We start from the raw sequence: 60,671 nt of genomic DNA, 5'->3' as shown, positions 1-60,671 counted from the left end.
GGTGGGGGGGAGCAACATTGGCTGGGGGTGGGGGGAAGCAACATTGGCTGGGGGTGGGGGGGAGCAACATTGGCTGGGGGTGGGGGGGAGCAACATTGGCTGGGGGTGGGGGGGAGCAACATTGGCTGGGGGTGGGGGGGAGCAACATTGGCTGGGGGTGGGGGGGAGCAACATTGGCTGGGGGTGGGGGGGAGCAACATTGGCTGGGGGTGGGGGGGAGCAACATTGGCTGGGGGTGGGGTGGAGCAACATTGGCTGGGGGTGGGGGGGAGAAACATTGGCTGGGGGTGGGGTGGAGCAACATTGGCTGGGGGAGGGGCAGCAACATTGGCTGGGGGTGGGGGGGAGCAACATTGGCTGGGGGTGGGGAGGAGCAACATTGGCTGGGGGTGGGGGGGAGCAACATTGACTGGGGATGGCGGGGAGCAACATTGGCTGGGGGTGAGGGGGAGCAACATTGACTGGGGATGGGGTGGAGCAACATTGGCTGGGGGTGGGGTGGAGCAACATTGGCTGGGGGGGGGGGGGCAGCAACATTGGCTGGGGGTGGGGGGAGCAACATTGGCTGGGGGTGGGGAGGAGCAACATTGGCTGGGGAAGGGGCAGCAACATTGGCTGGGGGTGGGGTGGAGCAACATTGGCTGGGGGAGGGGCAGCAACATTGGCTGGGGGTGGGGGGGAGCAACATTGGCTGGGGGTGGGGAGGAGCAACATTGGCTGGGGGAGGGGCAGCAACATTGGCTGGGGGTGGGGGGGAGCAACATTGGCTGGGGGTGGGGAGGAGCAACATTGGCTGGGGGTGGGGGGGGAGCCACATTGGCTGGAGGTGGGGGGGAGCAACATTGGCTGGGGGTGGGGGGGATCAACATTGGCTGGGGGTGGGGGGGATCAACATTGGCTGGGGGTGGGGGGGAGCAACATTGGCTGGGGGTGGGGTGGAGCAACATTGGCTGGGGTGGGGGGGGAGCAACATTGGCTGGGGGTGGGGTGGAGCAACATTGGCTGGGGGGGGGGGCAACATTGGCTGGGTGGGTGGGGGCAACATTGGCTGGGTGGGTGGGGGCAACATTGGCTGGGTGGGGGGGAGCAACATTGGCTGGGGGTGGGGGGGAGCAACATTGGCTGGGGGTTGGGGGGAGCAACATTGGCTGTGGGTGGGGGGGAGCAACATTGGCTGGGGGTTGGGGGGAGCAACATTGGCTGTGGGTGGGGGGAGCAACATTGGCTGGGGGTTGGGGGGAGCAACATTGGCTGTGGGTGGGGGGAGCAACATTGGCTGTGGGTGGGGGGGAGCAACATTGGCTGGGGGTGGGGGGGAGCAACATTGGCTGGGGTGGGGGGGCAGCATTGGCTGGGGGTGGGGGGGCAACATTGGCTGGGGGTGGGCGGGAGCAACATTGGCTGTGGGTGGGGGGAGCAACATTGGCTGTGGGTGGGGGGAGCAACATTGGCTTTGGGTGGGGGGGAGCAACATTGGCTATGGGTGTGGGGGAGCAACATTGGCTGGGGGTGGGGGGGGAGCAACATTGGCTGGGGGTGGGGGGGGAGCAACATTGGCTGGGGGAGGGGCAGTAACATTGGCTGGCGGTGGGGGGGAGCAACATTGGCTGGGTATGGGGTGGGGAGCAACATTGGCTGGGGGTGGGGGGGAGCAACATTGGCTGGGGTGGGGGGAGCAACATTGGCTCTGGGTGGGGGGAGCAACATTGGCTTTGGGTGTGGGGGAGCAACATTGGCTGTGGGTGGGGGGGAGCAACATTGGCTGGGGGTGGGGGGGGGAGCAACATTGGCTGGGGGAGGGGCAGTAACATTGGCTGGCGGTGGGGGGGAGCAACATTGGCTGGGTATGGGGTGGGGAGCAACATTGGCTGGGGTGGGGGGCAACATTGGCTGGGGGTGGGGGGGCAACATGGGGTGGGGGGCAACATTGGCTGGGGGTGGGGGGGACATTGGCTGGGGGTGGGGGGCAACATTGGCTGGGGGTGGGGGGGCAACATTGGCTGGGGGTGGGGGGGGGGGCAACATTGGCTGGGGGTGGGGGGCAACATTGGCTGGGGGCGGGGGCGAACATTGGCTGGGGGCGGGGGGCAACATTGGCTGGGGGTGGGGGGTAGCAACATTGGCTGGGGGCGGGGGGGCAACATTGGCTGGGGGTGGGGGGTAGCAACATTGGCTGGGGGTGGGGGGGAGCAACATTGGCTGGGTATGGGGTGGGGAGCAACATTGGCTGGGGGTGGGGGGGAGCAACATTGGCTGGGGGTGGGGGGGAGCAACATTGGCTGGGGTGGGGGGCAACATTGGCTGGGGGTGGGGGGCAACATTGGCTGGAGGCGGGGGGGAGCAACATTGGCTGGGGGTGGGGGGGAGCAACATTGGCTGTGGGTGGGGGGACAACATTGGCTGTGGGTGGGGGGGAGCAACATTGGCTGGCGGTGGGGTGGCAACATTGGCTGGGGGTGGGGTGGCAACATTGGCTGGGGGTGGGGGGGGGAGCAACATTGGATGGGGGTGGGGGGGAGCAACATTGGATGTGGATGGGGGGAGCAACATTGGCTGTGGATGGGGGGAGCAACATTGGCTGGGGGTCGGGGCGAGCAACATTGGCTGTGGGTGGGGGAAGCAACATTGGCTGGGGGTGGGGGGGAGCAACATTGGCTGGGGGTTTGGGGGAGCAACATTGGCTGGGGGTGGGGGTGAGCAACATTGGCTGGGGGTAGGGGTGAGCAACATTGGCTGGGGGTGGGGGGGGGAGCAACATTGGCTGGGGGTGGGGGGGGGAGCAACATTGGCTGGGGGTGGGGGGGGAGCAACATTGGCTGTGGATAGGGGGAGCAACGTTGGCTGTGGAAAAGGGGAGCAACATTGGCTGTGGATAGGGGGAGCAACATTCGCTGTGGATGGGGGGATCAACATTGTCTGTGGATGGGGGGAGAAACATTGTCTGTGGATGGGGGGGAGCAACATTGTCTGTGGATGGGGGGGAGCAACATTGTCTGTGGATGGGGGGGAGCAACATTGTCTGTGGATGGGGGGGAGCAACATTGTCTGTGGATGGGGGGAAGCAACATTGGCTGTGGATGGGGGGAGCAACATTGGCTGGGGGTGGGGGGAGGGAGCAACATTGGTTGTGGATGGGGGGAGCAACATTGGCTGTGGATAGGGGGAGCAACATTGGCTGTGGATGGGGGGAGCAACATTGGCTGAGGGTGGGGGGGAGCAACATTGGCTGGGGGTGAGGGGAGCAACATTGGCTGGGGGTGAGGGGAGCAACATTGGCTGGGGGTGAGGGGGAGCAACATTGGCTGGTGGTGGGGGAGCAACATTAGCTGGGGGTGGGGAGGGTGGAGCGACCGTGGTTGCGGGTGGGGAGGGGGGAGCAACCTTGCCTGGAGGTGGGGAGGGTGGAGCGACCCTGGTTGGGAGTGGGGAGCAACATTGCCTGGAGGTGGGGAGGGTGGAGCGACCCTAGTTGGGAGTGGGGAGCAACATTGCCTGGAGGTGGGGAGGGTGGTGCGACCCTTGTTGGGGGTGGGGAGGGGGGAGAAACATTGTCTGGGGGTGGGGGAGCAACATTAGCTGGGGGTGGGGAGGGTGGAGCGACCCTGGTTGGGGGTGGGGACGGGGGAGCAACATTGCCTGGGGGTGGGGAGGGTGGAGCGACCCTGGTTGGGGGGTGGGGAGGGGGGAGCAACATTCGTTGGGGGTGGGGGCAGTCACCGATGCAGTGCCCCCTCTACGTTGGAGCAGGAATTTGTTGAAGATGCCGGCGATAGCTCACCTACTCTTGGTGAAGGACACCGCGAGAGCTTTAACGTCCACCAACTATAAATATGGCGACAGACGGGACGACCGGCTTTTCATCCATCAGGGGAACGGTGTACGTACGCTCATACTTATGATTCGTCCTACCTGCGAAACACCAGGGTGGCAGTTTATAGCATGGTCGACATTTCAATCGTGGAAGACAGCCCAGAGGAGAGTATGCATACCTGTCGGTCTAGCCGTCTCAGGTATGCTGCCATTGTGTCGTTTTGACGAGACAAGTACCATTGTTAGGCCCAGACGTGTTGATATTCGTGTGCGAGTGTGAGACTGTGAATGAATATTTGTTTATGTTCACGTTTACGTTTACTCGTTTACATTTACTCGTTTACATTTGCTCGTTTACATTTGCTCGTTTACATTTACTCGTTTACATTTGCTCGCTTACATTTACTCGTTTACATTTACTCGTTTACATTTACTCGCTTACATTTACTCGTTTACATTTACTTGCACAAGCGAAGCGCAAAGGGCGGAGACGCGTTTTCCGTGAAACGATTGTTCAGTGAAACCATGAATTAGTAACAGAGCTGGAGCACGTTGACCTGGACCATCAATATGCGGAGGCACAGCCCGAGTTAGGAGGACCCGATGCGCACTGGAGCGGCCGAGTGAGGAGTGAGGGGAGACCGCGGAGACCGAGTGAGGGGAGACCGCGGAGAGCACCATCAGAGATTAAGGTGAACGATTGAACAGAGAGAGAGGTGGGTGAGGAGATGCGCCAAGATGTTTCGGGTCTCCGCATGATGGGACAGACATTCACCTGCTTTCAGGGTGAGTTTGCTAATTGCATTATATTAATGTGCGCGTCTTCCCTCCGGGTCTTAACGGTCCCTTGTCTAACCTCGGGGTCTCAACGGTCCCTTGTCTTCCCTCCGGGTCTTAACGGTCCCTTGTCTTCCCTCCGGGTCTTAACGGTCCCTCGTTTATCCTCGCGGTCTTAACGGTCCCTCGTTTATCCTCCGGGTCTTAACGGTCCCTCGTCTACCCGTGGGGTCTCAATGGTCCCCCGCATTCCGAGGTCTTCACTTTATACAACACTGATGTGCGTCGTACATGTCAGACAAGTTGTGAAAGACAAAACAAAGTGATGAAAGACTCAAGAGGGCAGACGTTTTGTTATACTTCTGTCATAGTTCTTTATGGCAAAACCAATTCCTTTTACAATATCTCTTTTGATGTCGATGTTGTGTTTGCCCAACACTACCCACCATCAACCTGTTCCACGCCCCCTTCCCTTTAATCCCACAGCACACCTATCCAATCATTCCCACTGGCTCACCATACGACTACTCTCCACTGGCACATATTGGTAGTTGTGGTATTTTTGCAACTCCCCTTACGTAGGATACGCCCCAATCCACGGACACGCCCCAATCCACGGACACGCCCCCAATCCACGGGCGCGCCCCAATCCACGGAAACGCCCAATCCACAGACGTGCCGAGCCCGTCCTTTTCTCTCCATCTTTTACCTTCCACCCTCACCCTCCTTCCATCTATATTCCCATTTCCCAAATATATCCATCCCCGTTTTCCATCCCCTGCATTCTGTGTGTTTGCTCATCTTTTTCCCCCTTCCCACTGCATCCTCCCATTGCCCCTTACCTCCATGTAGCCTTTCCCCAGCTGCACAACTCCGTCACCCATTCATTCTCACCCCGTGGACCCCCACCCGGTCCGGTCAGATGGGTGCTTTGTCTCCGGGCGGCCTGCTGCGTGCGCCGGGTCAGTCCGCTCGAACCGCGCCGTGATGACGTCATTGCAGCAGTGATATTCCAGCCTCGGGTTCTGGCTCGTGCTGGCGGATTCCAGGGGGAGAGGGAAGGTGAAAGAGGAGATTAGGGAGAAAGAGGAATGCTTCGGTAGAAACGTATTGGGACGATGGAAATGAGGACGTAAAAAAAAAAAAAAAAGGAGATCGGGCGAACATTCGGACAATGCAATGATTAGTTAGGAGCGATTGTTCAGGTGGAATTGGTGGGAGAGCCGGGATTGTTCGGCTGGATTTAATATAAGGATAAAGATGTGTGTTTAGTGTTTGTGTGTATATGTATATATACACAGTCGTGGCAAAAAAATATTGGCACCCTTGCACTTTTTTCAAATAATGCACCATTTTTCCCAGAAAATTGTTTAAATTTTAAATCTCTTGGTGTCCACATTTGTATTTCTTTGGTTTGCAGTGGAAAAAAACAAAAAGCTGAAAAAAATACTAAATCTTAGCTTATTCCACACAGAAATCCTAAAATGGCCCGGACAATATTATTGGCACATTTTAGAAGTTGTTAGAAATAATTAGATTTCAAGCAGGTGATTCTCCTTTACTTTGGAATTGAACTCACCTGTGGTGAGTTACAGGTGCCTGCAATATAAAAATCACTCATTCAACCAGTTTGAATATAGAAAAGGAATCATTCTGCTGTTTTGTGTCACTGTGTGTACCGCAATGAGCATGGAGAAAAGAAGAAAACCAGAGAATTGTGAGGAGGTCAGACACAAGATTGTAGCCAAGCATGGAAAATCTCAATGCTACAAGTCCATCTCCAGAGACCTTGATGTTCCTGTGTCCACCGTACGCAATGTTATCAGGACGTTTAAGGCCCATAGCACTGTAGCCAACCTCCCTGGACTTGGCCGCAAGAGAAAACTATATCGAAGATTGCAGCGAAGGATTGTTTGAATGGTGGAGAAAGCACCTCGATCAACTGCTAAACAGATTCAATCTGAACTTCAGACACAAGGTACGACAGTTTCAACTCGCACCATCCGTCGCCAACTCCATGAAAGGGGGTTCTATGGTAGAAGACCCAGGACTGAGAGAAAGACATAAGAAAGTCCGACTGGAGTTCTCCAAAACACACATGAACAAGCGAAAATCCTTCTGGGAGAATGTCCTGTGGACAGATGAGAACAAATTAGAGCTTTTTGGTAAAGCACATCATCTCTATGTTTACAGAAAACAAAATGAAGCCTTCAAAGAAAAGAACACCGTCCCTACAGTCAAACATGAAGGAGGTTCAGTGATGTTTTTGGGTTGCTGTGCTGCCTCCGGCACTGGTTGCCTTGATTGTGTGGATGGCATCATGAAATCAGGAGATTACCAATGCATTTTGGAGCGCAATGTTCAACCTATTGTCAGAAAGCTGGGTCTCCATCGAAGGTCAAAGATCTTGCAGCAGGATAATGACCCCAAACACACTTCAAAAAGCACCCAGGAATGGTTCAAGACAAAACACTGGACTGTTCTGAAGTGGTCAGCAATGAGTCCATATCTAAATCCCATTGAACACCTGTGGGGAGATCTGAAAACAGCAATTGGGAGAAGGTACCCTTCAAATCTGGGAGAACTGGAGCAGTTTGCACAAGAAGAGTGGGACAAACTACCAGTAGAAAGGTGTATTTGCCTCAGGAAGCTCATTCATGGCTACAGGAAGCGCTTGACTGCAGTTATTTTGTCCAAAGGTTGTGCTACCAAATATTAAATCTGGGGTGTCAATAATTTTGTCAATGCCATTTCTGTTGTTTTCTGATTTTAAATGATATTTTAAGTTCTGAATCAAAAACAAAGGTTCTGTAATATTAACAGTTAAATAAAGAATTGTGGAAACCAAATACTTTTGACAACTTCAACTTATTTCTCGAGAAAATTGTGAATTATATGAAAAAGGTGCAAGGCTGCCAATATTTTTGGCCATGACTGTGTGTGTATATATACATATATGTGTGTGACATAAAATATATCGATTTGCCAATTAAAGGCTTCCAAAGCCACGATAGGCTGATTGATGCTGCGAGTTGATGTCCACGAACAAGTTAATGTTCTTGTAGTGATCCGTGATTGTGCTTCTGTTTCACAAACTTCAACTGAGCCGGAATACATATTAAATAGTGATTGATATCTTTTTTCCTGGCCTCAGTTAGGTATCTTATTTACTGTGATTTGCAAACCTGAACATGGTGAACCTGAACAAGGTGAACCTGAACAGGGTGAACCTGAACAGGGTGAACCTGAACAAGGTGAACCTGAACAGGGTGAACCTGAACAGGGTGAACCTGAACATGGTGAACCGAAACAGAGTGAACCTGAACATGGTTAACCGAAACAGGGTGAACCTGAACAAGGTGAACCTGAACATGGTGAACCGCAACAGGGTGAACCTGAACATGGTGAACCTGAACATGGTGAACCTGAACAGGGTGAACCTGAACAGGGTGAACCTGAACATGGTGAACCTGAACAGGGTGAACCTGAACATGGTGAAATGCAACAGGGTGAACATGAACATGGTGAAACGCAACAGGGTGAATCTGAACAGGGTGAACCTGAACATGATGAACCTGAACATGGTGAACCTGAACAGAGTGAACCTAAACAGGGTGAACCGAAACAGGGTGAACCTGAACATGGTGAACCTGCACAGGGTGAACCTGAACATGGTGAACCTGCACAGGGTGAACCTGAACATGGTGAACCTGCACAGGGTGAACCTGAACAGGCTGAACCTGAACAGGGTGAACCTGAACAGGCTGAACCTGAACAGGGTGAACCTGAACATGGTGAACCTGAACAGGGTGAACTGAAACAGGGTGAACCTGAACATGGTGAACCGAAACAGGGTGAACCTAAACATGGTGAACCTAAACAGGGTGCACCTAAACAGGGTGAACCTGAACATGGTGAACCTGAACATGGTGAACCGAAACAGGGTGAACCGAAACAGGGTGAACCTGAACATGGTGAACCTGCACAGGGTGAACCTGAACAGGCTGAACCTGAACAGGGTGAACCTGAACAGGCTGAACCTGAACATGGTGAACCTAAACAGGGTGAACCTGAACAGGGAGAATCTAAACATGGTGAACCGAAACAGGGTGAACCGAAACAGGGTGAACCGCAACAGGGTGAACCTGAACATGGTGAATCTGAACAGGGTGAACCTGAACATGGTGAACCTGAACAGGGTGAACTGAAACAGGGTGAACCTGAACATGGTGAACTGAAACAGGGTGAACCTAAACATGGTGAACCTAAACAGGGTGCACCTAAACAGGGTGAACCTGAACATGGTGAACCTGAACATGGTGAACCTAAACAGGGTGAACCTGAACATGGTGAACCTGAACATGGTGAACCGAAACAGGGTGAACCTAAACATGGTGAACCTAAACAGGGTGGACCTGAACATGGGGAACCTAAACAGGGTGCACCTAAACAGGGTGAACCTGAACACGATGAACCTAAACAGGGTGAACCGAAACAGGGTGAACCTGAACATGATGAACCTAAACAGGGTGCACCTAAACAGGGTGAACCTGAACATGATGAACCTAAACAGGGTGAACCGAAACAGGGTGAACCTAAACAGGGTGCACCTAAACAGAGTGAACCTGAACATGGTGAACCTAAACAGGGTGCACCGAAACAGGGTGTACCTAAACATGATGAACCTAAACATGGTGAACCTAAACAGGGTGAACCGAAACAGGGTATACCTAAACATGATGAACCTGAACAGGGTGAACGTAAACAGGGTGAACCTAAACAGGGTGAACCGAAACAGGGTGTACCTAAACATGATGAACCGAAACATGGTGAACCTAAAGAGGGTGAACCGAAACTGTGAACCTGAACATGATGAATCTAAACAGGGTGCACCTAAACAGGGTGAACCTGAACATGGTGAACCGAAACAGGGTGAACCTGAACATGGTGAACCTAAACAGGGTGTACCTAAACATGATGAACCTGAACATGGTGAACCGAAACATGGTGAACCTGAACATGGTGAACCGAAACAGGGTGAACCGAAACATGGTGAACCTGAACATGGTGAACCTGAACATGGTGAACCGAAACAGGGTGAACCTGAACATGGTGAACCTGAACATGGTGAACCGAAACAGGGTGAACCTGAACATGGTGAACCGAAACAGGGTGAACCTGAACATGATGAACCTAAACAAGGTGAACCTAAACAGGGTGAACCTGAACAGGGTGTCCCTGAACAGGGTGCACCTAAACAGGGTGAACCTAAACATGGTGAACCTAAACGGTGAACCGAAACATGATGATTTATGGCTTTGATTTTGTTTCTTGGGGTGAGATATGTTTTCAGGATCAGCCTCGTTCTACGCAGGTATTCTTTGGTAATTATTTTGTGCATTTTTCATGACTAACTTGGTGGCCCTCTTCTACCCCCAAGGTATTTGTAAGATATTTTATTATTACCTCCGCCACCGAAGGTGGATGGAGGATATGTTTTCACCCCTGTCTGTTTGTTACTTGCAAAATCGAAGATTTTTCAAGCATATTGGTCGGTTGCGTTTGTTATTCTGTCTGTCTGTTTGTTATTCTGTCTGTTTGTTACTTGCAAAATCGAAGATTTTTCAAGTATACACAAAGAATTAAGTTAAGCACCCCCCCCCGTTTTTTTACAACCTCGCACATTACAAGTTTGTTGTCGTCAAAACAGTGTAATATACCCATGTTATTGCTATATTTTCTGGAGAAGTGATATTATGGTCACATAAAAACATAACAATCATGCCGTTTTCAATATTGTATTCTGAATAATTTAAGGTGAAATTTTTTGGGAATTTTAGGCATATTTTCACCTCAATTTAAGTATGGAGCTATAGGTCCATCACGGACAGTGTGGATGACGTTTATGTTTTCTAACGTACAGTCATTGTTCTGAGAAGACCTCTAGCGATCTTTGCGTCAATCCCATCTTCATGGATGACAACGCCAGGCCTCACCGTGCGAGACGCGTCCGAGCCTTGCTGGAGCAAGGTGCTGTGACAACCATCCCCTGGCCTGCGTACAGTCCTGACCTGAACCCCCTCGAGCACGTTTGGGACATGTTGGGACGACAAATTGCGAAGATGGTCCCTCCAATAGCCAATCTGGATGAATTGGAACGTGCATTACATCGGGAATGGAACAACCTGCCACAGCAACGCATACGACGGCTTACAGGGTCTATGAGACGTAGGGTTGAGTCAGTGATCCGATCACGTGGGTCCTACACACGTTATTGACGCAAAGATCGCTAGAGGTCTTCTCAGAACAATGACTGTACGTTAGAAAACATAAACGTCATCCACACTGTCTGTGATGGACCTATAGCTCCATACTTAAATTGAGGTGAAAATATGCCTAAAATTCCCAAAAAATTTCACCTTAAATTATTCAGAATACAATATTGAAAACGGCATGATTGTTATGTTTTTATGTGACCATAATATCACTTCTCCAGAAAATATAGCAATATCATGGGTATATTACACTGTTTTGACGACAACAAACTTGTAATGTGCGAGGTTGTACAAAAACGGGGGGGGTGCTTAACTTAATTCTTTGTGTATATATTGGTCGGTTGTGTTTGTGACTCTGTTAGTTTGTCACCGGCCTACAGGTCACAATTTTCAACCGATCTTCACCAAACTTCACCAAGTGGTAGAGTTGGTCAAATTCCAGAAGCCTATTGTTTTTGGGGTCAATAGGTCAAAAGGTCAACATAGGCCAAAGGTCACCAACTTTGCTAAATTTCTAAAATCCTCAATTTTCATCCGATTGACTTGAAATTTGAAGACCACTTGCATATCTGGTCATTGAATTCAACCACCAAGAATTTTTGAAGTCAACATTGGCCAAATGGTCAACATAGGCCAAATTTCTAAAATCATCAATTTTCATCCAACTGACTTGAAATTTGGAGAGGACTTGCACATCTGGTCACTGAATTCAACCACCAACTATTCTTGAGGTCAACATAGGCCAAATGGTCAACATAGGCCAAATTTCTAAAATCCTCAAATTTCATCCAATTGACTTGAAATTTGAAAAGGACGTGCATATCTCGTCACTGAATTCAGCCACAAATTATATTTTAGGTGAACATAGGCCAAAAGGTCAACATAGGCCAAATTTCTAAAATCCTCAATTTTCATCCAATTGACTTGAAATTTGAAGACGACTTGCATATCTGGTCACTGAATTCAACCACCAAGTACCTTTGAGGTCAACATAGGCCAAAAGGTCAACATAGGCCAAATTTCTAAAATCCTCAATTTTCATCCAATTGACTTGAAATTTGAAGAGGACTTGCATATCTGGTCACTGAATTCAACCACAAACTATATTTGATGTCAACATAGGCCAAAAGGTCAACATAGGCCAAATGGTCAACATAGGCCAAATTTCTAAAATCCTCAATTTTCATCCGATTGACTTGAAATTTGAAGAGGACTTGCATATCTCGTCACTGAATTCAACCACCTAGTATATTTGAGGTCAACATCGGAAGGTCAACATAGGCCACATTTCTAAAATCCTAAATTTTCATCTAATTGATGTGAAATTTGAAGAGGACTTGCATATCTGGTTACTGAATTCAACCACCAAGTATTTTTGAGGTCACCATAGGCCAAAAGGTCAACATAGGCCATCATGTATCATTGGAAAACTTTTGGGGGAGGGTGGATTTTGCAAGTATCGTGCTACGCATGACGTCTTCTTGTTTGTCTGTTTGTCACTCGCCTACAGGTCACAATTCTAAACTGGTCGTCATGAAACTTCACCAAGTTGTAGAGGTCGTCACAATTGAGAAGCCTATCGATTTTGAGGTCAAAGGTCGAATTTCTAAAATCGCCATTTTTCATCCGATTGACTTGAAAATTGAACAGCATTTGTATATCGTCAATAAATTGGGAGACCAACCATTTTTGAGATCAAAAGGTCAAAGGTCAACCAACCCAAGGTCAAACTTCCAAAATCATCAATTTTCATCTGGAAAACCATCAATTTTCATCCAACTGACTTGAAAATTTAACAGCATTTGCATAGTGCCTCACTGAATTGGGAAACCATCTATTTTTGAGGTAAAAAGGTGAAAGGTCAACTCAAGGTCACACTTCTAAAATCATCAATTTTCATCTAAAATCATCACTTTTCATTCTATTGACCCGAGCTTTGATCAATATCGTCAATTTTGATCTTAATGAAATGAAATGGACAATTTGCTGGATCGATTGCAATCTTTTTTTCGGGATGGGGGGTGGGGGAGGGGTATTTTGCAAGTATTATGTTAAAAGTTAAAAGTTTGTACGTTGTTGGTAGGTTATTGGCCGGTATTTGTGGGACATTTGTGTCTCTCCAGATTTTGGGTGTGTGTGTGTGTGTGTGTGTGTGTGTGTGTGTGTGTGTGTGTGTGTGTGTGTGTGTGTGTGTGTGTGTGTGTGTGTGTGTGTGTGTGTGTGTGTGTGTGTGTGTGTGTGTGTGTGTGTGTGTGTGTGTGTGTGTGTGTGTGTGTGTGTGTGTGTGTGTGTGTGTGTGTGTGTGCTGTTTAATCTGTTTAATATATCATTGGTTAAATTTGTACATGGAAACAATCTACATGTACTGGCATTGCAAATGGACAAAGGGATGGACAGGCAGCAACCATTATTCAAAGAAACATGAAGGGATGGTTTCACATGATAATCTCTTGTGACAAGCCCTACCTTGTTTACATACTTTTTGGCACATCATCCCTACATCCTTTTAAATTTTGAAAACAACGTGTTTTGTTACTTGTATAACATTGTAACGGTAGACCGTGGGGCGGACACATGGTCAGATGTTCCACCTGGACGATAACCAATTTAGCGACGGATTGCCCTTGGAGATCGTACACCCTCCACCAGGAAAGCTGAACAGATCTTTGCTTTAGTTTCCGATTTACAGAACCCCCAACAAGGTCTGCCACTTATGGTAATTTTCCCCTTTAATTAGAACTAGTGAGGTACCCATGCTACGCATAGGTGGGAAGCCCAAAACAAACAATGCGGAAATGGCTAATGCTAAACTATGAACCAAAAAATTCCACATTCTTGTGCCACCTTCAGTCGAACGTCAGGCGTTCACAGCAGATTCGTGAATGACTTCACAAAAAAGTACCCAGTCTGAATGTTGCTATATCCAGTCAATGGCGAAACTGCAAATGGGGAATCCGCGAATGTCACGGATGGAAACCCTTACATAATTTCCTCATTCTGCTTTAAGCTCAATATATTGTCGTGTCGACCCTGTAGTGAAGACCTCAGGGTGACGGATGACCAAAACGAGCTTTAACTCCAAGGTGTATGAGCCGAATCGATGGTGATTCCTTTGTATGGCGCACGTGGGAAACGGAGGTCCCGTGGCCTTACCTGAATGGACGGACGCAATGGGGGTTTATCCGAACCCACGAATACAGAAACGAACAAGACAGGCACAACAACGGAATGCAATAAATACGGGGTTTATTAAAATAATGCAAAGTAACAGGGAAGGTGAGGTAAACTAAATTCCTAAATGAGGGACCCTCCACATGGACACAGAGACACGACAATGGAAGACAAATAAAATAAAATGTGTTTGTGTGGTGCATTGGAGGGTACTCCGCCTGGCGTTCCCAAATGGCCCGTGAAAGCCTGGTGGTCGTCGAATGGGAGTCACCGCGCGGGAAGCGCACAAGATGGCAGTCACACCCGTAGCAGCCACCGACCCACGGAGCGGCGGCCAAAATACCTCATCCTCCGATCATCACGATCCACCGGGCTCCTACCACTCGCCTCGTTAGCGCGTACCGCCCAAAGCACAGCCGCCTCCGCCGAAGGCACAGGGAGAGCGATATAAAATATGACCGTCCACCAACAATGCCAGGACCAAGAGAGGAGAGGAAGAGTGAGACAGAATGGGACTGTTCGCTAACGCAACCAGGGCCAAGAGAGAAAGACAATGGCGGTCCCTTTTCTTTTCCTCTCTGGCGTCTCAATGACGTCATCCTTTTTACCAATTGCCCAGCGCCGTCGAATCGTCCCAACCAATCGGGCGTGGCCTCTCGGCCATTCTTGATGCCCAATGACAAAGCTCGAGGCGTGGCCTGTCAATTCCGGTCCTCCGAGGCGGAGCCTAGCCGTCCTTCGGGAATGTTCGGCTGGGCGCAGTTCCTTTGCCGATAGGCAAATGTTCAGGCTTTGCGAGCCCTGCCAGTGTTGTGGGTGAATGGAGCGTTCGTGGCATGGCTTTTACTTTGTAGTAAAGATGGAGGGCAAGCACACAGTGGGGAAGTTATCCTTGTGGACCCTATCTAAATAACAATACTTCGCCCCTCGTACGAAGACGCATGAATGCTCTTACCCGGACAGTCGGCCAAACTTAATTTACATCGGGGTGGGTTCTTCGTCTTCGCAACGCTCGGAGAATTCTAAACCTACACGATTCTATCTCGACTAAGGTATTTCCTCCCTACCTCAAAAACGTAACAATGTATTTTTTTTTATTCCAAACAGCATCATTCGTCATTCCAATCACAAATGAATACGATTGTGTTAATATATCAAAATATAATGTAAAATCACGACTGTGTTGAGATATTATCAAATCAGCTTCCGCCATTGAGGGGATGGCGGAAGGGACCGCCATTGTCTCATCATCTTGTTCACTTCCGGATCGGCAACAGCTCCATAACGATGGTATTTTACAATTGAAATTTTATTGAGGAATTTATGAAACCTCCTACCTACCTTACGACACCCACTGTGACCCCAAAACGTTCCATAGAAGGTTTGGCTGGGCTAGCCCAAAAACTAAGGAAGTAGTTTCGGGACGGATGGACAGACACTCGTGTTTTATAATACATAGATTTGGCGCCAGGTGAGCGAATACCGGGAAATTGCACTGCAATTTTACCACCTCTTGAGGGTTTTGCATCCTCGCAAAATATAATTACCCCACTCCTGTTCTTCAGCGGCCCCGGCCGTAGACATCAAAATGGTGCGAAGGGGAAGCATCTCAACCCTATCTGAACACTTTCAAAAACACATTTTCTCTTTTTATCTTTAACCATCCTCTATTGTGGTTGTACATAACTAATTTATCCACCGCACCGTGTGCTGGTGCTCTACTCAATTCGGGCCTAGCCCTCACATTTTCACTCTGTCACCATACAATCTCATGGCTAGGCAGTGTGGCTCTTTCCTCAGGATCTCTGCCTGTTCTCTGGTGCCACCTTATAAGCTGCCTTATTCAGACCGAATTCTGGCACATAGAACCTCGGGTCCTCTCCCGGTTACCTGGGCCGACCTCAACAATAAACTTAGTCTGCCCCACTTGGCATCCATGGCTTGCACCTGAGCCAGTGTGCTCCTCGAGCCCCAGGGTGCCCTTTCTCTTTGAGCTCCAGCTCACATCTGGACTACAGCCCCAGCCCTTTAATTACACTTTTTCACTCATAACTTCCACATTTTCTCAGCACTAACACCAGAACGGCATCCATATTTCAAAGCACCTGAATCCCCTTTAACGTCTTCTTCAACAAATACACACCCACATTGCACCATGTCATTCAATCATACATTCATCGCCATCAATTTCGTGCCACTTTACAATTTAAAATGTCCTATAAACTCTTCTACCCGGTGTGTACCCCGGTTTAAAATAGGTACACAGTATCCCTGTGTCGTAAGAGGCGACTAAAAGGGTTGGCGTCAGGAAGTGCATCCGGCCATAAAAACATTGCCTCAAAAAGAGAACCATGACAATTACAACTACATATGGGCAGGGTACAGCCCGAAGTACCCAGTGGGGGACCCCACTCCCTCTCCTCAAAACTCAAGGTGGGGAACCCGACTGAAGCAAGGGTGGAAATCACTCCATTTATGACGACGAAACGTCTGATGCCCGACGTGGAGATCGGTTTCTGAGGTTTGGGACATGGAATGTAGGGACAATGACAGGGAGATCAGGAGAAGTGGTGGAAGTATTGGTCAGAAGAAGAGTGGACATATCTTGTGTGCAGGAGACGAGATGGAAGGGAAGTGGTGTGAGAATGGTGAAGGGTAGGCAGGGACAGAAATACAAGTTTGTGTGGCAAGGGTGCCCGGAAGGCATGCATGGTGTTGGTGTCCTGTTTTCTGAGGAGTTTGTAGACAGTGTGGTGAGTGTGACTAGAGTGAGTGAAAGGTTGATGATGGTGAAAATCATGATTGGAAAGCTCTTGGTGAACGTCATCTCGGGATATGCTCTGCAGGTTGGTCGGAGCGATGAAGAGAAGGAGAAGTTCTGGTGTGCAATAGAGAAGCTGATGGAAAACGTGAAAGATGAGGAAATTGTTGTGATAAGAGGAGACCTAAATGGACATGTGGGAAGGAGTATGGGTGGTTTTGAGGGAGTTCATGGGGGTTACGGATATGGTGTGAGAAATGGAGAAGGTGAAAGGATTTTGGAGTTTGCTGATGGAGTTGATTTGTAATACTCAGTTCCAGAAAGAGGATAATAAGCTTGTTACATACACGTCAGGTGGGTCGACGACAACCGTTGACTACCTGCTGGTGCGTAGGCGAGATAGGGGGCACCTCCAGGACACAAAGGTGATCCCGTGGGAGGAGGCTGTTTCACCGCACCACTTGGTTGTCTGCGACATAAGGGTGAAAGGTGCGAGGAGAGCTCGGCGGGTGAAGTACCAACTGAGAATGAAGGTGTGGAGGTTGAAAGAGGTGACAGTGAGGGAGGCATTAAAAGAGAGGCTGAGTATGGTAGAGGATGATGTGGTTGAGCTTGAAAGTGGTTGGAAGTCAATGAAAGATAGTCTGTTGGGAGCCGTTGGTGAGGTATGTGGATGGACAAAAGGACCACCGAGGCACTCGGAAACATGGTGGTGGGATGATGAAATTGGAAAGAAGATTGACGAGAAGAGGAAGAAGTTCAAGGAGTGGCAGAAGACGAAGGGTATGTGGGCAGAAAAGGCAGAGCATGAAAGTTATAAGGCTGCAAAGAAAGAGGCAGCAAAGGCGCAGGAGGCATGGAGGAAAATGTTTGGAAAACGCTTGGATTTGGAAGAGGGTCAGAGAGTGGTATTCAGAATTGCAAAGCAGATAGCGAAAGAGAGGTGTGATGTGATGGGGGTGAGTGGCTTGAAGGATGAAGTGGGACAAATCGTTGTGGACCCAGATGGAATTAAAGGAAGATGGAAAAGATATATGGAAATGCTGTTGAATGCAGAGAATGAATGGGATGGCAACATGGAGAGTAACCCAGTTTTAGGACCGGCAGAGAAGATAACCGAGAAGGAAGTTGAGGAAGTGATAAAAGCAATGAAGAGTAGAAAAGCGGGAGGGCCGACGGGAGTTGTGGGAGATATGTTGAAGACAGCGGGAAGTTGCGGTGTGAAGAGAATGACAGAGATCTGTAATCTGGTGGTGAAAGAAGGCCGCATTCCAGTGGATTGGGAACTGAGTACCCTCTTCCCTCTATACAAGGGGAAAGGTGACCCTATGGACTGTGGCTCGTATCGAGAGATAAAGTTATTGGAGCATGGAATGAAGGTATTGGAAAGGGTATTGGAGAGGAGGATAAGGAAGAAAGTGAAGATTGACGAAATGCAGTTTTGATTTATGCCAGCAAGAGGAACGACAGACGTGCTTTTTATTGTGAGGCAGTTGCAGGAGAAGTACATGGAGAAGAGGAAGAAGTTGTTTCTTGGGTTTGTTGATCTGGAGAAAGCATTCGATAGGGTTCCACGTGAAGTCGTGACATGGGCATTGAGGAAGTTAGGAGTGGAGGAATGGTTGATCAGAGTAGTGATGGCAATGTACGAAAGAGCGCGCACAGCTGTAAGGACGAAGGACGGGAACAGTGGTGAGTTTGAGGTGAAGGTGGGAGTGCATCAGGGGTCGGTACTAAGTTCACTACTATTTGTAGCTGTGATGGAGGTGCTGGCTCGGAACATAAAGGCGGGTTTACCGTGGGAGTTTTTGTTTGCAGATGATCTGGTGTTGATTGCAGAAAGTATGGATGGACTGAAGGAGAAGATGAACAAGTGGAAGGAATGTATGGAGACAAAAGGTGTGAAGGTGAATATCAGAAAAACGAAGGTGATGGCAAGTGGTAAAGCATGTGGTGAGGTGGAAAGAACTGGGAAGTGCCCGTGTGCTGTGTGCAGGAAGGGTGTCGGAGTGAATTCCATTCAATGTACAATGGGTGCTGAGTGGGTTCATCAAAAATGTAGTGGTTTGAGAGGGTCAACCGGTGTGGCAGCTACATTCAAGTGTAAGTTGTGCACAGAGGGAGCTGCAGATGGAGGAAATGTTGAGTTGGATCTTGGAGACGGCGTGAAGCTCGAAGGTGTGAAAACATTTTGCTACCTAGGAGACATGCTGAATGGAGAAGGTGGATCAGACTCGGCAACGGTTGCTCGAGTGAGATGTGCATGGAAAAAGTTTCGGGAACTGAGTGGCGTGCTGACGAGGAGGGGAGTGTCGTTGAAGCTGAAGGGAAAGGTGTATGCTGCATGTGTGAGAAGTGTTATGATTTATGGGAGCGAGACATGGGTATTAACGTCGAGCAGCAACGAAGGCTGGAAAGGGTTGAAATGCGAATGGTTCAGTGGATGTGGGGAGTATCATTGAGAGAGAGGAAGACAAATGATGAATTGCGAAAAATGATGGGAATTGAGACTGTGATTGATGCTGTGAAGAGGAACAGGTTGAGATGGTTTGGTCATGTGTTGAGGAAGGATGAAAGTGACTGGTTGAGAAGGGTGATGGAAATTAATGTAGAAGGAAGTAGAGGATGGGGAAGACCGAGAAAGACTTAATAATAATAATAATAATTCATTTATTTTGTATAGCGCTTTTCCAGAAGCCCAAAGGCGCTTTGACAGAGTGGAAAACATAATGCATAACAATACATGAAAACAACAATTGCAAAAAGACAAGAATCAAGAAAACAAACAGCAGCGATATACGGCATATATATAAGACAAGAATCAAAAAGACAAGACAAGAATCAATAGGGAAATATTTAAAGCAAAAGGAGGGAGAAGGAGAAGAGATAGTCAGGGGTTAAATGCTGTGGGTTGAATGTTGAATGCAGCGTTGAACAGGTGGGTCTTTAGTGATGTTTTGAATGTGGTGAGTGAGGAGGAGTCTCTGATGGTGTGAGGTAGTGAGTTCCAGAGGGTGGGAGCAGCGATGGAGAAGGCCCTGTCCCCCCAGGATCTGAATTTGGTCCGGATGGAGGGGGTCAGGAGGTTGGTACCAGCAGAGCGGAGGTTGCGGGTGGGAGTGTGTCTGGAGAGGAGGTCAGCCAGGTAGGATGGGGCCAGGTTATGGAGGGCTTTGTATGTCAAGAGGAGGATTTTGTACTGGATTCTCTGGGGGATGGGGAGCCAGTGAAGCTTGTAAAGGACGGGGGTGATGTGGTCACGGGTCCGGGAATGAGTGAGTAGACGGGCAGCGGAGTTCTGAATGTATTGGAGTTTATTGGTGATTTTTGAGGGTGAACCATAGAGGAGGCTATTGCAGTAGTCCAGACGGGAGGTGATGAAGGCGTGGATGAGGGTTTCTGCAGCCGTGGAGGAGAGGGATGAGCGGAGACGGGCAATGTTTTTCAGGTGAAAGAAGGCTGACTTTGTGATCTGTTTAGTGTATTTGTCGAAGGAAAGGGTTTGGTCAAAGATGACGCCAAGATTCCGGATGTGAGGGGAGGTGGATACTGGGATACCGTCGATGTTGAGGGCAAAGTTATGGGTGGATTTTGTGAGCGTTTTTGGGCCAATGATGATTATTTCAGATTTATCACAGTTAAGCTTGAGGAAGTTGATTTGAAGCCAGGATTTTATTTCAGTGATGCAGTTTGTCAGGATAGAGTGGGTGTCGGTGGAGACGGACTTGGTGGAGATGAAAAGCTGGATGTCATCGGCGAAGCAGTGGAATTGGAGACCATGACGGCGGATTAAGTGACCGAGCGGGGACAGGTAAAGGATGAAGAGGAGGGGGCCAAGAACTGAACCTTGGGGGACACCTTGGGGGAGGGGAGCAGTGGGGGATTTGCAGTTATTGATGGAGATGAACTGGCATCTGTCAGAGAGGTATGATTTAATCCAAGAGAGGGCAGTGCCGGTGACGTTAAAGGTGGATTCAAGTCGGGTGAGGAGGATAGTGTGATCGATGGTGTCAAAGGCAGCGCTGAGGTCGAGGAGGACGAGAATGTTGAGGTTGCCAGCGTCAGAGGAGAGGAGAAGGTCGTTGGTGATTTTGAGGAGAGCAGTTTCAGTACTGTGGTTGGAGCGGAATCCGGATTGGAATGTTTCATACAAGTTATTGGCAGAGAGATGATGTTTGAGTTGAGTGGCTACAGCGCGTTCCAAAACTTTTGACAGAAAGGGTAGGTTGGAGATGGGTCTGAAGTTGTTTAGGGTGTCAGGGTTTAGACCAGGTTTTTTTAGAATGGGGGTAACAGCAGCAATTTTGAGGGAAGGTGGGACGATGCCTGTAGACAGGGAGGAGTTTATTGTTGCAATGATAAGTGGAGAGAGAGCAGGGAGGGAGGCTTTGACAAAGCTGGAGGGGATGGGGTCAAGAGTGCAGGTGGCAGTTTTCATTCCTATGAGGAGTTCAGAGAGGTCAGTAGGAGAGATTGGGGAGAACCGAGACAGGGGATGGCAGGACAAGGGGGGGCAGGTGGTTGGAGGGGGAGCGGGTGCGGCGGTGGTCAAGCTGTTGTAGATGTTGTCAATTTTGCGTTGGAAGAAAGAGAGGAAGGAGATGCAGTTGTCTACTGTGAATGACTGGGTGGTGGTGTTCAGGGGGCGGAGGAGTTTGTTTATTGTCGAGAAGAGTGCTTTTGGGTTTCAACTTGGCTTGGCTTGACTTGGCTAAAGATGGTCGAAGAAGAAATGCGGGCAAGGCGGTTAACAAGGAGAGATGCAGAAAATAGGGCAAAATGGAGAAGATTGTCATGGGGACCGCAATGCTCACCCCTGCTCTTGCAGGGAAAATGGCCTTCAAAATGCCTGTTGTTGTTGTTGTTGTTGTTGTTGTTGTATAAACTCTTCTAACACTAATTGTCTCACCCATCATCCACCTATTTCTACTTCGTGCCCTGCTACTTATTGTTCCCACCCTGGTGGGACCCCCTTGGGGATCATTCAGCCTCGGTCTGCACATCCACCTCTGCAGTGCATTCTCCACTCCTCGCTAACTGTCTCGGTGCCACCACTCTTACACCAATGCTCATGGGTGACACACTAAATCATTGCCTTGTCCTGTCTCCCCTCCTTTTCTGCCACACCCTTCGCCGTTTTTTTTTTTAGCACTCTGGGTCTTTCCGAATTCCTATCTCTGCTCTGGTTTCCTGCGCACACCCGAAATGCCCAAATGCATACCAGCCATTCGACCTGGACGATGCAGACCCATGCCGTGGCACCAGATATGGGTACAGGCAGCTCGTGTGCGTGCCCCACTTCACCCTGCACACATTCAGGCACACACACCTCCCCAGGAAGAACCCCCTATTCAGTCCTGCATTACCTGGACGTGCTCCCCATTAACACCATCACTCCGTATGTCCACATGCATGTCGGTGGCAATCGCCAGCTCCCATCCCTCTCAGGTCGCCTCTCCTCAGGCTCTGCCAGCATGGATTCCTGCACCTTAAGGGTCTCATGCAAACCACCCATTTCTGACCCAAACGTGTCCTCGTGCCTCCTCCTCTAGAGCCAGGACATGCCCCAGATATTATTTTTTTTCTTTTTTTTTGTATAATCGAGGCTCGTGAAAGAGCTGAAAGAGCTTATTCCTAGGGCCATGGCCACCAAGTCCTGAATTGCTGTTGCTCCGACCTGAGGGGCTGGTTTTACAGCCTCCTCTTTTAGATCCTCTATTTGTCCCTCTGATCCTATTGCTAATCTCACTATCTCTTCATTTCTCTGTTCCCTTGCTGTTTTATTGTGCTCTGTCTCTGTTGCTATATCTGTCTCTCACTGTCTCTGTTTTAATTTATGTGTTCCCATTACTCCTAATTGTTTCCTCTCTCCCACTCCCCTCGACAGCCTTCCTATCCCCCACCAGCTTGTCCTGGACAGCCTTCCTATCCCCCACCAGCTTGTCCTGGACAGCCTTCCTATCCCCCGCCAACTTGTCCTGGACAGCCTTCCTATCCCCCGCTAGGTTGTCCTGGACAGCCTTCCTATCCCCCGCCAGCTTGTCCTGGACAGCCTTCCTATCCCCCGCCAGCTTGTCCTGGACAGCCTTCCTATCTCCCGCCAGCTTGTCCTGGACAGCCTTCCTATCCCCCACCAGCTTGTCCTGGACAGCCTTCCTACCCCCCACCAGCTTGTCCTGGACAGCCTACCTATCAGTATCCCCCACCAGCTTGTCCTGGACAGCCTTCCTATCCCCCGCCAGCTTGTCCTGGACAGCCTTCCTATCCCCCACCAGCTTGTCCTGGACAGCCTTCCTCTCCCTCGCCAGCTTGTCCTGGACAGCCTTCCTATCCCCCGCCATCTTGTCCTGGACAGCCGTCCTATCCCCCGCCAGCTTGTCCTGGACAGCCTTCCTATACCCCGCCAGCTTGTCCTGGACAGCCTTCCTCTCCCCCGCCAGCTTGTCCTGGACAGCCGTCCTCTCCCCCGCCAGCCTGCCCTGGACAGCCATCCTATCCCCCACCAGCTTGTCCTGGACAGCCTTCCTATCCCCCACCAGCTTGTCCTGGACAGCCTACCTATCCCCCACATGCTTGTCCTGGACAGCTGTCCTATCCCCCACCAGCTTGTCCTGGACAGCCTTCCTATCCCCCACCAGCTTGTCCTGGACAGCCGTCCTATCCCCCACCAGCTTGTCCTGGACAGCCGTCCTATCCCCCACCAGCTTGTCCTGGACAGCCTACCTATCCCTGACCAGCTTGTCCTGGACAGCCTTCCTATCCCCCACCAGCTTGTCCTGGACAGCCTTCCTATCCCCCACCAGCTTGTCCTGGACAGCCGTCCGATCCCCCACCAGCTTGTCCTGGACAGCCTACCTATCCCTGGCCAGCTTGTCCTGGACAGCCTTCCTATCCCCCACCAGCTTGTCCTGGACAGCCTTCCTATCCCCCACCAGCTTGTCCTGGACAGCCTTCCTATCCCCCACCAGCTTGTCCTGGACAGCCTTCCTATCCCCCACCAGCTTGTCCTGGACAGCCGTCCTATCCCCCACCAGCTTGTCCTGAACAGCCGTCCTATCCCCCACCAGCTTGTCCTGGACAGCCTACCTATCCCCCACCAGCTTGTCCTGGACAGCCGTCCTATCCCCCACCAGCTTGTCCTGAACAGCCGTCCTATCCCCCAACAGCTTGTCCTGGACAGCCTTCCTATCCCCCACCAGCTTGTCCTGGACAGCCGTCCGATCCCCCACCAGCTTGTCCTGGACAGCCTACCTATCTCTGGCCAGCTTGTCCTGGACAGCCTTCCTCTGCCCCACCAGCTTGTCCTGGACAGCCTTCCTATCCCCCACCAGCTTGTCCTGGACAGCCGTCCGATCCCCCACCAGCTTGTCCTGGACAGCCTACCTATCTCTGGCCAGCTTGTCCTGGACAGCCTTCCTATCCCCCACCAGCTTGTCCTGGACAGCCTACCTATCTCTGGCCAGCTTGTCTTGGACAGCTTCCTATCCCCCAACAGCATGCCCTGGACAGCCGCCCGATCCCCCACCAGCTTGTCCTGAACAGCCTACCTATCTCTGGCCAGCTTGTCCTGGATAGCCGTCCGATCCCCCACCAGCTTGTCCTGGACAGCCTACCTATTCCCCACCAGCTTGTCCTGGACAGCCGTCCGATCTCCCACCAGCTTATCCTGGACAGCCTACCTATCTCTGGCCAGCTTGTCCTGGACAGCCTTCCTATCTCCATTACTTGGTTCCTCCTAAGAATACAGGGGTAGTCCAGCATGCACACAATATTTTTTGAATGTCCTTTCTTTTATATTGTTCGACATTTTCAATAAGCTATGGAATGTGCCTTCTTTTATCAACTTTGCCACATGGCACATGCCCTTATATAAAGGGGCCTTTTCTATGCCCCTGGCGTTTTACCCAAGAATGTCCCTTCCTTTCTATAGTTTGCCACATGGCACATGCCCTTAAATAAAGGGGCCTTTTCTATGCCCCTGGCATTTTACCCAAGAATGTCCCTTCCTTTCTATAGTTTGCCACATGGCACATGCCCTTACATAAAGGGGCCTTTTCTATGCCCCTGGCATTTTACCCAAGAATGTTCCTTCCTTTCTAAAGTTTGCCACATGGCACATTCCCTTACATAAAGGGGCCTTTTCTATGCCCCTGGCATTTTACCCAAGAATGTCCCTTCCTTTCTATAGTTTGCTACATGGCACATGCCCTTACATAAAGGGGCCTTTTCTATGCCCCTGGCATTTTACCCAAGAATGTTCCTTCCTTTCTAAAGTTTGCCACATGGCCCATGCCCTTACATAAAGGGGCCTTTTCTATGCCCCTGGCATTTTTCACAAGATACATTTTAAATACAAACAAAATGCTTTTATTCATCGTACAAGACTTTATTGAAAATGATATAAAAGGCTTCAAAAAGTAAGGGGAAAACAATATTCAACCCAGACGGGACTTGAACCTACACTCCCCAGCTTGGGAGTGTGATTCCTTATCCTTTAGGCCATTAAGCCAGCACATTAGATTTAGGTAATAACATTATGAAGAGTTATAAAGTGTGTATATTGTTACGGATTTGGGGGTCGGCTCTCCCCTTATCAAGGGGGGGTTAATCCCCTTGTCCTTCTAAGCTGGCCGTCCCGAGTCCTGGAAGCTACAACGCTCCTCCCGGTCGGTCTTGGGTAGGGTGATTGGTCAATTTGGGACCCAAATACCTAATTACCAACACCAACCGCGAGCAGGGAAATAACTCCCGCTCGAACCACGGACGTGATGGTAAATGCCGAGCGGTTAGCAGGCCGTTAACATCTGAGCCGTTAACAAATGACTAACCCGATTCTGAGCGGTTCTTAATCGTGCCACAGGTACTCAATTGGGAAAAGGCGAATGTGATCGGATTAGAGAGGAAACCAGAAGGTCGGAAGAACAAATATTGGTTTATTACAAATATACAAGAAAAGAGGAAACAAAAGGATTTACAGAAAAGGAAGAGGGAGAAGCAGCACACAGGGCAGGCTTAACTACGCAGTCTTAACTTAACACCCCAGGACAAACATACACACTCACACGGGATTGTAGTGGGTAGGGTGGAAGGTCCAGGTAGATGATCCAGGCTCCAGTCGACTCCCGTCCAGGCTCCGGTTCCGCAGGCGAAACCCGGCAGGCAGCTCTGCGTATCGTTGGCGCGCGACCGGACCTTACATATGGCGGGGGGGGGGGGAAGTCCTTCGCAAATGTGCGCTCTTGGATCAGTCCTTTCAATAAGCGCCTATACCCACAAGTTCGTGATCAGCCCTCTCTCCCAACGAGTCCGTTGTGCGCAGTTCTTTCGAAAGGAGTCCGTTTGCAAAGCGCGTATACCCTCCAGTCCTTCAATAACGACGGTCCACTGCGCAGTCCGAAAGACCGTTACAATGGCAATCAGCCGCCTCTGTGCAGTCCGTTGCGCGCAGGTCTTTCAAAAGGAGTCCGTTGTGCGCAGTTCTTTGCAAAGCGCGTATATCCTCCAGTCCTTGCGCAGTGCGCGTTTCCCAGCGAGTTCGTAAAAGGGCTTTGCGCTCGCGCTTTTATATCGTGCGCCAAGATCACTACGCGCTTCATAAAGGCCACGCCCGCCAGCGAGCTCACCTCAGCCCTGGTTGGTTGGCGAGGGCTTACCGGCCACGCCCTGATGACTAGTTGACAGGCCACACCTTGTTCTTGGTGTCCCGCCCCCTTTTCCCTCGGGCCGACCGCATGGTTAATGGTGGCACTAAGGCAGCGAACGCTAACCAAGGCGCGTAACAGAATTGGGAGGGACAGAAGGCACCGTCTGTAGGGGCATGTAATGGCGTCGCTTGGAGAGGGAGGTCGCAAAATGGCCGGAATGGATTGGGGACCTATTCTTATTTAATTGATGCAACGCAGATTCAACTATTGGAAACACGTCCTTATCTGAAACACATAATAATGAAATAACTGAGTTCCTATGGTGGCCTACGTGTTGCTGTGGCCTAACTAAGGGTGCTACCTTTAACCTTTAATGTTGTATTTACAAGTGAGGGTTCTAAAACCACAACAATATATTTTTATATATAATAAATTTTAAAGCAAAATACTATGGCACTTCGGTGGAATTTGTTGTGAAAGCCATTAACTAGACCTATTGGCTGATGTATATTCCAAGTTTTAGCTAGTTTCAATGTATAGCCCTTGAGATATAAGCGCCAACACATTTTGGGCGGACGGACGGACAGACACCAACGTGATTTTGAGGGTTTTCTAAATAAAACTCAAGAATGCAGAAACAGACGTTACTGAAATTTGGAACATATTACCTCAATGTACAAAGCATTTACTTCTGAAATTTGCAGCCGATTTCGTCCAGTAGAAGCCCCATGTTAAAGCTGCATACAGACAAATTATCCCATATAAAGGGAGGAGCGCCTCCATTTGATTGGCGCTGCCACAGCATCTGTCCAGTATTCCCCCTCCTGGTTCAAAGCAACATGATATTCTTCCATATTTGGAAGATATTTCGCCAAACCTCACAAAAATTCCCATTTCATTTGAGTAGACAAGAAAAACCCACTCCTTACTGGAGCGAACCAGGATGGTGGAGGGATATGGGATAACGTGTGTGTGCGCAGTGCACTATGCAGACAGCGGTTTGGTAATATTATTATTATTTAATGGCCACAAGTATTCCCATGTTCTAGTGGGTTTGGCTCGGGGAAGCTTGGCACAAGCCTTTCACTAACCGGCTGGCCAGGTCTGACGTTCGACTAAGGATAAGGCAGGAATTTGTAATTTGTTCAGTGTGACACTGATAGCTCACCTTTTTTTTCTATACTTAGTGTTAGAGCTCGTGTTAGAGCTGACACATATAACATATAATAAAGGGAGCAGGAGACAAGAGGGGGAGAGAGAGGGAAGTATAACAACGGTAGATAAAAGGGACATCAGGAGGTCTGTGGATGGGAGAAGGCTGGGGGAGTAGCGGGGGGGGGGGGAGCATGGGGGGAGGGAGGGGGAGGTCCACGGTATAAAATAAATGGGCATTACTAGGACTTTCAGGGGAAAAAATGGAATTTGAACGAGCTGGGTTTGTGGTGAATTAACGGGGGTAGAAAAGATCAAGGATTTGGATGGGGAAAGATAAGAGATGGTGTTTTGAAGACCTGGAGGGAGTACTGGGATTGAAGAGAGTGTGGGAGTTTGTTCCAGAGGCGGGAAAAAGAGGAATGAAAGAGTGAAGGTGAGCAGAGAGTCTTGATTTTGGCAGTTTAAGCATAAGAGGGTTGCAGGCAGATCTTGTGCGACCTGTAGGAATATTTGGGGGACACAGCACAGAGGGAGCTGGGGCCTGGGGGAGCAAGACCGGAGAGGAGTCGGTAGAAGACAGAAAGGCCACCAACCTGCCTGCGGTGAGAGAGTGAAAAGCCCTGAGGAGCTCAGGTGTGCCAAGGAAGAACTTTGCATGACAGAGGATGCCCAGTCGTCGACTGGCTTTGGAGACGAGCTTGGAAATGTGGTTTTCCCAGGAAAGATCATGGCAGATAGTGAGACCCAAAAGCTTGAATGACAGAACTTCTTCAAGAAGGACACTGTGAGATCTTTAAAGTCCACATACTAATGCTGGTAGATGGGACGCCAATTTAACACCCACCCGAGGAACGGCACACACTTTGTTGAATCAATCACCCTGCCTATGAAATGATGGCATCACAGGTGCGTTCGGATTTGAAGACAGGTTAGACAGCTTAGAGGAGAGTGTACAAAGCTGTAGGCCATCCGGCCTGCCCCATGTTAATATTATCATTATACCATTATCATTGCATAGAATTGACCAATTCATTTGTGGTTATAATAATTTTAACGAAATATATAATTTGGATGGCATAGATTCTGGAGTGGGGATTGGAGAATTACGTATCAGCAATCTAAGGTATGCTGATGATACCACTCTGTTGGTAGAAAGTAAAGAGGACTTGATAGAACTGCTGCAGACAGTGAAGAAGGAAAGTGAAAAGCTGGTCTTTATTTAAACCTAAAAAAAAATTAAAATCTTTTCAAATGAGAAGATGAACATGTTCCATTATCAACCGGCTTGTAAAGTGCTCGCCAAGTAGCTTTAAAGCACTCAAGTAAGCACTCCGATGAAACTGTTGATAAGGAAACTGCTGCCTTGGCAAGTGATTGCTCATGGACCCCCGATGGATGGGGTGAAGGAGGCAAACCAAGCCGTCTCTACCAGAGCTATGGAAAGCGGTGCAGGATAGGGATGTTTGGAGAATTATGATCATGAATGTCAGCAGAAATCGGCCACAACCTAATGGAGCTGGATAACTGGTTCCAATAGTACCGATAGATGTGCGGACCAGCGACTGTGACCCGATACACCGCCCATGCGTAAGTACATCAAATTTCCCATCTGGCGAGTATCTAAATGCTAACGAACCTGAGGAATATGATTATATTCATCAAATAAAGGTCACAATTGGGCCGTAAGGGTGTCGGTGGCAATAACACCTGAAACCATGGCAGGGAAAAATCACATGAGCTGCCAATATATGTTATAAACAATCCATATGCTGTCATATAATGTGATGGCGAGAAAAATCAGACAGGCAATGTCATTCATCATTCATGCGTAAAGACTCATTCAAACACCTTTATTAGGTGAAGGTCGTTGCGGCCTAGCTAGTGGTTTGTTACTCTGTGGGGTATGCAATATGTATAAAATGCCTCTTACTTTGGCAAAATCAAAAAATGAATGTAAGCAGCTTTGTTATCGCTGAAGATCAGATCATTTCCGTTTAGCAAGTCGAGACGGCTCTGATCCGTTCATCTGAGGGAGACTGGATAAGTATAGATGAGTGCCTTAATTGACTGAATATGTTTGACAGAATTGACTGAATCGTTTGTGGTGATAATAATTTTTACATCTGGAATGTGGGTCCCATTTAAATGCCATGACCACTTATTATACACCTCAACACGGACTTTGTGCAAGGCGCTTGGGATGGGTGGGAAGTAAAATTTATACAACCTCCGTCGTGTGACTCTTAGTCCCCCTTTCAAGTTTGGTTGCGATTACATATGTAATGACCGAATGTATTTCCATCTGACAGACAGACACCAAATTGTGTATTTTAGTTTGATGGTTTCCCGCTCCTATGGTCCAAATCCCACTCCTGACCACCTATGTTACGGCGGTTGTGTTGACCAATCGGCCCAGAAGCACCGAGCCGGATTGAGGGCCAATTCGCACCTTTAACCACCTCAATTTGGTTCGTCCGAGGTCGATCGAACGACACACCGGATTCCTCCTCCTACCGAGCCGCTCAAAATGGTGACTTAGATGGGTTCATCACACTTGCAGGAGTTTGGTCTTGAATACTAATCGTCTCATCAAGTTTGTCCGTTATCAGACTTGTAAGCCTCTATGGCTTAACAATTGTGGTGACTCGAAAAACTCAAATGAGACCCAGTTCATTCATGTGTGTATTCAAGGTAGAGAAGAGGGTTAACATGGAACATGCAAACATTCCATATACAGTAAGTCCTCACTATAGGTCATAGCATTTGATGCATTCCTGGAAGGTGCGACATAATGAAACTAGAACGCACTCGGTAGGGCAAATACCTCTACCAGCCTGAACAGTTTATGGTTTCTATCCCACTGATAGGCCAGATCTGGATCCGGACCTGAACCAGAATCAAACCGGCTTGTTCTTGTCACCAAACCAACTCGTCAACGTACATTTATCATAACTCGCTCACAACTTTGAGATATTGTGCTAGATATCGTTTTTCTATCTATCAATGGTGATGGATCACTGGAAAAAAATTAAAGAATTATCGTATCTGATTTCGGATTCGAATCTTCCCCAAAATTGAATCGATTCTTCCTCGTCACACACACAACCGGTCCACCAAGTTTCGTCCAAATCCGTCCATAACTTTTTGAGATATCTTGTTCACAAACAAACAGACAGATGAATGAAAACATAACCTCCATCCACCTTTGGTGGCGGAGGTAAAGATTTCAAGGAGATTGAAAGGAAAGGTTCTGATGTCGTGTGTAATGTCGGCCTACCTTTATGGTCTGGAAACGATGGCACTGACAGAGAGACAACAACAGAGGCTGCAGGTTAACGAGAACAACTGGGTCAGGAGGATTGCGGGAGTGAAGAGGGTGGATAGAAGGAGAATGGATGAACTGAGGGAGGAGATTCGTGCACAGATGAGCTTGATGGGAAGATTGGTGAAATGTCGGGTGAGATGGGCTGGACACTTGATGATGGGGGAGAGAAAATGGCAAAGAGAGTGGATAGGATGAGGGAACACGGTAGATTACGGTTGAGATGGGAGGCTTGTGTGAAGAGTGGTGGGGGTAAGGTGGTGATGGTTCTCCGGAGGGTGGAGAGAGTTGGATGAGGAGTGGAGGAGGATCGTGGTCAAGACGGGGCAGAATCCTGGTGCCATGGAGCCTCACCCCTTATAAAGGGAAGAGGAGGAGAACAACAGCTGCTTTGTGCGTGGCTTGGTGGAAGATAATGCTTTCGAACTGTGATGCCTGCAGCTCGTGGAGGAATTTATTTGCGTCCGCAAAAACCGCGGATACGCGAGACACGTAGAAGCAGGTCGTATTTTATCAACTGTGAATATGTGAGGTCCGCGAATGTTGGGACTGCGAATGTGAGGGCCTGACTATATATTAAAGCAGGAAAAAATTTTTAACAACAGGGTGCAGTGTAATCAATCACCTTAAGTCCTTCAATTGGTGCTTTAATCACTTTAAATCATTAAATCTGGGCCTACGTCACTTTAATCGCTTTAATCTTTAAATCAGCGCTTAAACGCATTTAAGGATTCTTCCTGGCTGCACTCACCTCCCTATGCACTCACTATGCCACACATACTATACCGGACTCCCACCGGACCGCAACGGACCTCTGAACTACCGGACTAGGAGCCGGTGTGCAGGCCTTATATGGGCACCCGTAGTGCCTTTTCTGCCCCACACCAATTGGTGCTTTGGTTGTACATCATTGGGAAATCCCTCCCCGAGCCTCTCAACTCCTCCAGAACATTTGAGGCATGTGTTTGGTGTTCCATTAAATTGGTGCTTTAATCGCAGACTCCTCTATAAAGTACACACTGTAAAAGACAGATTACAAAGGATAGAACATTGACAAAGGTTGCAAGGGAGAAGTCGTTTTAAACATAAATATTCGGGAGGGAACACAACATATTTCTCTACAAATATAGACGCATAATCCTTCATCAAAATTAAATTATTTGGACAGGAAGAAAAACGACGAATTACAAAAATCAAAAGACAAACTTTGGGAAATATCGTGGAATGCATGGAACGAGCTCGCAATGGTATTTCTCCGGAAATTTAAGGAAAGCATTCCAAAATGAATGTCTCCTGTTTTTCATGGAAAAGGTGGTCACACCAAATATTTTTGGATGAAGGCCGATTTGCATGAAATCTTTCAGTTAGTGCATTAATAGGATTTGCCTGTGTTGATCTGACGTTCAACTGAAGGTGGTTTGGGTAGGAATTTGTCATTTGTTCAGTTAACCGGAAATAACTCGCCTAGTCCTAGTGAAATATACCATGTGATATTTAACGTCCACCTTAACACCCCTAAGATGTCCATGAGTGGTTCATTCGGGTTCAAGTCTTGGGTTGAGGGTCGCCCACTGCACATTTTCAATGTTACCATTGAAGCACTTTCCAATTGACACTAGGGCCTTCACCATGGTATTGCATCAGAGCAGGAAGTGCAGAGGCCCTCCGAAACACCATAAATAAAGTGCCACTGTAAAACAATTGCATTGTGGGGGAGAAAATGCACTTGTATGCAGATTGACCGTTTATTAATTTATTTGAAAGTTTGAGTGCACTGTCCCATGAGATTCCAAACCTCCTCGGATAATTACCCTGCGCTCGCAAAGCGAAAAGCGGGGTTAAGCATTCAGTTACGTATGGGTGCCGTGTGCCGTGTGCCGTACATGTCTGCATTAAATAAAAAAATTATCGGCAACTGTTGGTCCGATTGACATGGAATTTTCACCATAGGAGGGCCTCCTCCTGTAGAATATTTTAATGATTATTATGACGTCATAGGTCACGTGGTACAGGCGCCATCTTGGAAAAACTTCGCACCTCTATATCTCTGGAACCACTCCATGGAAAAAATTGAGACCTGGCTCATTGTCAAGTACTCCCCATGGGGAACAAGAAATATTAATTGTGATGTCATCGGTGTCTTCCTTATGACGTCATCATTCGACAAGTACAACACTTACCCGATCATTATTTTAAAAAATTCTCAGCAACTGTTGGTCTGATGGACGCAAAATTTTTACCATAGGAGCACCTCCTCCTGTAGAATATTTTAATGATAATCATGACGTCATAGGTCATGTGGTACAGGCGCCATCTTGGAAAAACCAAAAAATGTTGCACCTCTATATCTCCAAAACCGCTGCCTGGAAAAAATTGAAACATGGCTCATTGTAAAGAACTCCATTTGGGGAATAGGTGTTAACGATGACGTCATTGGTGCCATAATTATGACGTCATAATTCGACAGGGACAACGCTTAGTCTGATCAGTTTGAAATGTATTGTTGTGAATTCTGGGGCATATATAGATTTAGGTATATCTACATAGGTATCATGCTTCGTCTGTCGTGCTAGAGCAATGGTTCTTAACCTTTTTAAAGGCGCTGAACCCTAACAAAACCCACCGAACATTCGCGGAACCCCTCAAATTTGACAAAAAAAATTAAGAAGAATTGCATCTTAATGCGTTTTCTGTTCTTCTTTTCGGGAGGCGATCTGGGAAATGCGTGGTTTTGTTTTGGCAAGCACCCCCCTCAAATAATTTTCGCATGCAAGCCTGCTCCTTTTCTTTGTTTTAATGTCCACCAGTTTCGAAAACGCATGCTCGCAGAGATACGTTGTAACGAACGGCGTGAGGATCTCAAGGGCAATTTTAGCGATGTGAGGATACCCTTCCATTTGGCGGCACCAAAACGTTGAGAGCGTTGTTGTGCTGAAGAGTTGTTGTTGAGCCTGGCTCTGCTGAAGTTCGATGAGGTCGTCGAGGTATTAGTCGTTGACATCTGCCGTTGCAATGTCTAAAGTAAATGGCTGCCGCACCCATGCTGGGTATTGCTCTTGGTCGGGGAAGTAGCCGTCGAATGACTCCCAGCTCATCCAAGTGCATGGCAATCGCTTGCTTCAGCTCCCCCGGTACAGCAGTGCCTCCAACTTCAGACTCATCTTCGATCCCGCTCACGCACTCGTCCAGTAGCGAAAAGTTCGCGAAGTTGTCATTCTCTGTTCGCCGCCTCCACAACTGTAACTTCTTTCGGAAAGCGCTCAGCTTTTCTTCAGATTCGATGACATTCACTCCACCGCCCTGCATCTGGCAATTGAGATGATTGAGTGCGTCAAAGATGTCAGCCAAGTATGCCAAGGCGAGAATGAACTCTGACTCTTGGAAGTGCGTTGCATGGCAATGCTGGTGTTCTTACAAAAACAGGGCTAATTATACACGCAAGGCAAAAACACGGCTCACTACTTTCCCTCATGATAACCATCGAACGTTGGAGTGGTAGAGGACTTAGAATTCAGAGCCAATTTCATTGCACAGCTCTTTGAAGATGCGATGATTCAGAGCACGGCTTCGCACGTAATTCACAGTTTCAACGACGATGTTCAGAAAATTGGCCCGTTTTGGAGGCAGGGTTTTTGATGCCAGCGCGTGTCTGTGCAGGACGCAGTGCGTGACGATGATGTGTGGTGCATCGGCCTGCATCAGCGCTCCAAAACCGGTGTTGCATCCCAGCATGGCTGGAGCTCCGTCCGAGCAAACTGCAGACACCATGTTCCACGAGAGGCCGTTGCTTCTGAAGAAGTCGTCCACAAGCTTCTTCACGTCAGCTGCCTTCGTCGTTGTTGTGAGAGGCTTGCAGAACAGAAAGTCTTCCTTGATCTCGTCTCCTTTGACATAACGCACAAATAAGATAAGCTGGCTCAAATTCGAAACGTCGGTGGTCTCGTCGAGTTGAAGGCTGAATTTCGTCGGGCTCGCGACTAAATCTGCAACTACCTGGGTGAGGATGTCGTCGCTCATGTCGTCGATTCTGCATCTGATGGTGTCATTTGAGAGTGGAACGAGAGACAACTTGTTTTCAGCAGCTTTTCCCAGCATGATGTTGGCCATCTTCAACGCGGCCGGTTTGATGAGCGTCTCGCCAACGGTGTGCGGTTTGCCCTGCTTTGCGATGTGGAATTATAGATAAATATATAATTCATATTTATAATACAATTTATAAATATTAGTTAAATTGTACTTCAATGTGAATCTTGTTCTTAAAGCATGCAAGGAAATGTGCGGGGAACCTGGGGCAAGCAGCCGACCATCTGTGGGATGACCTTTGCCCTTTAGTGGAAAGGCCTCGGGCAGAGTGTTGACTCAGCCCGGGTTTTGAATGCATTCATCAATTAGAGAGATTGAACAGGTCAAAGGAGATTGACCTATCACGGTTAGAACAATGGTTTCTTTTTCGGCTGTATGCGATAGTTATCTATGGTATACTTCTCAGTCGCTTCATGATGGAACCCAGATGGGCTTTGGCGCCAAAAAGACTGACCTGACCAAGGTTTGTGTTGACCTCGAAATTCCAACTGAATAAGATCAAAGCAGCCGGGATCTATTTAACAAGAACACTCCGAGGCTGCGAGGAGAAGAACTCTTCAGCCGAACGACGCGTCGTATTCTGTCTGTAAAGTATAACTGTATTTTGTGTGAAGTCCTTTCCGCAATATCGGAATAAACCTCGATCTGAACTGAGTGAGTCTCGCTGAGTCTGATTGAGTCTCGCTAAGAAAGGTGTCCTAAAAGAAGCCACAACAGTGATCAGGTACGCAACTTCATACGACGCGGTGAGGATCGGTTTGTCAATTGGAACGAAGCCGAGAGTGGGCAAGGTAGCACTTGTGTCGAATCGGACTCTCTTCAATTTGAATTCATCCAGCATTGCATCTTTGTACTGCCCCTCGCCTTGCAGTTTTTTGAAGTGTTCCCATAGTTTTACTGGTGCTAGGCTGGAGTTGCTCAACTTGACATTGAAAAGCATGCATTGAGGACGCTGACTTCCGTCCCATTCCGTCAAACACGTGAACCCGTACCACACGTAATCCTCCGACCACTTCCTTTTTTTGCTCGACATACTGCAAAAAAAAGAAAAAAGTAACAAACTGATCTTAATTGAGTTCGGGCAAATAATTATATGACAAAAATTAAAAAAGGAATATGCTTAAATATAATCAGTACCCCTCTGAAAACTGAGAAATTTTAACGAAGAAAACATAACTTATAGTTACGATGATGGGATTTATTATCTACTCAACTCTGTCACCTCAAATCCCATTATAATATCACATAGAAAACTGTGAATTGTTAGTTTTGAATTGCGACCAAAGGAGTTATATCACCTCCACCTAATTTTTTGAGTAATTCAATCATATTTTATAATCACCATCCACTTTTGACTTTAATATAATTCTGAACCCACCCTGCATATCCACAAACATTTCCAACTTACTTTTCAATTAATCAGTAACTCCAAAGTAAGGCGCGACCAATGATGCATGGCACACGGCAAGCTAATCAAGGCTATTCACTGGAATTTCCGAACACCTGCAAAGTCCAAAATCCAGTAAGTAAGTAAGCAAGTAAGCACCATCAACAGAATAATTAGCAAGTTGCTCATTGATTCAACTTACTACAGTCAGTGTGAAACAACTTATCTTAAACACAGACCAGAGAAACCATGAACTAACCCTGCTAATTTCACCCCAAATCCACTTTTTTGAAATACCAACTTTTGTCCTGGAAGTCCTTGGTGTCCTTGTGTTTTATACTTCTCCCACCCCCCCCCCCTTCCCACGCCTCCTCCCCCCAAGCCCTCTCCCTCCTACACATCTCCCTGCTCTCAAATGTTGTGTTTGTGTGCTTCCCCTTCTCTCCCCATCTTGTCTTTCGCTCCCTCTTTTTATATATTTTGTTTGTCTGGTTGATTTTTTTGTGAAATAAATGTTAGCTCTTTCACGAGCCTCGATTCAGTATACAAAAAAAAAATGGGATGGGAATACAATTACAAATAACATTTCCATTCGTTCGTAACATACATAGCAAAATAATAATAATATTAATAATAAGCGTAATTACACATAGATTCAAAATTGATACAAAACTAAAAACAAAAAAAAGAAAATTGCAATGCGTTTCGGAGGACCTCCACCGAACCCCTGAGACTGGCTCACTGAACCACTGGGGTTCGGTCGAACCCAGGTTAAGAACCATGGTGCTAGAGAATCTCAATGTAATAAGTTCTGTGTTTAGGCGCTTTGTCGGATTAAGGTGTGTCTTTGTCCCCATTACGAGGAATGGGGCCTGATAAATAGTTCTAGGAAATAAGGATAAGACTCCATTATATGTGAAACCTCTGTGATCTACCCTTTGTCCCATATGGCAACGCACTCTTATAGACATTTAGATAAGCCCTTAGCTGCACACATTAATTAATTTCCCTCTCCCACAATAAGACTTACAGAAACAGGCAGAAAGCCAGATCGGGGCACCGCCGATGGGGCCGCAGCCAGCCACATCACCCGCTGGCATAGCAAAACACATTGACCAGGCAGGCTGAGAGCCACGCCCAGGAGAACTAGTGATTGGCCAGGGGAGGGGTAAGCAAAGAGCAGGCCACCGATTGGCAGAGCAGGGAAGGATGTGTGATTGGTCGGGGAAGGGACAAAAAGCTTCCCCGTGATTGGAGAGTAAAGAAGGACTTGTGGTTGGCCACCAATCAATGGCATGGGAGTGGGGTGCCAAACGCTCGGCCAATGGGAGGGGACGGATGAGATCAGAAGATTCGGGAAAGTGAGAAGCGACGCGCTGGTTGGCCCTTCTCGTGCCTGGTTCCTTCCTCCCCCGGATCTCTTCCCTTGCCCTCCTCGTTCCTGTATCCATCCTGCCCGGATCTCGCTCTTCCCCTTGCCTTCTTGCGCTTGGACCACCAGTGCGCGTAGATCTCCTACCTGCCCTGAACTTTCTTTTCGGTCGGCGAACACCGCTGCTGTGCGACGTCGAGTTTCCTCTCCTGGTCCCTGTGTGCGAGTGCTGTGTGGCGTGGGACGGACCGGGTCGTGGGGCCGGGGTTTGCGCCAGCAGACGGACCATGCACTTCATGCCACCCGGAGCGCGTTGGACGACGGAGCTGCACAACCTGACGGTTCCCGACTGAACCACAAAGATAAGACGCACCACACATCCAGAAACACGACGAGTTACTTTCGATTATCATTCCATTTGTGCTGCTTGTTGAAGTCTGGTGTGGGGATGTCCCAATTTAGGATTATAGTTATTTACCAGCGCGTTCCTTTGTTCTCGCAGTCCAGCAATAAAGCCACATTTACTTTTTGTACATAAACTCCGTTTTAATTTGATTTATTGATTTCAGGTTGAAGACGCCTGTGGCCGTGAAGGTAAGTCGGCACTGTTCATCCTGGCTCGCGTATGATCCGCCATCAATTGGATTGAATAAACGCCTCCATTACAGCTCAATTCCATCCGTGGTAGACGCTCGGTCTTAACTGAGCCAGTCACCGGACAGTATTGAGCATTATATATGCAACAATTATCTTACTATAATTCACCAAATGTCCGTCTGTCTGTCCGTTCAAAGGTACCGTAAAAAGTGCTGAACCGATCGCAAAGATATTTTCGGTGGATAATCCTGGGATCCCCAGGAGTAAAATAGGCTATTTAGTTTTCCAAATTTCAGCTTTAGTCTCCAGCATTCTCAGGTTTGGACTCCCGCATAACATTCGCGTTCGCATGACGTTCATTGTGACGTCATCTTACGTCGAACAACGGTAGGGCGGGGCTTCAATTGGGAGGCCCAAATGAAAAGGCTAAATATCGGAAATTGAAGGCTTTTTTTCTTTTATGCTTCAGTTAATGTGTGGTAAAACGAAACAATTCACCAAGAATTCACCAAACAATTCACCAATTCACCAAACAATGATGACTCCATCTACATCTCACTGTCTGATAATATGGACCAACTTCTATCTACCCATCCCAACTCTCTCTTCCTCATATGTGGTGATTTCAATTGTCACCATGCCAGTTGGCTGGGTGTGGGTACCTCTCTCACCAGCCATGGCTCTTCAGCAAAGGACTTCTGCGACTCACTGGGACTGACACAATCTGTCAATTTCCCGACCCGGATCTCAGTCAACGGAGCATCTTCTCTTCTGGATTTGGTTATGACAAACTTCCCTGAAAATGTCTGCTGCTCTTCTTCTGCTCCAATCGGCTCATCTGATCATGTGCTTGTCAAAGTGGACATCTCTCTGACCATTCTCAGAGAGCCTCCTCAGCGTCGACGAGTCTGGCATTTCACTCAGGCCAACTGGCACGGTCTTCAAGCAGCCATCAATCATCTGGACTGGTCTCCCATCTCTACCGCCTCTGACATCAACTCATCCTGGGAATTCTTTCAAAGTAAATTGCTCTCTCTCATGCACAGATTTATACCATCTCGTCTTCAGTTGTCATACCCTTCCTCCCGTCCATGGTACATGGAATCTTGTGGTGAGGCTGTTGCCCTGAAACAACTTGCTTTCGTCTCCTGGAAAGCAAATCCAACGGAAGGAAATCTCATTTCCTTTCACAAAGCCCGAAACAAGTGTGTGTCCACCCTCAGGAGAGCCAGGAAACAATATCTCACCATTCTCAAGACCGAACTCTCTTATCTGTCTCCCTCTTCCAAATCCTGGTGGCGTCTGGTCAAATCTGTTTCTGGTGTTTGTTCCCCCTCCATCCCCTCCCTCACCTCAAACGGCTTAACGGCTGACTCCGCACGTGAAAAAGCTGAATGCCTCAACTCTGTGTTTGCCTCTAAATCTTGTGTCCCAAACCCATCCCTCTCTGTACCCACCGTACCCAGTCGTACCCAGCTGCTCCTGGACTCTGTGTCCTTTCCTCCTGACAAGGTGGAAAAGTTTCTGGCAACCCTCGACTCTGATTCTGCAACTGGTCCTGACGGCATCAGCCCACGGGTCCTAAAATCATGTGCTTCTGCACTTTCACTCCCTCTTTCTGTTCTCTTCACCCTCTCTTTTGCTCAAGGTCATCTGCCATCTGCTTGGAAATCAGCCAACATCACCGCTTTGCACAAAAAAGGTGCAAAAACAGATCCCAGCAACTACAGACCAATCAGCCTTCTCCCAATTATCAGCAAAGTCATGGAATCCATCATTGCTTCAGATATTAAATCTTTCCTCTTCTCCAATGACTTGATCTCTGATCATCAATTTGGTTTCAGACCTGGTCACTCTACTCTGGACATGCTGCTTCTGCTTTCTCAACAATGGATGGAGGTCCTCAACGCCAAACAGGAAATTAGAGCTGTCTCCCTTGACATTTCACGTGCCTTCGATACGGTCTGGCACCCTGCTATGCTCTCCAAACTCTCCTCCTTTGGTATCCATGGAAATCTCCACGCATGGCTGGCGGACTTCCTCTCTGGTCGTAGTCAACGTGTGGCCCTGAATGGGTTTCTCTCATCTCCTCTTCCTGTTCAGGCTGGAGTTCCCCAAGGTAGTGTTCTGGGCCCTGTGCTTTTTCTGGTCTTCATCAATGATCTCTCTGACTCTCTTGAAAATCCTCTCTATCTCTTTGCTGACGACTCTACTCTCTGTCGCTCCATTCCTCATCCCTCAGATCGGCAGTCTGCAGCCTCCTCACTCTCTGCAGACCTGGACAAAATCACAGACTGGTCAAACAAGTGGAACATGTCTTTCAATCCTGACAAATCTCACACTCTTACAATGTCTCTCCGAAAGGACCGACTGGACAACCCTCCCATCTACTTTCTCAACAATCCTCTCAAAGAAGTTCTGTCGCTCAAGCTTTTGGGTCTCACTATCTGCCATGATCTTTCTTGGGAAAACCACATTTCCAAGCTGGCCTCCAAAGCCAGTCGCCGACTGGGCATCCTCCGTCGTGCGAAGTCCTTCCTTGGCACACCTGAGCTCCTCACCACATACAAGGCTTTCATCCGCAGCTCAATGGAATACTGTTCCCCCCTCTGGGCTGGTGCTCCTGCCTCACACCTTGCTCGGCTTCACGCTGTTGAGGCCAAAGCTTTCAGAATCATTGGAATCTCCTGCGATGTAGTCAATGCCGAGGGCCTTTCACTCACTCACCGCAGGCAGGTTGGTGGTCTTTCTGTCTTCTACCGACTCCTCTCCGGCCTTGCTCCCCCAGCTCTCTCTGTGCTCTGTCCCCCCAATATTCCTTCAGGTCGCACAAGATCTGCCTGCAACCCTCTTCTGGTTAAACTGCCAAAGTCTAGGCTCTCTGCTCACCTTCACTCTTTCATTCCCCTTTGCTCCCGCCTCTGGAACAAACTCCCCCACTCCCTTCAATCCCACTCCTCCCTCCAGGTCTTTAAAACAGCTGTTCACCACCATCTCTTATCTTCCCCCATCGAAAACCTTGATCTTTTCTACCCCCGGTAATTCACCCCAGAGTCCTTGCAGTGTTCATATGTTTTAATCCTCTCCCACCTCCCCCCAAGTCCTCCCGATGTCCCTGCTCTCAAATGTTGTGTTTGTGTCCTTCCCCCTCTCTTTTGTGTCCTTCCCCCTCTCTCCCCATCTTGTCTACCGCTCCCCTTGTTTTTTGTGTTTTGTGTGTCGGTTTGTCTTTTTGTGTGATTAATGTTAGCTCTTTCACGAGCCTCGATCTTGTATACAAAAAAAAAAAAAAAAAAAAAAAAAAAAAAAACCTCCAAAGCTGTGAGCTTTTATTCACTTGAATGCAACTGATCTACAAAGAGAACACAAAAGCTATTTAGCAAGCATCTGTGAGCACTTTCATTGCTATAACACCATTGTAGAGATATTAGCAAATGTAGAACATGTCTTGCAGCAATCTTACCAACTCAAAGACACAAGAGAGCGGAATGACCTGTCCTTACTCCCAGATGGTATATAAAATCCTCCCCACGCGGTCGGCGTCGGAATAGCATCTTACGATAAGTCACCAAATGTCTGTCTGTCCGTTCGAAGGTACCGTAAAAACTGCTGAACCGATCGCAAAGATATTTTCGGTGGGTAATCCTGGGATCCACAAGAGTAAAATAGGCTATTTAGTTTTCCCAATTTCAGCTTTAGTTTCCAGCATTCTCAGGTTTGGACTCCCACATAACATTCGCGTTTGCATGACGTCCATTGTGACGCGTGACGGATGTTTATATGAATCGATTAAAATATAAAAAACCCTTCAATTTCTGATATTTTGCCATCGCCATATGCAGATTCGCCACGGACCCACGATCGATGTTTCTATACGTGAACGTACCCGTTTGTTTGCGAACAGGTACGTTTTTCATGGAAGTCCTTCACGAACTTGCTTTCCATGTCTAACGTGCGACTGAATGTGCTACAGGAATGTGGAATTTATTGGTTTCATGCTTTAGCATTCGCCATATCTGCATTGCCTGTTAGTCCGGCAGCTAAGCTAAATATAGCATAACAATTGTGCATTTTGTGAGGAAAGCACCAAATTTGGCACACTAGTAGACTATCATATTATGAAAAGATCTGGATATTGGGCCATCTCAGATTCAGAGATTTGATTTTTGCAAGATTTGCAGATTTTTCAGATTTGCAAGCTGAGATTGCAACGCCAGGGACGGCCGACTCCTTCCTGCGAGCTGCCCACGTCACCCGCACAAGAAGAGCTCATCAAATCACTGCAGCGGCACTGCACATCCTGCAACACCGTGCGTATGAACGCCACTGTATGACATATGCTGATGATGCAGAAGACCTGCCTGAGTTCGAAGACTGGTGTCACCAGAGAGGAGAAGACATTCCCAACTTTCAGTACTGGGCAACTGTGCTGGAACTAGAGATTTTGGTACTGGTCTACGTGCGTTCTCTGCGGCAGGCTTCATTCACGATGTACCTTGATGCCCTGACGGAACTGGTCCCATGGTTCCCTGCCTTAGACCACACACACTATGCCAGGTGGGTCCCTGTTCACCTGAGGGATATGGTTGCACTCCCAATGAAGCACCCAGATGTAGCCAGAGAATTCAGGGCTGGCAACTTCACTGTACAGAAGACGAAGAAGGTGTTCTCTTCGATCCCAATCGACCAGGCGCATGAACAGAATAACGCCTGCATCAAAGGAGATGGTGGAGCAGTCGGCCTCACTGACGACCCAAGTGCCCTGCGGTGTTGGATGATTGCCGGGCCAGAAGTTGCCAGGGCCATAGAAGAGTTCCAAGATGGCCATCAACACTGGGTTAGGCGAGAGGACACACGTCATCATGACCAGACACCAAGTGTGCAGACCTCTTTCGCCAAGGATGTCCGCACCCTTGTCAGCGTCATAGAAGTGCTTGGCAACCCCTTTGAGGAAGAGAGCATGGATCTGGTTGTCCTTGACACAAAGGAAATTGCAGGTCCTGCTGCAGTTGAGACTGTCAGGAATGTGAAGAAGATTGGCCAAGAGCAGTTCCAGGCTTTCACCAGAGAATGCCTGGTGGAAAGGACCAAGCCAATTGATGATGCAATTCGTCGGAACAAGCTGAATGTGTCATTTTGGAAAATGGCTGCCACAGCCATCAGGGGCTGAATTTGAGATGGCCCAATATCCAAATCTGTTCATAATAGGATAGTCTACTAGTGTGCCAAATTTGGTGCTTTCCTCACAAAATGCACAATTGTTATGCTAAGTTGCCCCACTATGTTTGCTCCTGGCCTCCCACCCGTGCGTAGCACGGGTATTTCTCTAGTATTAGAGAATATAAATTTATGATGTCATCGCTGACGTGGTCTGGCAGCCATATTGGATCAAAGAAAAAAAAATGTTCAAAAACAGAAGAGTTGGCTCACAACAAGTTGACTGTGCACTGTGCAGGGTAAGTATTCTATGAATACTATCTGGTTTGTGGAAGTTTTGTACAGATGTAATTCCAGCAAAATAAAAGATTGAAAATAGAAAAGATGCAGAAGGGGGAGAGAATCGGCTCGATAGATGCCAAATGGCTCAAGAGACCACCACGTCACGGTGGTCTTGTCGACGTCACGGTGGTCTTGTCTACGAATGTTTGGGAGAACATTTTGTATTGACATGATATCCACAAAGATATTTGTGTCCAGAGGTGTGTAGTGGAAATGATGTGACGAGGAAGAACGGTAGATGGACAAATGGAATAGAATGAGGTAGAACCAGTGAAGACTTGTATGTCCGGTCGGAATATTCAAACGTAAATGGGTTGGGAAAGGTTCCTTGTGATGTGCAAGTCATGCTGTGCCAACTGAGTGGGAGTTGAGACGTTTGCACTTGGGGACAATTACTGTGTCACTGCAGGAAGGTGATGATGGAGGATGAGGCAGGTAAACCGCCTCTTTCCCGCTAACTGTTGATTTCAGCTTTATGTGATCACGTGGGACACTATTGTCCTTGTGAGTGTACATCTGTGATGTAAGGATTTTGTCTGTAACCTCGGACAAACTTAACCCGTCCATCTCAAACTTGCCATTTCCTCCCTACACCGTCCGCAGAACCCAAAAGCGGTCGCTCGGGCCCCCGCATCCTGGGCCTAAGATCCGCTGCTGCGTCCCGCCACCCCTCATGCGACCACAACTCTCTGGACGTCCCGTCCATCGTGGTCACCCCTCCAACACCAATCCCTACCAAGCAGAACCACTCCGAGGTTGACGGGAGCGGCAGAGGGATGTTCGTCCACCAAGCTGAAGGGAATAGGACTCCAGACACCACATAGTGTATGAAGGTGACCAAGGCTGAGAGGGCCAAGCACAGCAAGACAACGACTCTGTACATCTGGTACATCTGACAATGAGCCTCTCTATTTCTCTCTCCGCTTTGACGTCTTGGAACACGTGCCTGCGATCTTGGAGCACGTGCCTGCGATTCTGGAACACGTGCCTGCGATTCTGGAGCACGTGCCTGCGATCTCGGAGCACGTACCTGCGATCTCGGAGGACGTACCTGCGATCTCGGAGCACGTACCTGCGATCTTGGAGCATGCACCTGCGATCTTGGAGCACGTACCTGCGATTCTGGAGCACGTGCCTGCGATCTCGGAGCACGTACCTGCGATCTCGGAGCACGTACCTGCGATCTCGGAGCACGCACCTGCGATCTCGGAGCACGTACCTGTGAATGTGATCTCGGAGCACGCACCTGCGATCTTGGAGCACGTACCTGCGATCTCGGAGCACGTACCTGCGATCTGGAGCACGTACCTGCGATCTCGGAGCACGTACCTGCGTCTCCCTTCAAAGCGGGGGGCTCCCTGTAATGGCGCCCGCAGCGGCTCGGTCCGTGCACGCCATTTTGTTTCCATTCCCTGGGATTCGGTATGTTCAGTTCTGTGAGAAAATAATGAACAAGACGTGATTTCATGGTGTTAGTGGAAAAATATGATAAAAACATTTCCTTTTTTTTTTCCTTATAATAATTTATTTAATCTTCATTTGTTCCTCATGTTCACTGCAGGTCTATCTATTTATATCCCCACTACTACTTCCATCTCTTCACCTTTTATCGACTTGTTCCATTTCTCTGCCCATCCTCATTTCCTTTTCTCTCCCTACCTCTAAATTTACTTTGTGGACACAGGAGGGACATAGATTATGTTGTATCGACAGAATAATGAACTCTGAAATAAATCATGGAATCGTCTTCATGGATTCAGGGGAAGTTTGATGACGTGCGACAGCCACAGTGCTAATGATATGCACACTGGGCGGGGCATAAAGGATACGTCATTGTGCACGCCCACCGCACCAGCCAAGGATAGGCGTTAAGCCGGGTGTCCTACCTGCTGTCATTAGTTGGTGGATGTTAAAGATCCTACTTCGATCGCACAAGAGTAGGTGAGTTATCACCGTCATCCTGAACAAATTACAAATTCCTGCAGGGAAAGCAATGGCAAACCACCTAGTATATCACGTTTGCCAAGGACCCATAGACCTGCCTTCAAAGAGAGTCCATAAATCAATCTTCTGGAGTTGTTTTCTTCATTCAGAATTGTTATATTTTCTAATTATCTTCTCTCCTGATGGTGTGCACATCTGGCATGGATGATGTGCACATCTGGCATGGATGATGTGCACATCTGGCATGGATGGTGTGCACATCTGGCATGGGTGGTGTGCACATCTGGCATGGATGATGTGCACATCTGGCATGGATGATGTGCACATCTGGCATGGATGATGTGCACATCTGGCATGGATGGTGTGCACATCTGGCATGGATGATGTGCACATCTGGCATGGATGGTGTGCACATCTGGCATGGATGGTGTGCACATCTGGCATGGGTGGTGTGCACATCTGGCATGGGTGGTGTGCACATCTGGCATGGATGGTGTGCACATCTGACATGGATGGTGAGCACATCTGGCATGAATGGTGTGCACATCTGGCATGGATAGGTGTACATCTGGCATGGATGGGTGCACATCTGACATGGATGGTGAGAACATCTGACATGGGTGGTGAGCACATCTGACATGGATGGTGAGCACATCTGACATGGATGGTGAGCACATCTGACATGGATGGTGAGCACATCTGACATGGATGGTGAGCACATCTGACATGCATGGTGAGAACATCTGACATGCATGGTGAGCACATCTGGCATGGATGGTGAACACATCTGGCATGAATGGCGTGCACATCTGGCATGGATGGTGTGCACATCTGGCATGGATGGTGTGCACATCTGGTATGGGTGGTGTGCACATCTGGCATGGATGGTGTGCACATCTGGCATGGATGGTGTGCACATCTGGCATGGATGGTGTGCACCTCTGGCATGGATGGTGAGCACATCTGGCATGGATGGTGAGCACATCTGGCATGGATGGTGTTCACAACTGGAATGGATGGTGTGCACAACTGGCATGGATGGTGTGCACATCTGACATGAATGGTGTGCACATCTGGCATGGATGGTGTGCACATCTGGCATGGATGGTGTGCACATCTGACATGGATGGGTGTACATCTGGCATGGATGGTGAACACATCTGACATGGATGGTGAGCACATCTGACATGGATGGTGTGCACAACTGGCATGGATGGTGTGCACATCTGGCATGGATGGTGTGCACATCTGGCATGGATGGTGTGCCTCCATTTCTGTCTTTCACTTTCCTTCTTCCACTTCTTACAAATTTCTACACTCTGTCACTACCTACATGTGTTTCTTCGACTCACTCGCTCTGTACACCTCCAATTAGACACATGAGTGCACACCTTTACCTGCGCATTGTATTTCATTTTGCCGCGGTTTCTGCAACATGTTGAAAGGTTAAATCAAGCATGTCTGATTGTTGTGTTGGAAGAACGAAAATAAATCATTATGTAATACAATGTCCCTCTTGGGCGCAGAGAATGACACTTTAATGAGAAAACGGACACCTTACGCTTGCAGGTTTGGTCACCGCGCACGATGGAAACAAAATGGCGTCAAATTGCAAATTATCGGGACTCTGTATATACAGTGACTCCAGTGAGGAGGGGCTGGTGGTGGAGGTGGTGTCTTCATGGCTGCCTGATGTCGATGTGATTATGGTGGGGGTGATGGAGGTGCCTGATGTCGATATGATTATGGTGGGGGTGGTGGTGGTGCCTGATGTCGATGTGATTATGGTGGTGGTATGGTACCTGGTGTCTATGTGAGTATGGTGGGGGTGGTGGTGGTGGTGCCTGATGTCGATGTGATTATGGTGGGGGTGGTGAAGGTGCCTGATGTCGATGTGATTATGGTGGGGGTGGTGGCAGTGCCTGATGTCGATGTGATTATGGTGAAGGTGCCTGATGTCTATGTGATTATGGTGGAGGTGCCTGATGTCTATGTGATTATGGTGGAGGTGCCTGATGTCTATGTGATTATGGTGGAGGTGCCTGATGTCTATGTGATTATGGTGGGGGTGGTGGAGGTGCCTGATGTCGATGTGATTATGGTGGGGGTGGTGGAGGTGCCTGATGTCGATGTGATTATGGTGGAGGTGCCTGATGTCTATGTGATTATGGTGGGGGTGGTGGAGGTGCCTGATGTCGATGTGATTATGGTGGAGGTGCCTGATGTCTATGTGATTATGGTGGGGGTGGTGGAGGTGCCTGATGTCGATGTGATTATGGTGGGGGTGGTGAAGGTGCCTGGTGTCGATGTGATTATGGTGGGGGTGGTGAAGGTGCCTGATGTCGATGTGATTATGGTGGAGGTGCCTGATGTCGATGTGATTATGGTGAAGGTGCCTGATGTCGATGTGATTATGGTGGGGGTGGTGAAGGTGCCTGATGTCGATGTGATTATGGTGGGGGTGGTGAAAGTGCCTGATGTCTATGTAACAATGGTGGAGGTGCCTGATGTCTATGTGATTATGGTGGAGGTGCCTGATGTCTCCATGATTATGGTGGAGGTGCCTGATGTCTATGTGATTATGGTGGGGGTGGTGCCTGATGTCTATGTGATTATGGTGGTGGTGTCTTCATGCCTGGCTGATGTCGATGTGATTATGGTGGGGGTGGTGAAAGTGCCTGATGTCTATGTAACTATGGTGGAGGTGCCTGATGTCTATGTGATTATGGTGGAGGTGCCTGATGTCTACGTGATTATGGTGGAGGTGCCTGATGTCTATGTGATTATGGTGGGGGTGGTGCCTGATGTCTATGTGATTATGGTGGTGGTGTCTTCATGCCTGCCTGATGTCGATGTGATTATGGTGGTGGTGGTGGTGGAGGTGCCTGATCTCTATGTGATTATGGTGGGGGTGGTGGTGGTGCCTGATGTCGATGTGATTATGATGGGGGTGGTGGAGGTACCTGATGTCGATGTGATTATGGTGGGGGTGGTGGTGGTGCCTGATGTCGATGTGATTATGATGGGGGTGGTGGAGGTGCCTGATGTCGATGTGATTATGGTGGAGGTGGTGGTGGTGAAGGTGCCTGATGTCGATGTGATTATGGTGGAGGTGCGTGATGTCAATGTGATTATGGGGTGGGGGAGGGAGGGGAGGGTGGTGAAGGTGCCTGATGTCGTTGTGATTATGAGTGGGAGTGGTGAAGGTGCCTGATGTCGATGTGATTTATTCAGCGAGCTGTGTCAATGTCCCCTCCGAACACCACTACACATGGTTGGAGTTCACGAGGTGATACTGTTACTACTACTGTTGTTGGCATTTGTACGAATCTGGTTCAGGGCAACGTTCGGGATTTCATATTTTTGAACAAGACAGACAATCTCTTCGCTACGAAAGCCACACTTCCATTACCACCCGACATTCCATCGTGGAACTTGCACCTGTTTACCTGTGCAAAAATGTCTTCCAATCACTGTGAGCCTAAGCAGCTTGTTAAAGGTTGTTCAATAGTTACCTTACATTCTCGACATCACCACCAACAGGTATAGCGTGCTGCGGATTTGCCTCGAATCACAGAACAGATTCCATAACCACCGGAAAGGGGATCAAGGTGGACCGAGGATGTTGAAAACTGGCGGGAGGGCGTGGCTTCGTGTGCGCGTCCCGCCCCATCTCCGATCCCCCCGCCCCATCTCCGATCCCCCATCTCCTCCCTGTTCCTCGATTTTGCGCACGATCCATGTTTGTTTCCATTGATCGATTCGTCGACGTCTTCCGGAGGTTTATTTATGAATGTTCGATCAAACTGCTCGTTCCCCTTTTCCCATTCGTGAATAGTTCATCTGACGATGTTACCACGTGATCTCACGCTTTGCTCCTTCCCTTTGTTACTTGGTAGAGGCCACGCCTCCAGACACGTGATTCGAACTGTCCTCGCTCATTGGCCTGCACAGATTAAAATACGCCCACTTAATCGGTGACGATGCGATCACGTGTTCACTTCATTTCCGGCCGGACGGTGGTTCGAGTTTATATTGGTTTTTGGAGGCAAAATGCGAAGTTTCAGGTAAACTTGTGATTCATGAATAGAGAATGAAATGGAGGGAACGTGTTCAGCGACTCGCGGATCGCGTCGGATGGACCTGATCACTCAATGACGTCATCGCGGTGTTCGTACTGTTAATGTCAGGTGGAGCAGGTGACTACAAGACGTCGTTGGGAACCGATCACTAGTTAAGCGTTAGTTTGGTTATCCTTACCTGTCAAACTCTTTGTTAAAAAGGTTTGATAGCGCGTGATGATTGGAGAGTTAATGAGATTAATGATTAATCTCTCTCTGTCTGATTCTAATCTGTTGCTGGTTGGGATCAGATTTTCTGATTTGCGCTTAAGCTAACGCTTCACTTTTATAACATCAAAATATTAACATAATGTTCACCTGTCCAGGGTTTAACTTGGACTCGATGCTTTCTCTTCCTGTATTGAGTGTTAGTGTTATTGTATCGATTGGGGAGGGGAGTTCGATTCGTGTTAACTATTAGTGTTACTGTATCGATCGGGGAGAGGAGTTCGATTTGTGTTATTAACTGTTAATGTTACTGTGTCGATTGGGGAGGGGAGTTCGATTGGTGTTATTAACTGTTAGTGTTATTGTATCGATCGGGGAGAGGAGTTGATTTGTGTTATTAACTGGTAGTGTTACTGTATTGATCGGGGAAGGGAGGTCGATTTGTGTTATTAACTGGTAGTGTTATTGTATCGATCGGGGAGGGGAGTTCAATTCGTGTTATTTCCTGTTAGTGTTGTTGTATCGATCGGGGAGGGGAGGTCGATTCGTGTGATTAACTGTTAGTGTTACTGTATTGATCGGGGACGGGAGTTCGATTGGTGTTATTAACTGTTCGTTATTGTATCGATCGGGGAGAGGAGTTCGATTCGTGTTATTAACTGTTAGTGTTACTGCATCGATCGAGGAGGGGAGTTCGATTCGTGTTATTAACTGTTAGTGTTACTGTATTGATCGGGGAGGGGAGGTCGATTTGTGTTATTAACTGGTAGTGTTATTGTATCGATCGGAGAGAGGAGTTCGATTCGTGTTATTAACTGGTAGTGTTATTGTATCGATCGGGGAGGGGAGTTCGATTCGTGTTATTAACTGGTAGTGTTATTGTATCGATCGGGGAGAGGAGTTCGATTCGTGTTATTAACTATTAGTGTTATTGTATCGATCGGAGAGAGGAGTTCGATTCGTGTTATTAACTGGTAGTGTTATTGTATCGATCGGGGAGAGGAGTTCGATTCGTGTTATTAACTGTTAGTGTTACTATATCGATTGGGGAGAGGAGTTCGATTTGTGTTATTAACTATTGGTGTTACTGTATCGATCGGGGAGAGGAGTTCGATTCGTGTTATTAACTGTTAGTGTTATTGTATCAATTGGGGAGGTGAGGTCGATTTGAGTTATTAACTGTTAGTGTTACTGTATCGATCGAGGAGGGGAGTTCGATTCGTGTTATTAACTTAGTGTTACTGTATTGATCGGGGAGGGGAGGTCGATTTGTGTTATTAACTGTTAGTGTTACTGTATCGATCGGGGAGGGGAGTTCGATTCGTGTTATTAACTGTTAGTGTTATTGTATCGATCGGGGAGGGGAGTTCGATTCGTGTTATTAACTGTTAGTGTTATTGTATCGATCGGGGAGAGGAGTTCGATTCGTGTTATTAACTATTAGTGTTATTGTATCGATCGAGGAGGGGAGTTCGATTTGTGTTATTAACTGTTAATGTTGCTGTATCGATTGGGAAGGGGAGTTCGATTGGTGTTATTAACTGTTAGTGTTATTGTATCGATCGGGGAGAGGAGTTCGATTCGTGTTATTAACTGTTAGTGTTATTGTATCGATCGGGGAGAGGAGTTCGATTCGTGTTATTAACTGTTAGTGTTATTGTATCGATCAGGGAGGGGAGTTCGATTCGTGTTATTAACTGTTAGTGTTACTGTATCGATCGAGGAGGGGAGTTCGATTCGTGTTATTAACTGTTAGTGTTACTGTATTGATCGGGGAGGGGAGTTCAATTCGTGTTATTAACTGTTAGTGTTACTGTATCGATCGGGGAGGGGAGTTCAAGTCGTGTTATTAACTGTTAGTGTTATTGTATCGATCGGGGAGAGGAGTTTGATTCGTGTTATTAACTGTTAGTGTTACTGTATCGATCGAGGAGAGGAGTTCGATTTGTGTTATTAACTATTAGTGTTACTGTATCGATCGGGGAGAGGAGTTCGATTTGTGTTATTAACTGTTAATGTTACTGTGTCGATTGGGGAGGGGAGTTCGATTGGTGTTATTAACTGTTAGTGTTATTGTATCGATCGGGGAGAGGAGTTGATTTGTGTTATTAACTGGTAGTGTTACTGTATTGATCGGGGAAGGGAGGTCGATTTGTGTTATTAACTGGTAGTGTTATTGTATCGATCGGGGAGGGGAGTTCAATTCGTGTTATTTCCTGTTAGTGTTGTTGTATCGATCGGGGAGGGGAGGTCGATTCGTGTGATTAACTGTTAGTGTTACTGTATTGATCGGGGACGGGAGTTCGATTGGTGTTATTAACTGTTCGTTATTGTATCGATCGGGGAGAGGAGTTCGATTCGTGTTATTAACTGTTGGTGTTACTGCATCGATCGAGGAGGGGAGTTCGATTCGTGTTATTAACTGTTAGTGTTACTGTATTGATCGGGGAGGGGAGGTCGATTTGTGTTATTAACTGGTAGTGTTATTGTATCGATCGGAGAGAGGAGTTCGATTCGTGTTATTAACTGGTAGTGTTATTGTATCGATCGGGGAGAGGAGTTCGATTCGTGTTATTAACTGGTAGTGTTATTGTATCGATCGGGGAGAGGAGTTCGATTCGTGTTATTAACTATTAGTGTTATTGTATCGATCGGAGAGAGGAGTTCGATTCGTGTTATTAACTGGTAGTGTTATTGTATCGATCGGGGAGAGGAGTTCGATTCGTGTTATTAACTGTTAGTGTTACTATATCGATTGGGGAGAGGAGTTCGATTTGTGTTATTAACTATTGGTGTTACTGTATCGATCGGGGAGAGGAGTTCGATTCGTGTTATTAACTGTTAGTGTTATTGTATCAATTGGGGAGGTGAGGTCGATTTGAGTTATTAACTGTTAGTGTTACTGTATCGATCGAGGAGGGGAGTTCGATTCGTGTTATTAACTTAGTGTTACTGTATTGATCGGGGAGGGGAGGTCGATTTGTGTTATTAACTGTTAGTGTTACTGTATCGATCGGGGAGGGGAGTTCGATTCGTGTTATTAACTGTTAGTGTTATTGTATCGATCGGGGAGGGGAGTTCGATTCGTGTTATTAACTGTTAGTGTTATTGTATCGATCGGGGAGAGGAGTTCGATTCGTGTTATTAACTATTAGTGTTATTGTATCGATCGAGGAGGGGAGTTCGATTTGTGTTATTAACTGTTAATGTTACTGTATCGATTGGGAAGGGGAGTTCGATTGGTGTTATTAACTGTTAGTGTTATTGTATCGATCGGGGAGAGGAGTTCGATTCGTGTTATTAACTGTTAGTGTTATTGTATCGATCGGGGAGAGGAGTTCGATTCGTGTTATTAACTGTTAGTGTTATTGTATCGATCGGGGAGGGGAGTTCGATTCGTGTTATTAACTGTTAGTGTTACTGTATCGATCGAGGAGGGGAGTTCGATTCGTGTTATTAACTGTTAGTGTTACTGTATTGATCGGGGAGGGGAGTTCAATTCGTGTTATTAACTGTTAGTGTTACTGTATCGATCGGGGAGGGGAGTTCAAGTCGTGTTATTACCTGTTAGTGTTATTGTATCGATCGGGGAGAGGAGTTTGATTCGTGTTATTAACTGTTAGTGTTACTGTATCGATCGAGGAGAGGAGTTCGATTTGTGTTATTAACTATTAGTGTTACTGTATCGATCGGGGAGAGGAGTTCGATTTGTGTTATTAACTGTTAATGTTACTGTGTCGATTGGGGAGGGGAGTTCGATTGGTGTTATTAACTGTTAGTGTTATTGTATCGATCGGGGAGAGGAGTTGATTTGTGTTATTAACTGGTAGTGTTACTGTATTGATCGGGGAAGGGAGGTCGATTTGTGTTATTAACTGGTAGTGTTATTGTATCGATCGGGGAGGGGAGTTCAATTCGTGTTATTTCCTGTTAGTGTTGTTGTATCGATCGGGGAGGGGAGGTCGATTCGTGTGATTAACTGTTAGTGTTACTGTATTGATCGGGGACGGGAGTTCGATTGGTGTTATTAACTGTTCGTTATTGTATCGATCGGGGAGAGGAGTTCGATTCGTGTTATTAACTGTTGGTGTTACTGCATCGATCGAGGAGGGGAGTTCGATTCGTGTTATTAACTGTTAGTGTTACTGTATTGATCGGGGAGGGGAGGTCGATTTGTGTTATTAACTGGTAGTGTTATTGTATCGATCGGAGAGAGGAGTTCGATTCGTGTTATTAACTGGTAGTGTTATTGTATCGATCGGGGAGAGGAGTTCGATTCGTGTTATTAACTGGTAGTGTTATTGTATCGATCGGGGAGAGGAGTTCGATTCGTGTTATTAACTATTAGTGTTATTGTATCGATCGGAGAGAGGAGTTCGATTCGTGTTATTAACTGGTAGTGTTATTGTATCGATCGGGGAGAGGAGTTCGATTCGTGTTATTAACTGTTAGTGTTACTATATCGATTGGGGAGAGGAGTTCGATTTGTGTTATTAACTATTGGTGTTACTGTATCGATCGGGGAGAGGAGTTCGATTCGTGTTATTAACTGTTAGTGTTATTGTATCAATTGGGGAGGTGAGGTCGATTTGAGTTATTAACTGTTAGTGTTACTGTATCGATCGAGGAGGGGAGTTCGATTCGTGTTATTAACTTAGTGTTACTGTATTGATCGGGGAGGGGAGGTCGATTTGTGTTATTAACTGTTAGTGTTACTGTATCGATCGGGGAGGGGAGTTCGATTCGTGTTATTAACTGTTAGTGTTATTGTATCGATCGGGGAGGGGAGTTCGATTCGTGTTATTAACTGTTAGTGTTATTGTATCGATCGGGGAGAGGAGTTCGATTCGTGTTATTAACTATTAGTGTTATTGTATCGATCGAGGAGGGGAGTTCGATTTGTGTTATTAACTGTTAATGTTACTGTATCGATTGGGAAGGGGAGTTCGATTGGTGTTATTAACTGTTAGTGTTATTGTATCGATCGGGGAGAGGAGTTCGATTCGTGTTATTAACTGTTAGTGTTATTGTATCGATCGGGGAGAGGAGTTCGATTCGTGTTATTAACTGTTAGTGTTATTGTATCGATCGGGGAGGGGAGTTCGATTCGTGTTATTAACTGTTAGTGTTACTGTATCGATCGAGGAGGGGAGTTCGATTCGTGTTATTAACTGTTAGTGTTACTGTATTGATCGGGGAGGGGAGTTCAATTCGTGTTATTAACTGTTAGTGTTACTGTATCGATCGAGGAGGGGAGTTCGATTTGTGTTATTAACTATTAGTGTTACTGTATCGATCGGGGACAGGAGTTCGATTCGTGTTGTTAACTGTTGGTGTTACTGTATCGATCGGGGAGAGGAGTTCGATTTGTGTTATTAACTATTAGTGTTACTGTATCGATCGGGGACAGGAGTTCGATTCGTGTTGTTAACTGTTAGTGTTACTGTATCGATCGAGGAGAGGAGTTCGATTTGTGTTATTAACTGTTAGTGTTACAAATGCAAACTGAAGGTCTTCCTGCCACATGAATGGCACTCCATTCTTTAGTAAATCTCGGAGGGGTGCCACTTTATCCGCAAAGTGGGGAATATGTGGTGACAGATAGTTAAACAGCCCAATGAATCGGCCCAAGTCTTCCTTATCTTGTGGTGACGGCATCTTCTGGATGTCGCAGGTCTTCCCAGGATCAGGTGAGATTCCTTGTTTGCTGTAGATCGAGCCGAAGAGGTTGATATGGTCGGTCTTGATGATACATTTCAAAGAGTTGAAAACCAGACCCTCTCTTCGTGCTACTTTCATCAGGTTCAGAAGATTACGATCATGCTCCTCTTCAGTTCGTCCTGACACCGCCACGTCATCGGAAATACCAATACAGCCTGGTGCTTGCTCGAATATGCGGTCCATGGCTTTAGTCAGGTTCACGATGTTTTTTCGTTCAGAATTTTGGTAGATTAGCAAAACTATACATTTTTGGAATATTCAGAGCATGAGGAATCCAAAAATTAATGTTTACATTTGCGTAGACACCTTTGCGAAAATGACACTCAGGACAGTGATGAAGATCTGTAAAAGCATATTCCTGAACGGTATAGACCTCGTAGATCCTGTGTATAGGACTTATAGTTCAATCTGATACTGTAGGAGCTGTGCTCCCACGTAATCGGAAGAATGGACGCAACAAAAAGCTGGAATTCGTCCGAGTTTCTTTATTGTCACAAAACAACTCGGGTACTCTGAAAAGCCAGTTTATCGGGCAGCAATATATATACACATTATCCCGGAGCGTTTGCCCGGGAAAGGCGAGAGGGGGCGTGGCCGGGCGTCCTGGACGCAGCCTGGCAGGTCGAGAGCGGGCATGGCCGGGTGTGCCCGGGCATGCCCGGGTGTCCCGGACGCGGCCTGGCAAGTCGAGAGCGGGCATGGCCGGGCGTCCCGGACGAGGCCTGGCAAGTTGAGAGTGGGCCTGCCCGGGCGTCCTGGACGAGCCCGGCATGGTGATCGCTCCGCGTCCTCGGTAGGTGCAAGGCGATTGTGTAAACCCAGCGGTAGCCGCTACACACGTCCCCCCAGAATCGACTTGCACCGGCAGGGTCAATTTAAGGGGGGTCCTGATGACCCGGCCGAAGCGACCCCTGGCGGGTCGTGGGGGGGGGGGGGGTCCAGTGTGGTGGTGGGCGGTCGAGTGGGGGGCACCGTGGATGGGGGGCGGCCTCGCCATGGTGGAAGGGCCAACCGTGGCGGTTGGTCGATGTCCACGTGCGCCGGCTTGAGGCGGTCCACCGCAATCCGGTCCGACCTGCCGCCGATGTCGATGACGAACGACTTGTTGTCCCGTCGCAGGACCCGGAAGGGCCCGTTGTACGGCGGCCGGAGTGGCCCCCGATGTGCGTCATGACGCACAAAAACGTACTCCGCTGTGCGAAGCGCTGGGGGGACGTAGGACTGGGGGTCACCGTGGTGGGACGTTGGCACGGGGGCAAACCGTCGGGCGGCCTCCTGGAGGTCGGAGTGCTGGTGAGCTGCGGACCAGGGACTGGTAGCGTCGGGCACGAATTCGCCCAGGACGCGTAGCACCTGGCCGTAGACAAGCTCGGCGGTGGATGCCCGGAGGTCCTCCTTGGGGGCCGTGCGGAGGCCCAAAAGGACCCACGGCAGCCGGTCGGCCCAACCGCCGTCCTGAAGGCCGGCCATGAGCGCGGCCTTCATGGAGCGGTGGAATCGCTCGCACAACCCGTTGGCTTGGGGGTGGTAGGCCGTAGTACGGTGGAGCTTGACCCCCAGGTTGCGGGCGACCGTGCCCCACAGCTCGGAGGTGAACTGCGGTCCGCGGTCCGACGAGATGTCCGCCGGTGCGCCGAAGCTGACGACCCAGGTGGCGATGAAAGCCTGTGCCACGTCGGCGGTGGTGGTGGAGACGAGGGGAACGGCCTCCGGCCACCTGGTGGTCCTGTCCACCATGGTGAGCAGGTGTGTGAAACCCCGTGATGGGGGGAGGGGGCCGACCAGGTCCACGTTGACGTGGTCGAAACGTCGTTCGGGCACGGTGAAAGGTGCCAGCGGGGCCTGGGTGTGTCGGTGGACCTTGGCCTGTTGGCAGGCTGTGCAGGTGCTGGTCCAATCGCGGACGTTCCGTCGAAGGCCGTGCAAGACAAATCGCGCCGACACCAGCTTCTGGGAAGCTTTCAGGCCCGGGTGGGAAAGGCCGTGGAGGGAGGCGAAGATGCAGCGTTGCCAGGTAGCGGGCACGATGGGGCGAGGCTGGCCTTGGGAGACGTCGCAGAGCAGGACAGTGTCCGCGAAGGGGATGTCGGCCAGGCAGAGGCCCATGTCCGCCACCCGGAGGGCTTGCACCATGGTGTCGGTGGTTTGGTCCGCCGCCATAAGCGCGAAGTCCACGCCGAGGTGGACCGCGTTCGCGCTGGCCCGAGAAAGACAGTCGGCCACGGCGTTGTCTTTGCCGGCGACGTGCCGGATGTCCATGGTAAACTCCGACACGGCGGAGAGGTGGCGCTGTTGGCGGGCCGACCACGGCTCCGTGACCTTGGCCATTGCGTAAACCAACGGCTTGTGGTCGACGAACACCGTGAAGGGTCGGCCCTCCAGGAGGTGGCGGAAATGGCGAATGGCCAGGTGTAGACCGAGGAGCTCACGGTCAAACGTGCTATATTTGAGCTCGTTCGGCCGGAGTTGCCGGCTGAAAAAAGCGAGTGGCTGCCAAACCCCGTTCACCCATTGCTCATGTACGGCGCCCACCGCGTAGTCGGAGGCATCCGTGGTGAGGGCGATGGGAGCGTTGAGCACCGGGTGAGCGAGCAGTGTTGCGTCGGCGAGGGCCCGCTTTGAGCTTTTGAAGGCCACGTCCATTGCTGCGGACCAGACGATGTCGTGCTTGGCCGGCTTGCCCCGGAGGGCTTCATAGAGGGGCTGCATGAGTTGAGCAGCGCGGGGCACGAAGTGGTGATAGAAATTCACCATTCCCAGGAATTCCTGCAGGGCCTTTATGGAGCGGGGACGCGGAAACGTGGTGATGGCCTCGACCTTGGTTGGCAGCGGCACAGCCCCGTTCTTGGTGATGTGGTGGCCCAAAAAATCAACGGCCGTCGTGCCGAAGTGGCATTTGGCCGGGTTGACGATGAGGCCATGCTCGCTGAGGCACCCGAACAGTGTTCGGAGGTGGAGGAGGTGCTCGGCCCGGGACGTGCTGGCGACGAGGATGTCGTCCAGGTAAACGAAGAGGAACGGCAGGTCACGCAGCACGCCGTCCATCAAGCGCTGGAACGCCTGAGCCGCGTTCTTGAGGCCAAACGGCATCTGCAGGAATTCGAACAAGCCGAGCGGCATGATGACGGCCGTTTTAGGGACGTCGGCCGCCCTGACAGATACCTGGTGATATCCCCGTATTAGATCGATTTTTGAAAAAATGACCCGTCCTGCCAGACGGGCGGAGAAGTCTTGGATGTGCGGGATGGGATACCTGTCGGGGGTGGTAGCATCGTTAAGGCGGCAGTAGTCGCCACATGGGCGCCAGCCGCCCCCTGGTTTTAGGACGATGTGTAGTGGCGAAGCCCACGCGCTATCGGAGCGCCGCACGATGCCGAGGTGTTCCAAAGCGTCGAACTCGGCTTTGGCCACGGCGAGCTTGGCTGGGTCGAGGCGGCGGGCTCTGGCGTAGACCGGCGGGCCCGTGGTTGGTATGTGGTGCTCGATCCCATGTCGTACTGCGACGGCCGAAAACATCGGCCGCGTGAGGGCCGGGAACTCCGTGAGCAGGCGAGCAAACTCGTTCGCTGCCGGGAGGGTGCATGACAGCTCGGTCGGAGCGGAGCTGCTCAACGTGCATACCAGGGAGCTGAACGTCTCGGCGTTGATGAGGTGACGCCGTTGGACGTCCACCAGCAGTCCGTGTGCGCAGAGGAAGTCGACACCTAGCAGAGCCATGGGCACGCTTGCGGTTACAAAAGTCCAAGTAAAGCGTTGGCCGCCGAAGCAGAGGGTGACGTTGCGCGGGCCGAAGGTGCGGATGGCCGATCCGTTGGCCGCAACCAAGGAGGGGCCGCAAACCGCGGACTGCCTGTCCTGATCGGAGGCGGGTATGACGCTCAGTTGGGTGCCGGTGTCGCCCAGGAAAAGCCGTCCGGAAGCTTTGTCCGTGATGAAAAGTAAGTTGCCCGTGTGGCCGGCGCTCATGGCTGGTAATGAACGCCGGCCCGGCCGTTTCCCGGCCTGCCGAAGGTGCACGGGGGTCGGCATGTCCGGGCCTTCTGTCCGAACCTGGCATGATAGTAACACCACGCTTGGTCAGGTGGAGGCCCCGGTCGTCGTGCTGGAGGTGGTCGGCTCGGCGTAGCGGCCACCAATTGCGTCGGCAGTTCGGTCGTCGACCGTGCCGGGTGCTCGGGCGCCATGGGCGTTGCGTCAGACGGCGGTGGGCCCCAGGTCGCTGCTGCAATGCGTTGGCCTGCCGCGGAGATCTTGTCGGCTTCCCTGGCGAGGGTGCGGGGATCCGTGATCGTCGTGCTCGCCAGGGCGAGGTGTACCGGGCTAGGCAGCTGACGGAGGAACAGCTCCCAGAACAGGAATGCCGGAGAGTGCTCGCCGAGCAGCGAAAGGATGTAGTCCATTCGCTCGGACGGGCGCGTGTCGCCGAGCTCGGGCAGGTCGAGCAGGCGCCGTGCGCGTTCCGCCGATGAGAGGGCGAAAGCGTCGAGGAGGAGCTTTTTAATCGCGCCATATTTGTCAGCGGCTGGCGGGCTCTCGAGGAGGCTCAGGGCGCGGGCCGCGGTGGCTGAGCCGAGCGCTGCTACCACATGGTGGAAGCGGGTGTCGTTGGCCGTGATGCCTCGCAGGGCGAACAGGGAGTCCGTCTGGGCGAACCAAACCGCCGCGTGAGCCTCCCAGAAGGTAGGCAGTTTGAGGGCAACTGCCGTGTCCATGTCGGTAGGTCACCAATGTAGGAGCTGTGCTCCCACGTAATCGGAAGAATGGACGCGACAAAAAGCTGGAATTCGTCCGAGTTTCTTTATTGTCACAAAACAACTCGGGTACTCTGAAAAGCCCGTTTATCGGGCAGCAATATATATACACA

The 60,671-nt window shown here is 48.9% G+C and overlaps 2 long non-coding RNA genes and 1 other non-coding gene across 3 annotated transcripts; 2 read left to right on the top strand and 1 right to left on the bottom strand.

Moving 5' to 3' along the window:
- The first annotated feature begins 4,098 nt into the window (after window positions 1-4,098).
- On the top strand, window positions 4,099-47,309 carry LOC137426667 (uncharacterized). Its single transcript, XR_010984389.2, has 2 exons — window positions 4,099-4,596; window positions 44,457-47,309. It is a non-coding gene; the product is annotated as an uncharacterized LOC137426667 (long non-coding RNA).
- Window positions 5,499-49,489, bottom strand: LOC137426668 (uncharacterized). Its single transcript, XR_010984390.2, has 3 exons — window positions 49,313-49,489; window positions 45,183-45,287; window positions 5,499-5,622 (listed from the first exon to the last, which is right to left on the bottom strand). It is a non-coding gene; the product is annotated as an uncharacterized LOC137426668 (long non-coding RNA).
- Window positions 49,490-50,035: 546 nt separating this feature from the next.
- On the top strand, window positions 50,036-50,179 carry LOC137428808 (U8 small nucleolar RNA). The gene has a single exon (XR_010984762.1). It is a non-coding gene; the product is annotated as a U8 small nucleolar RNA (small nucleolar RNA).
- Window positions 50,180-60,671: the final 10,492 nt, after the last annotated feature.

This window comes from Myxine glutinosa, chromosome 5 (assembly GCF_964187855.1).
Source record: "Myxine glutinosa chromosome 5, kmMyxGlut1.1, whole genome shotgun sequence".
In the NCBI taxonomy this organism is placed as follows: Eukaryota; Metazoa; Chordata; class Myxini; order Myxiniformes; family Myxinidae; genus Myxine; species Myxine glutinosa.
Note: the sequence above shows the minus strand (reverse complement) of the source record. Positions and strands in the feature narration are given on the sequence as shown.